This window comes from Silene latifolia, chromosome 7 (genome assembly GCF_048544455.1).
Source record: "Silene latifolia isolate original U9 population chromosome 7, ASM4854445v1, whole genome shotgun sequence".
NCBI lineage: Eukaryota > Viridiplantae > Streptophyta > Magnoliopsida > Caryophyllales > Caryophyllaceae > Silene > Silene latifolia.
The window spans coordinates 63,201,751-63,273,839 of NC_133532.1; the positions used below are offsets into that span (position 1 = coordinate 63,201,751).

The window sequence follows — 72,089 nt, forward strand, 5'->3', positions numbered from 1 at the left end:
AGGCATTCGAGGGAGGAAACACAACATCGGGATAGTCGTGTTTGAATTTTTAGCAACTCGATATGACATGGCCAATTGCTCGGCAGTATTGACACTTGCCTTTGAATGGGGCAGGGGTGTAGTTGTCGGCAGCAGGAGGTGGGGCAGTGGAGGTAGAGGCGCGGTTTTGGTGGGGTGTGTAGCTACGGGTGGTGGCTCTAAGGGCTTGAGCAGGGTGAGCTGAGGCAGGGAAAGGAGAGGGTTTGGTGAGATTTTTCCGAGTGATGTCGAAATTTATGAGCTTTTCGTGTAGCGCATCGAACGAGATAGGGTCATCTCGAGCGTTGATTGCATCAATAATTGGTTTGTAGGTTTCATAGTCTAAGCCTCGAATGATCTCAGCTATGATATCGTCATTGTCCATAGGCTTTCCTAGGATGGCTAGTTTGTCGGTGCAAGACTTTATGGAGTGCATATAGTCGGTGATGGATTTGGTGGATTCTTTTGAGATCGATTTAAGGCGGCCTTTCACTTGTAATATGTGTCCACGAGTTGATTTGGCATAGGTGTTGGTGAGGACGGTCCAGACATCGTGTGAGGTGGGAGCTCTCATGACAAGGGCATGGGTTTCCGGGGTTAAAGTGCCAAGTAAGGCGCCTTTGATAAGTTGATCCTGGCGTTTCCAAGTGTAAAACGCAGGGTTGGTAGCAGTGGCGGTTTTCTCTGTGTCAGAGGAAGAGGTGATGGTTTCGGGTGGGCAGGGGTGGGAACCACGAGGTATTTGAGAAGATCGTACCCAGTGAGGAACGATGCAACTTGGTCTTGCCATTGCATAAACGTCAATGGAGTGAGCTTATCGACCATGGATAGGTTAACGAGGTAGTAGTGCCTTTGTTTGGACGCTTAAATTGCAGAGAGAGAGAGACGCTCGTCTTGTGCTCGGGACGCTCGGGCTGAGCATTGAGATGCCCGGTCTGAATTTGGGACGCCTGGATCGTGGGTCAGCATGGTTTCCTCTTCTTTGATTGCCTTAAGATTCGTGGGGATCGTTGAGGGGTCGTGGGGGTCTTCATCATTTCCCATTACTTGATTTATTGGCTTAGACCTTTAGTGTTAGTTTTCTCTTTGGTCCTTGGTCGTTGTATGCTATTAATTTAGCTCCGCTTCACTCCATCCAATCAAGTTAGTGCTCTTCTCCTACAAAGGACACCAAACCACATAGAATATTCATAGAAGGAGGCTAGAAACAAGAAACGACCCTAATACATACTAAAAAGCATAGGAACTAGGCTAGTTAACCTTGGGGATCCCTATCCAACCAGGGAGATTGACCAGACATGACTGTAACATCCTTATTGAAAAGATTACTGCTAGGGTCAGAAGTATGGGAGTCAGGAAACTTAGCTATGCTGGCAGGCTAGTACTCATCAATTCTATCCTCAATACCCTCCATAACTACTGGTCTTCTATCTTTTTAATTCCTAAATGTGTTATCAAAAGAATAGAAGCTATTTGCAGGAATTTTATGTGGAGTGGTGATAATGAGTATCATAGGTGTCCCTTAGTAGCCTGGGACAAGGTCTGCTGTAGTAAGAAAGAAGGAGGCTTGAATATCAAAGAGGTATGGAACATTGCTACTGTTAGAAAATTGGTTAATTGGATTTACACCAAGGCTGACAGGCTTTGGGTTCTCTGGATTGATCATGTTTATATGAAAGGGGCTGATTGGCATACTTACTCTCCTCCTCCTGATTCTAATTGGAATTAGAGAAATATTTGTAGAGTTAAAGATGCTTTGAAAGATGGTTTTGTTGATGGCCAATGGGTACCTAGCTCTAAAGGGTATTCTGTTGGGACTGGATATCACTGGCTACAGGGACCACACCCCCCTGTCCATTGGTATAAAAATGTTTGGGATAATTGGAACTTGCCTAAGCATTCATTCAATGGCTGGTTGATTATGTAGAGAGGATTGCAGACCAGGGAGAAGCTGAGGCATCTGGGGATTTCTACTAGTGACAGTTGTGTCTTATGTAACCAAGCTGTTGAGACTCACACCCACCTGTTTAGGTCTTGCAGTTATAGCTCTCAGATTATTACTGGAATTGAGCAGTGGCTGCACTTGCATTTCCAACATCAAAATGGCTACTCTAAGTTGCAGAAAGTTGTGTGCAGGATGGCTTGTATAGCCTGCTGGTACTACATTTGGCAGGAAAGGAACACTTGCAGGTTTAACCTTGCTCTTACCTTACCTACTAAGAAGATAACTGATCTGAAGCATTGCATTAGGGCTCGTCTGTTGCAGAAGATTAGTCCTAGAATGCCTAATAGGGATAAAGTTTGGCTGCAGCATTTAGACATCCATTTGTAATTCATTTAGCTGTTGCCTTTTGTAATAGCACAAAAAAATGTACTCCATGTCCTATTTTATGTTGATTAATAAAAAGCTTACATTATACCAAAAAAACTAGGCTAGTTAAGGGACTAAATGTGCGTAAATAAGAGTCACATCACCTTATTTGCTCAAGGGTGATTGTCTACACGGATCACACTGCTCTCAAACACCTCATGATAAAGAAAGATTCTAAACCAATGTTGATACGTTAGATGCTATTGCTATAAGAATTTTACATCACCATCAAGGATAAAGCGGTTGCCAAAAACGTTGTTACGGACCACTTATCTAGGTTGATACAAGAAGCAAGAGGGAATATTGATGATGGGATGCCCATTAATGAATGGCTACCCGATTACACCATCTTGGCAATTATTACCTCCGACCCATGGTATACGGATATAGTAAATTTCTTCAATAGTGACTTTATTCCGGAGGAGTTTGATCACCAAGCTAGAAAGAAGTCAAGGTATGAAGCAAAGAGATATGTGTGGGAAGACCCATTTCTATATAGAAGGTGAAATGATGGGATTTATAGGAGATGTATAACACATGAAGAAGTTAAGGCAATCTTTCAATAATGCCATGCAACAACCTATGGAGGCCATCTATCCACTTCAAGGACTCAAGCTAGAGTTGTTCATTGTGGATTTTATTGGCCATCTTTGTTCCAGGATGTCGATGCCTTTGTTCATTCTTGCGACTCATGCCAAAGAAGAGGCAACATTGGGAGAACGGATGAGATGCCCTTGAACAACATTTTGGAAGTAGAACTATTTGATGTGTGGGGTGTTGACTTTATGGGACCGTTTCCTACCTCTTTTGGCAACCAATACATCTTGGTTGCGGTAGATTACGTGTCCAAGTAGATTGAAACTATTGCAGCCCCCACCAATGATTCAAGGGTGGTATCCAAGCTCCTCAAAAAATAAATATTTACGAGGTTCTGTGTACCGCGAGCTACGATTAGTGATGGCGGATCACACTTCATCAACCGCACCATCTATGCTTTGCTCAAGAAGTACGGTGTTTGCCACAAGGTTGCCCTTGCATGCCACCCACAAACCAATAGGTAAATGAAGGTGTCAAGCCGGCAAATCAAGGCTATCTTAGTGTGACACTCCCATACTCCAAGTGCCTTACCAGGATCACTTAAGGTATGAGAACGCCACCATCTCGGTTACTCGAGGCAATGATACTCAAATAGACAATAACGAAACATATTTAAATGATAATAAAGTTTAAGTGATACAAGTCAAACCCCAAAAACTGTTAAAAGGGAATACAAGGTTCTCAAGACTGTCAACTACTAAACAACTACAAAATGTTCGACACAGCGGAAGACTTCTAAAACTGCAACGTGATGACTCTTCCCAGCTATCCCATGCGAATCGTCTCATACCTGCTCAATAACTGCTCGCCACCCCCGAATGGATCACCACAGTTTTTAAAACATTTAAACGGGGTCAGTACTGATTACATAAAACAAACACCATAAAGGAACAATATCACAGACAGCTCAAACAGCTCAAACGAATCCCCAGTCTCCATCTCCAATCTCCACACAACTGACTACACACTAAAGTGTGTAGCCTTGTCAGAGTACCCATCGCAACAAGTACTCCTCGCCGCCAGTAGAGGACCGCAGCCGTTCCCACCTAAGCCCCGCTCATCTCCATCGAGCGATAAACCCAAGTTCATTAATGTGCACATCCCTCCTGTGGCGGGTTCCACAGGAGGCGAATCAAGGACGTGAAGCCACTCCCGCAAGTGACTCCACTCAGCCAGGGACGCACTCCGAATATCACATACAGATAAACAGTAATCACAACACAAAATCAACAACCGTCTGAATCAATCAATGATGAAATCACAACTGTCTGAATCAACCAACAATCACTAACTACAGCACAATCACCACACATTATGTAATTAATACCGAGTAGGGAAACCCTACCTGAAATGCAACACCACATACGGTCTTAGCAGCGAATCAGAATCTTTCCTCTACGAAACCTCCTCCTATCACATACATACATACCATCACAACCATATTCACATAAATCACCCAAAACCCCCAAATCACCCAATTAGGATTTAACCAATATTAACAAAACAATATAAAAGTTATATGTAAAGCTTACCCTCGACGCAAGGATCACAAAGGTATAAAGAATGACGAAATCCGACACTTTTAGCTCCGGAATTTGCTAATAATGCGGCGAGGATGATTCAACGTAACTCCAAATCTTCTCTTGAAGGTTTTAGATTGTAAAAGTGTTTTGAGAAAAGTGACGAAAGCCTTATATATCATTCCCGCATTATTAACAAAACCCGTCAAATATCACCCGTAAATCCACTTACTCGATCGAGTAAGGCACTTACTCGATCGAGTGCCAATCTTACTCGATCGAGTAGCCTACAGGCAGACTACTGAATCGCATAAAACTATACTTACTCGACAGAGTAAGCCCCACTCGATAGAGTACCCAAAGACTCGTAAAAACGTAGTATTACACTTGGAGCGTGTGGTATATAAGTCGAGGAAGGATTGGAGCATCAAGCTAAATGACGCACTTTTGGCATTAATAACCGGTTACAAAACCCTGCTTGGCACCACTCCCTATCGGTTGGTTTTTGGTAAGACGTGTCATCTTCCTCTTGAATGTGAACATCGTACTAGATAGCCTTTGAAAGAGCTCAATTATGACTTGGATATGGCGGGTAACAATCACTTTATTCAACTAAATGAGCTAGATGAGCTTAGAATGGATGCATATGAGAATGCAAGGGGTTACAAGGAAGAACCAAGCAATGACATGATTCGAAAATCATGAGAAAAGAGATAATTGTAGGGACAAGGTCCTCCTCTTCAATTCAAGGTTCCAATTGTTCCCGATATAGTTGAAGTCTAGGTGGTCCGGACCTTTCGAAGTGGTAACCGTTTACCCCTATGGCTCATTCGAGTTGAAGAACAAGAAAGTTGAATGTTTTAAAGTCAATGGTCAAAGAGTGAAGTACTTTTATGAAGGCCAACCTCTTGAAACTCGAGGTAAAGTAGACCTTGAAGATCCCCCTCCCTTGGGGGATGAATGATTCCAATCATCAATCGAACAAAGATTTGATGGAGTTCCTCAAGAACCACCACTTGTACATAGTGGGTACATATAGTTAGTTCATGAGTGCATTTGGAACCTTTTCATCTTGTGCAAATTTGGATTTGGTGATGGGTTGTCACATCAAGTTGCTTGGCGGAATGAGGAACACAAGCATTTACCTCACTTAGCCCAATTCCCAATGTTGTGAGTCGGTATGATAGAGAAAAACAAGAGGAAACGACCAAGTGAGGAAGTCGGGTTTTATTAATATTGGTTTGAATACAAAAGGGAAGTCTTTGGGTAATTAATTTTCTTTGTTTTTGTGCACACCAAGTATTTGTTGGAAGGCTTGAATGAGAATTTGAGTGCTTTCATTATCTATTACATGTTTAAGTGAGAGTTTAGGCTTGTATTAAGTTTGTGTGTGATAATAGCATGTCTACGGATAGTTAGAGCGAGAGTTCGACCTAACCTAGCCTAGAGGACCGTTTTACACCGAGGGTTAGAGACTTACGTTGACCTTTCCCTTAAACTACCTTTAGTTGTAACCATAAGTCAACCTTAGCCTACACTTGTGAACCCAAACACCCTAGTTTCTTAATCTCTTTAGTTAATTCTTATCAATTGCTTGCTTACTAGTTGTTTTCCTTGTCTTAGTCATAGTTCATTACTAGTTAACAACCAACCTTGCTTTTGGCTAGAATTAAACTAGGATTAACTAAACTGTCTTAGAACCATAGCTTATCGTTCCTTGGGTTCGACCCTCACATCTACAACGATTACTCGTTATACTTGCGAGGTTAGAAATTTAAAGCATATCAATAACATGTTTAGTGAATTACATAACGAATAAATGAATAACAAATGTGAATTATACATTATACAACTCAACTACAATCTATGTCATTTATCGTCTAGCTATGCAACTCGACTCCCAATGTCCAAAGCTCGTCCATCTCCCGCGAGATACCAACTAAGCCTGTACTGAAACTACTCCCCATATGATCGGAAATATCATATTGATCAACACAGGCCACCCCAATTAAAGTAGGTGACAATTTACACACAACCAACACACGTCAGTTTCAATAATACAAATACTCAGACTTGACACTTGTATATGAATATGCAACACATCAATGAAGTACACAAAACACTACTCTTCATCCACCACAATTCCACAACCACCTCACTGGTACCACGAACACGTCCAAGGTACCAACAACCCGAAGACGGCACCGCAGCATCGCCCACCAAACACCCGGACCACAGCTCGTAAAACAGGTACTCGGAACACATCCGTGGTACCGGGACCGGGCTCTAATCGGATCTCTGTTAGGCATCGTGACACCACATAAACGGGCGCGTCCCTCTTAGAGTGGAAAGCTCCAAGAGGCGACCCAAGCGTAAGACGGTCTCCCGACCCGTCTTATGTCTCCTCAACAATCGAATATCACAATCACAACTCCACCATATCCTCCAACATCTACAATGATCACATATATGCAATGTGGAATATAACCCATCAAATATGCGACTCCTCATGAGACATGATCCCAAATATGCCATGACAACAATTCAACCAAGATTCTGACTCTTTAAGTCGACACAACTCATTATTATACTATAATGCAACTCCGACATCGATATGAGACTCACAACAATCCTCAATATCATAATAAGATGCAATACTACCTTAACCATGAAAACAATGATAAATAACGCACAAATAAGTATCCATATTATCAAAACTGAGTATGTAGGAAAATCCTACCTTTTAGCATACTCCAAAAGCTACTTGAAACAAGCAAGATCTCGTCTCATAAAACCGTCTCATCATACACAAATCACATAATAACTATCACAACATATCCTATCCTCTTTTATCATATAAAACCCCTTATTATAACTCTTTAATTACTCATAATATTAACAATAATTGCTAATTAACAACTCTCATACAAACCCCCAAATTCTAGGGTTTGGGTTAACATAAAGATGAAAAGAAAAGGGTAAACAACTACGGAGTACTTAAAAATGTGGACCCTTATCAGGTTGTGTACTAGAACTGTTGATCATGTGGACCCTCATTAGGTTGGATGCCACGGGTTTGTTGGGTCCTTTCCCGGTTGGATCTAGAGACCGTTAGTATTCTAGAACTTCTGAAGTGGCGGACCCGGTTCACTTTATATTAGATGCAGAGGAAGTTTGATATGCATGTGTAGCAAATTCCTAAGAAGGACACGTGGACATGCAGGACCAGAAGCATGTGAGAGTACTCACTTGACCAGACGGTGACATGTGGTGCACACATGGATATAGGTAGCATGGCGTGTCGTTTAAGGGGAGATCATCAAGACTTGGTGATGTTTGGGTTGCCTAGAAATTGGAGTTGTAGGGTGTGGGGAATTCTCCATAGAGGTCAAGGTCCGAGTGAAGGTGATAGTCCTTAGTTTGAAGGGAGGATTGTTAGAGTGCAAACCCATGTCCCACATCGGTAGTGTAAAGGTGAATTGTCATCTTTATAAGTGTCCACAAAATATAATAGTACGAGGCCTTTTGGGAAGGAACACAAGAGTAAGTCCGTGAAGGCTTGACCCAAAGTGGACAACATCGTACTATTATGGACTGTTGACACTAATGCATCAGAGGCCCAACAAGAAGTACTGACACTTCCGCATAACAAAAAGAAAAGAAACAAACCCTAAACTATATTCAACATGAATACTTTTTCACCAGAGTTATCTCCATCACCATATGATCACTAATCACTAGAATATCCATATATTTGAATCATCACCACTCACGTTTGTTTCGATCCCCCTTCCCCCTAACAATATCATATGTTCCCTATTTCTTAATCCTTCTTACTGATGCCCCTACTGCTCTCTGTCGCACATGGCCAAATAACCTTAAACGATTTTTTCTCATCTTATCTTCAGTTGATGCAACTCCTACTTTTTTTCCGACCATCTCGTTCCTGAGCTATCATCTCTTGTGTGACCCCACACATCCATCAAAGCATATCTGCTTTAGTTTAGATGATATTGAGCCTAGATGCTAGGAACGTCATACACCAATCCAGATGCTTGTTTGACTGGATGTCGCACGTATTTTGCATGTGTGTTTTTTTGTCAATCTCGTCTCCCTTTTCTTCTTTTTGTTTTTACGCTCTTTTTTTTCCATTTTTTTCTTGACTTGACATGATTTGAAAATGCGGTTAATTGACTTTTGATAACATGCCTGGCTATATAAAAAACTCAGGATGCTTGATCGACCTGCTAACCCTGAAAAAACCAATGGCTGTCATCATGACCAACAATATTGAAATGAGAAATTGAGCTTTGACGATAACCCCTCGATCCTCTGGCATGTACTCTTATGACATTTGATAACTTTCACCGGATTGTCTAACCATGACACAACACGAATGATCTTATTTTTGGGTTTGAGAGAACTATTCATATCTGTTCTAACCCCTACCTACACCAGATGGCTCGACAATAGACGATCCCAAAGTGAGTGTGAGGCGTTTAGTGGTTTATTGTTGATAATGATGCTTAAAGGGTAGTGGGCTTATGGGGTGCGGTGTATTTTTTGGTGGCGTTGGTGGGCTTTTTGGGGTGATGGTGTTGGAGACTTGGAGCTTGACTTATGTGGTGGTTGGTCGGCAATGCGTTATGAGGTGAGATGGGTCGGCAATGCTTGATAAGATAAGGCTGATTGCAAACTCGTTCAGTGGCATTGAGATTAAATGGTGGCGAGTGATGCGACTCGTCGTGTGGCGATAAGTTGTGGTGGTCAAGGAAGGAGAGAGGGTGTCTATAGGTGATTGGTAAAGGCGTTGGGCGGTGGATTTTAGGTTTGATTTTTTCTAATCCTAAATGAACACCAGTTTCATAAATACTTCACTACTTTAAAATCCAAACGTAAACAATATTATTTATATCTGTGTACATTATTTTCAAAAAAAAATCAATAAAAAGTCACTAACTAAGTCGGAATAGTTAGAAAAAAGGGAGAATGTACATAGTGCCCTTGAGTTTGCCATTTTGCAGGATATACCCAAAATTTTGATCCGGAAAACTTTAAGAGGCCATAACTCGTGTTTAAGAAATCAGAATGTGACGGTTTTTTTTCAAATCGATCGTCTTTTCGAGAATTACGATTTGGAGAAAAAAATTGTCGTATTTGGATCCCGTGGCTAGTAGTATTTGTATGTCAAAGTTTTTTTGACCGAACAAACTTTGAGTAACCATATCTCTTGGTAACGAATTCCAAACTTGAATTTTTTTTTCAAATCGTAGCTCTCGAAAAGACGATCGATTTGAAAAAAAACCATCACAATCCGATCTCTTAAACACGAGTTATGACCTCTTAAAATTTTTGAAATTAAAATTTTGGATATATCGTGCAAGATGACAAATCTCAAGAGCATTATGTGCATTTTCTCCAAAAAAGAATCTCAAAGTAAAATATCAACCATATTTAGAGACCGACTATTAAAAGTGACGGAGCAAAACATTAGTTAAGTTTGGTTCAAGCCCGTATTGAACGAGTCCCCCAAAACTTTATACTCTCCCGCCCACAGTCAGCCAAAACACTTCCCCTCCCAAAAGCCCTAGCGTTTCTCTTTCTACTTTTCCCCCTTTCTCTTCAACACGATGAAGCTCGTCAGGTAACCCTAATTTTTTCAATTTTTCCCCTTTATTTACTCTCTTTCTCCTCTATTTCATCATCTAAGCTTCAAATATCGTGTTGTTTTTGTTGAATGTAACAGGTTTTTGATGAAGTTGAACAATGAAACTGTCTCCATTGAGCTCAAGAATGGCACTGTTGTTCATGGCACTATCACAGGTTTTTTTCTCCTTTTCTTTTTTGTGTTTTTCTTTTTATCTTTTTTTGTCGATTTTTGATTCGCTGTTCGTTGCGCTTGAATTACTGATTTTAGGGTTTTGTTAAACCTCTTTGCTTATTTTATCGTATGTTCTTATTGATCAGTGTTAGGTAATTTTAATCGAATCTAGTTAGTGCAATTGTTGATAATAAGTTGCAGTGAGGGGATGAAAATTGTTGTATTGCTTGATGTGTTTGGCAAGTTTGAGGTTTTCCGGGGATTAGGATCGATCGTTGGAATTGATTTCCTGGTTAGGTTAATGCGATCGCAAGTAATTATTCAATACATTGTTTGGAACTAGAATGCTAGGACAGTTGACAGGCAGTAGGTTGGTTATTGAAGATGCGTCATGGACTCATGGGTCTACAAATCCAGACTGCAGTTCTTGTAGCAATCTTCGGACCATGTTCTATGATAGTTAAGAATGAAAGAATAGGTAATTGGTAATATACCATTCCACAATAACTGAAAACACTTGGTCGGTCAATCTAATGTGTGCTGAAGTTGGTGATTTACCCGAACCCTTGTTATTCGTTCTCTTGTCAATGGTTTAGCTATATTGTCATTTCATTCTTTGTTAAGCCATCAAATTCCATGGTGCTTTGCTGGAATATTTTTCTTAAGAATTTTAGCTTTTGAACGCGATGAAGGAAAATCGTATTCGTTACTCCCTCCGATTTTATATATATGACGCTTTCGTTTTTTTAATGAGCCTTTTTTTCATAATATTTAATCATATATTGAGAGATTTTGAAGAAAGAAGGGAGCGTCTCGAAATGTGAGAAAGACTTGTGTTAAAAAAACAGAGGGAGTACATATTCAATTCCCAATTTGTATTCTCATTTTTGTAATTTAGAGCAACAAAGGCTAAGGTGTAGTAGTAGTTATTAGTATGCTCATTGTGATCGTATAAATGATTTTCTTAGACAGGGTACCTTCACAAAGTAAAAAAAACTCAAAATGACAAGAATGACTAGAGTCACTCGTCTATGATATCCTGATGACTTCCTTGCTTGTTCTTTTAGTTGGAAATGGATACCTTTGAGAACCTCAGATGGAGTCTGTGAATTGTTTAATATAAAAGTGATTGAGCCACATTAGATATAAATTTCTTTTGTTTTGTAACTCCTGTATGATTGTTACGGTTGTGTTTTTGGCTGATTCAGTATAAGGTCCGTAGTTTTGAGATTCATTTTTTTTTCGTTCGAGCTGTAGATCTTTGAGGTTAAACTCTTGTAGAGCATTTTGAATCATATAGGGACGAAGTATTGTGTTTGAACTTTGAATGTCTGAGAATTGAATAAGAAGTTACATCTGTAGGACTGTGTGGTAGCTCTATGCTCTTTAGTGGATTAGAAATCCTATGGTTGGATTATTTTGGGGATCTCCTTATGGAGAGTTTTCAAGTGTTCAGTTTTCACGTGATGACTCAGGCCTCAACCTGCATTTGTGTAATATGAAGCTTCCACGAGGCATGTTCGTAATTTATTTAGCACAGTTTCTATGCAGATTGCATTGACTAAGCTCCTGAAAATAACAACTCGGAGTTGTGATTTGTAGATTCTGTACAACCATAGTCCATAGTTACACAAACGTAGCTTCCGTTGTAGGAAGAAAATTTAGAGCCATGTCTTCAGCCTACAAAAATATTCCTTTCCCTCATCATATTCATCCACATCATTAAGCTTTTGTGAGGAAAGCTGTTAATGTGGCCCAGCAAAAATTTACCGCAGATTTAAGTATTTCCAGCTCATGAAGTGAATTACTCGAATACTTTATTCACGCATGTTAATAAGGTAAGGGAATAAAAATTTGCAAACGGTACATGTGCCCTCTGTATCTTCTGTGCAAAGTAGTTCCTGCGCTCCCCTCAATATAAAATATTTCCTATGATATCAGATAGTGGACACATATAAGTGAAATAGCAGTTTCATACTTTCATTACAGGTCAGAAATGGACCATTGTTAATTAAATTGCTACTTAGTAAGCACAATCAAACTGTTTTAAACCTAATTTGTTCCTCACTGCTTAGTATTTTAACATCAAAAATCACAATTAGAAATGTGTATCACAATTTATAGTTTATACTTAAATATTTTTGATAACTTCTGTCAAGACTAGAATCCTTGCCGCCCTTGATTGATCAAGACTAAAAACACTTTTTGATAACACCTTTCTAATGTCTGTGTCCTTCATTAGAAAAAAAAAAAAATCAAAGTTCACGTTCTTGTCTTCCCTTTACTCTGATCCTTACCATCTACTGCATTAATGACTCGGAAGTATTGCTGAGCTGACAAATTAATAGTGTTATATACCCCCTCCATTCAACTCCACACAACCACTTTCTTTTTTCACGTTTGCCAACGCGTCTTTTACGCGCTAAATATCGTAAGCTACGTATTTGCAAAAAATATAAAAGAGAGATATTTTTATTGTACTCGTAACGACGAATAAAACAAGATCTCACATGAATATATTTTAACTTATGTATTGGGAGAAAATTGAAATTGAATGCTTAACTATGAATAGTGTACAAAATAGATAATGGTAGTGTGGAGTTGAATGGAGGGAGTATCAAATAGAAGAGGGAAAACAAACAAGCTGATGAATGAGTTAGCAGTAGATTTTTAAAAAAAAAATTTCCCTCAAACACTATCTAGTGGTTAGCTCATTTTCAAAAATACTACCTAGTGTTTTAATTTTGCGAGAAGCTACCTAGTATTTTTGAATTTTGTCCAACACTACCAAATTGCAATTGCCGGCCCCGGCCATAGCTTTGCATTTGAGAACTTTTTTTTTTAAAAGTTTTTTCCCTTCAATTGTTTCCCCTTTTTGTAATTAACACTCCAAATATTGTAAATATGAGACTTTCTAATTACTAACCCCACACTTTCTTAAAACTCTTCCCCATTACCTTCCTTTCCCCTTTTTTATCTCTTCCTTCTAACTCCCTTACTGCCAAAACACACAGCCCACCTCTCAATGTTAAGTAGCTCTTTAAACTCCACAAGGAAGGGTATGCAACTATGACATCCCTGTTGCTCAGAAAGTGCTACAGTTCTTGTTTTCATCATTTAACATCGCCATTTTCATGCAATAGATAATGTAGGTGAAAAGATAAAATAAGTACTACAATCACCTTGATCAAGCAGTAGAAGAATGAGGAGCAAATAGATAATATAATCACTGATTTTGCTTTGTGGATGAATTTGATGGTAGTGAGTGAGGACTGAGGACGAGTGTTTGGTTAAAGAGGGATTTTTTTGAGATTAGTGAACATACTGAACACTTTAGGGTGTTGATCAAAGGTACATTAGTTATTTAGTTCCCCTTTGTTTGGTAAGGTTATCAGGTTCCCTATTTCCTGAAAGTGTCTTTTATAGGACTTGGTGGGCTTTGACATTGTACATTTCTTTGTCAGGAGCCATAATTTATTTATAATTCTCTAAAAATGTTGCAGCTGCATTTGGTGGTCAGCCTTTCTTTGTCTTTAAAATCCCTGTCTTACATTTTTTTCAGATTTGGATAAAGTTGTCCCTTGCCTCTTTGTATTAGTATCAATGAAACAGTATGTTGTTACAGAAGAGCTGATCCATATAAATCTCTACTATAAATATAGCTATGTACTGGGTATGCTGTAGGGCTGTACTACTGTACACGTTGAGAATCAGGAATATATAGGAACTGTTATTTTCCTTGCCTTCCCTCTGGATAAAGTTTGTGTTCTTTTGCTTTAATGGTTATGCTCTAAACATATCTTTTACTTTTATGATTTCATCAAATATTTTGCTGAGCAACTGACTAACTTCTGGTTTCGCTGACATGCAGGTGTTGACATCAGCATGAACACACATTTGAAGACTGTTAAACTTACACCGAAAGGGAAAAATCCTCTCACAATGGATCACTTAAGTGTTCGTGGGAATAATATCCGATACTACATACTTCCTGACAGCTTGAATCTTGAAACTTTACTGGTGGAGGAAACACCTAGAGTGAAGCCAAAAAAGGCAGTTGCTGGTACGTTCAAATCTATCCTCTATATTACCTGAAATTCCTTCCAGTCTATTGTATCTTTCTATACATCTTTTTTTGTTGTTTTTTTTCTAATCATATCTTTATTTTGGCGTAAATTGCAGGGAGACCTGTCGGGCGTGGAAGGGGCAGAGGCCGTGGCCGTGGACGCGGCCGTGGCCGTTAATTTTTTGCATGCTCGTCAGCTTCGTTTGGTCATTGTGATCAGATCTTATATGAGCAGAGAGTACATACATCACTGTATGGTATGGGATGCTGGCTACTGTTTCGACTTTACCGTTATGCTTTCAGTATTCACTAGAATTGCTTATGACTTAATTTTCAAGTTAAGGATGATCAGTTATGGTAGGTGTTCTGTGGTGTAGTGTGACGCTTTGTAAAATAGAGTTATAATGGATATAATCGTAGTGAAGTTTACCCTTGATCGCATTGCTAAGATTGTTTTCTTTCGGGTACATACGTGATTACTGTTAATATGAGCAGTTAATTTAATGGGCGGAGGACACTATAAACTCGTGACAAAGGGGAGCTCACCAAGGTGACTGGGCTCAGCTGAGAACACTGGACATTGTTGAGTTGATTTTATAGGCTCTGCCTTTTTTCTTTTTTCATCTACTTTTCTCAGTAAATTCAGTTTATCAGGTATTATTTCATCTGCTTATAGTCAAATTCCAACTGAAAACAATGAATCCGGGTGCTAGTAAAAAAAAAAGAGGGTTAGGAGATGGGACTAGTAATCTAGTAATCGCTTGTATTAATTATTAAACATTATTGAGTTGCGTAGATTACTGCAAGGCTGTTGGATTTGGATATATCAGTAAATGGTAGAAGACGACCAAGCATCCTGTGTCCACCAGAAGGGTTTTGCTAAATTAAGGCACCATACATGATCTTCGTCTTTTTGAAAGCTTGTACTCGGTATTTTGTTAGGGAATGCACTCCGTGGCTCCTTGCTCCCCATTTCGATTACCTTGCTAGGTATACCTGGTTAGCGACAAGGCAAAATCGAGTGTTGTAATGTGACTGTTTTCTCGATTGTTTGCGTGAGCTTTGGTGACATACATCGTTGTGACATTGAAGGGTACATTATATCTGCGCTAACCACTGATCATATACATTGTCTTGCGTTTTATTTTGTATGGAATTCTGGTTGGCAGGAAAAAATAAATAAAATTTCTGATGAAATACCCGAGAAACTAGCAGGAAACGCAGTTCATGAAGATGAGTAAACCATGCTTCGTATCTGTAAACCGACTTTTCTGGGCATCTTCTTCTGTCACGTGATTGTGTCCCTTGTTTAATTTCCTAAATAATTTATAATTAAAGTCAATAAGATTAGAAAGTTCAGCAGAGGAAGTGGAAACCATTTCTTACTTTAGTGCACCCATTGATCACAAAATCTCATTGTAGACGGCGATATCCGTCACAAGCTGAAGACGGATACCATTTCCTCTCACAAAATACTCATGAGAGGTAAGTGGGGAAGACGTGATCGCCCCACCTTGTCCCTCTCCTTTTTGTGAGAGTGCTTGGCTTTGTTATGGGATTACCACACACAAAGCAAGACGCTTTGTTCATTGATTTGGATAATCATATACCTTCCGTCTGGGCCATTTGTTTATCTATTCCATTTTAAGGTCTCTCCTTCATTTGTTTATGGTTTTTATATTAGGAAAGTTTTTTATAGGTAATTTGATTATACCGATCCATTATGGTCCACTTGTCATCCACTAACAACCGTCACAAATAGTTGCTCCACTCCCCTTGTCTTTGTGCCAAAATCATGTTTAGATTCAGTAATGAGTACCTTGAGAAGACCGTTTGAACACACTGCCGCGATTGCGGGATCTCTTGATTTGTGCATTAAATATCCCAAGTCAAACAATTCCATAGATTATACATTACCGATATAGTATTATTAAATCAGGCCACACGTACTAAGTTTTGGACAACCGATAAACCTTTACAGCTATATATGTAATATGCCCACTTATTTCTTCTAGTCCTCATCTTAGTTATCCCCATCCCCAAAACAGCTGCTCTTCTCACTAAAAATGTCCCCCTTTCATCACTTGATACCTCTCTTTCTTACTCTTATCACTCCGGTTTTCGGAGCACAATCCTACAAAGCGCTAGTCGCTCCCATTACCCAAACCGGTCCTTCTTCTTCGCCTTTCACCATCACACTTAACCAAAACGAAAACCTCATCATAGACATCGAGTCACCCTTCTCGTGGCACCATTGTTCCAAAGGTTTTCCTCGTGTCCCCTGTCGTGCTCCACAATGCTCTTCAGCTCAATCCAACAAATCTCCGTCTTGCCGTTTGCCTCGTCCATGGAACCGTCCTTATCGACCTTGTACTTGTTCAACCTCGCCTTTTAACCCGTTTACCAAAACATGTGCCTTATCTCAGCTAAGCTACTCGAGTGTGTCAATTACTTCCACTGATGGTCACACCCCCTTAACCAAAGTTAAATACAACAAGGTCTTTATGTCGTGTGCCCCTAAATTGCTGTTAAACTCGCTCCCTGAAAATTCCTCCGGCATTGCTAGCCTTTCAAGGGGATCACTTTCCCTTATTCCCCAATTTTCTAGTGTCAAAGTGTCCCAAAAGTTCGGTATGTGCCTTGGAGATCAAGGCGTGGCCTTCTTCGGTGAAGGGCCATATTACTTGCTACCCCCACCTGGAAGGGATGTCTCCCAATTCCTAAGTTATACTCCCTTGTTAAAGAACCCAAAAGACGCCTTAGGATACTACATCGGTTTAAAGGGTATTTCCGTCAATTTACAAGCAGTGAAACTGTCACCAAACATGCTTTCTTTTGATTCACTTGGTAATGGTGGTGTTAAGCTTAGTACAGTCACACCTTATACTACCATGAAGAGTAATATTTATGGAGCGTTTTTTAGCCTGTTTTCGAGGACTACAAGTAAATATCCCCGTGTCCCGAAGGTTGCTCCTTTCGATTTGTGCTTTAACAGCACAAAATTGGGTTCAACCCGAGTAGGGTACGCAGTTCCACAGATTGATTTACAGCTAAGCAATGGAGGTAACTGGACTATATTTGGAGCAAATTCGTTGATGCAGGTATCTGATGACGTGGCGTGCCTAGGGTTTGTCGATGGTGGTGTGAAGGCTAAGCAAGACGTGGTGATCGGATCGTTACAAATGCAGCATAACTTCTTGCTGTTTGATTTGGCTAAGTCAAGGCTTGGGTTTAGTTCTTTGCTGTTTTTCTTTCAGACTACCTGCAATAATTTCAATTTCACTTCTGGACTCTGAGATTTCCCGTTGATAGGTTTTGTTGTCCGAATTAAGTTGCTAGATTTGATGGTTGTTTATGAGAATATTTTGATCAAGTTCTTAATAATACTGCATCCCGACAAACATTATCGAGCTTATCATAACTAGTAAAGTTACTAAGAGTTTACTAGTAACATTATTAGGTTTTAATCCTGTCACTTTGTCAGCACCAAACAAGCCCTTAGTAGGAGAGTAAACCATTGGTAAGCGTTATACGAATACAAACTCGAAATGAAATTAGACTACGTATATAACAAACTAAGTGGGCAAATTGAAGCATCAAGCATGTCAAGCCACTCTAGGAAGCAGAAAAAGGATCATGGGGAGTGAGAGACGGTTTCCAACCAGAATCACGGTCTTTAGACGCAGTAGCAGTTTCGAAGGACCGATGTAGCATGGAGTACATGACATCTTTGCTCATCTCCAAGCGATGCAACTTGGGAAAGGAGCGCGTCATATCATTTGAATCGAGTTGTATATTAGGCAAGTAGTAAACCATTTCCAAAAATAATACGGAGTACTAGCCTAGTTATTCTCATTCAATAATTCTCACAACTACTCCTTAATTAAGTTCCAGAACTATAAAATATACGGATTAATTTAGTGGGGGTCTAAATCTATATAACGTTTTACGATACGGTTGTTTGTATAAAGTCATATACATGAGGCTTTTGAAAACAAAATCAGGTAGTTACTTGTTAGTTCGGATTTATTTAAGATAGTCAGTACGCTTGTTTACGCCGCTTCTGAGTAGTAAGTCTGACCAAATTAGTTTCTAATTTCTAGTTTCTAGTTTTAGTGAAATTGTTCCAGGATGGAGCTAATAAATTCTATAAAACTGGATGTCTAGTTTTCATTAGAATTCTTAATCTCGCATGATCGGCTTTCTGTCATTTGTGTTTGTCAGGCTTGTATACCGCCCTCATAGTTGTGTTGCCTATTGGGTTATGGTCATTGTGTTGTCTATGATCAAAAGTCGATCAGCGAGACGCACTTCATAAGGTAAAACCCGAATCATGAATTTTTCTCCCCAATGTATATTTGTATAAGAATATAAGATGGTGTCTAGTTTAGACCCTTTGATACCTTTACTTGAGTTTGAACTATAGTATTCTCTTTTCCTTTTAAAAAAAAAAATAAGGCAACATATGGACATCAATGAGTTTGTGAAGCATTAAAAAACCTCGCATACTGTCTAAATTTTAGACGACAGAGCGAAAATGAAGCCCTAAGAACGAAACTCCTTCAAATATTGTAATTTGATTTATTGGGTTCAGAAACAACACTCCCGGAATAATTTGAGGTTGCAATAGGAATTGAAAAAAATTAGTCTGGATTAAGAGACAATCTTTCCAAATCGGCTTTTTGGTCAATCCAGATACTTCTATTATGATAAAAATAGTAATCTCACATGATGTGAGATTACTATTTTTATCATAATCTCACAAAATCATGCAATTACTCCTTAGGTAAACAAATGACTGAAACGAAAAGAGTAGGTTTTAACGGTCCCGTCCACATAAAAAAAATGCTCCCTCCATTCATTTTTCTGAGGAATTCTTTGAGTAAACGTATGGAAATGAAATGAATAGAGTATTAAACAAGCAGGTTCTTAATTACACGATAACGAAGCCTTCCATGACGATAACAGCTTGGCCCTGGAGCTTAACTCTGTTGTTATGTTCATCCAAGTGCAGCCTTACTATCCCACTGCGAGGCGATGCCTGGCCAAACAAAACTTATTAGTGACGCAATATTGTAAACATAGTATTATCAAATGAAAGGGTGACCGAAGGGTTGAGCTTTTGGATACCGCATATGCAACAAAATCACACTTTCCCAGCTTCTTGGACCAATACACAGCTAATGCACAATGCGCACTCCCGCAAACTGGATCCTGCATAATAGCAGCAACAAAGTAATAAGATTATAGATTATAGATTAGTGCATTACTAGAAGCAAATCAACTTAAATCTTAGTGTGATGCAAAAAGTAGGAACTAACATATTTTCTACGGAGTATCTGATATAAAAGTAGAGAACGACTGATTTCCTATTTAGTACGTACAACATTATCTAGATTCCCAGTGCCTTGAACAGACCTGTATATGTCGGGATCAAATAAGAAAATGGACTTGATGTTGGTCATTTCTTGTTCAAAGCATAAAAAAGTTTGCATCCTCTGGTCTTTATCTCTACTACTGCATGTTGAGGAACATATCAAATGGCTCTTTTTTTTTATCCGCATCCTCCTCAAATAAGGAGCGCAACCTCCTATATCAGATCTTTTTATGGGTTCTTCATGGGTATGCAGTCATAATAGCTCGTAGCATAAAAAAAAAATCAGAGGTTCTTATCTAATTAGACTCAGCTCGTATAATCAGAGATTGGGAACAACTGGAATCATAATATCGCACAAGAAGATGGACCCTTACACGTAAGCACAAACATCAAAATGTGGAATAAATGAGCGTTCCCCTCCAATTGAAAAGGTTTCTCAAATTCCAATACAGACCTTTTAAGGTCTACCACGAGAATTAGCAGACTACAACACCAAGCCACCAACCTAGGATAAAGTTCATAAATTCGAGAAGTTCACGCGAGTTCATCTTACAACAGAGAACAAATGATTCTCCACCTTCTTAAACTTACTCGTGATAAGAATCTAATAAGGAAACAGAACACCAAGCACGGAGATGCAACGCTTCTTCTCAGATTTAGTGGGCTGTGTGAAAGGTTGGAGATGAAGATTTAGGCCAAGGTTTCACTGCGGACTGTGTGTCATACTCTAGTAATGGGTTAATGTATTGGCTTTTAATGTATTGGCTTGTATATCTCATTGTTGTACCTCTCTAACAAGGGAATATACTATACCAAGTTATCAAGAGAAAACTACACTCCAGCGACTACAAGCTTCAACAGTTTTAGAGCAGCTATGGGGATGACGTGAAATAATAAATTGATAATACCTCATTTATGCCAAATTTTGGACAGAAAAATCGACTCAAAAAGTCAAATCCAGATTCTGGTGAAGCAGCAGCACTTATGATCAACCCCCTACCGGGTAACTGTTTTATTTCCTCAAGGTTTGGTTGATAAGCAGTTATGGCATCAGCTGATGACAAGATCACCTGATGAAAAGTCGAGATGTTAATCAATGGGCCAAGATGAGCAGAGTTGCAACACTTCTGAAGAGAATGAAGGTAAAGGAAACACAAAATGATTAGCAATTAACATACATGATAATCTTCTGAAGTCGTCTGCTTGAATTCGATAACAGGAGTATTATTTAGAACATTTGATAGCAAAGAGGCCTCATTTATAGGGCAGTCAGTCGCCGAAATTGCAGGAAAGTCTAATTCAATCAAAAACTGCTGCTCTGCATCTCCCTTTTCAGACTTCATTGAGACCGGTTCTTTTGGTTCAAGAATTTTCTTGGCAGTTAAGATCCCAGAGAGTGTTGAAAATTCCACGGTATTTTCTGTCACTAATTTTGATGAAAAACAAAAGTGTGCAGCAGCTAAAGTTGCATGCCCACATAGTTCAACCTGCACGGTAAGCTAAATGTTTAGTACTGTGACCGATTTATATCAAGATACGATATGCAATTCTGCAAACCTTTGTTGAAAGTAAAGAGACACTAATATTTGCTCATGATTAAAGCTGGAAACGATTACAGTGAGAGATTCAGCATTTTCTATTCTTGTCCCCTTTTAGAAAGAAACTAACTGATTCAGTCAACTCCAGTAGACAAAAAGTTACAAGGAAAAGCAGTAGTCTTAACAATCATTGATATCATTCATACAAACACAGTATTTTAAAGTTCTGAGCATATAAAATTACTGCGACACACAACACATGGAGAGATCCTACTTATTACAAAAGCCCCTCTTAACTGCTAGGACAGGAGGTCAGAATTGAGCAAAAGGCAATATCGAAGTTCCTGAGTTTTAATTCCGTACCAGTACCATTACAATGAGTAAACTGTTGAAAACATAAGATACTAACAGTCAAAAGCGAATGACTTAATTAAGAAAATTTAGATACCCTTCAAATATTATTTTTCATTTTGCATAAGAGCATAAAACAGAAAATCCATCAGAAAAGACCAATACAACAGAGCTTGCCAAAGCGCTGCTAGTGCTACCAACCACCAGTGAGCATGCTCCGTAGACCCTAATATTCCGTAGAAGATTGTATAAATTGATAAAGATGAACTAGAGAATGTAGAGACCAATGTGTTATTCGCTTGTGATTATTTCATCTTGATTGTTGCTCACTTACTCCCTAAGTTTGATCATTATCATTTGTTTACACTGACTATAGAGAGACGATATCAAACACAAATACTTTCATTTGTTATTGAAATAGCAGGTACACGAAAAATGCAAGTTAATGATCAATTTACTCATCAAACTTTTGAAGAGTGGCCCCATGCTAATACCAAGTGGGAAGACTATTTCAAACAAAAGCTTAAGCTTAAGCCGATGGTTGAGGCCGATCAATGGTTCTATACCTTGATTAAAATAACAATTTAAGCTGAATTGTTACTACCTAAATCTCGATCATTTGTTTACCTTTGTTTTTGGCTCTAGGAAAAATGTATGTCAATGTTCAATTTGCTCCGATACCATGTGAAAAGACGATTTGAACCAAACATTTAAGCGGATGATTCAGGTCCGATCAATGGTTATATTACCTTGATAAAAACAAGTCGTAATAAGAAATGCTAATAATAAGGAATGCGTAGAGAAGATGAGAGACCTCGGCAACAGGAGTGAACCAGCGGAGGTGAAACCTAGGATGGACAGAGTCGGAATCGGTGATCCGAGTCAAGAAACAGGTCTCCGAAATGTTGAACTCGGAAGCAAGGGACTGTAGCCATTCTTCATCTCTCTCCTCCTCCAACAAGCATACAGCTGCCGGGTTACCCTTGAACTCGGTGTCAGTAAACGCGTCAACCTGTTATTCGACTCACTGAGTCAACTCAGTAGTTCAGCAAGCGAGTTGACGGAAAAGGGAAGACTTTGACTTACCACAACGTATTTGACTGCCTTCTTCGTTCTACCCATTTTGGTTTGTCCCTACCAAATACCAATCACGATACACGCCCTTGTCAATGCTTTATACTCTCTCACATCCAAACCAAAGTTATATTTGATTTTTTGGCACTATTTATGATTGGAGAAAATCTTTGATATTATTAGTAAATGTATAAGAGAAAATATACTTATGTGTGATATTGGTTGATTCATCTTCATAAATGTTACTCCCTCCGTCCCGGTCATTTGTTGTTCTTTGGTTTTGGCAGAAAACCAAGGAAGGACAAAATGATCAATTACTAAATGACAAGTTGAATAAATTGGGTGTGAATGATCAAATTACTCATCAAATTCATTCTTAAAATAGAAAGGACAACAAATGACTAAGACACCCAGAAATGGAAAAGTACAACAAATGACCGGGATAGAGGGAGTATAAGAATATCAAGTTTTTATAATTTTTAATAATGTGTAACTAAAAATATTCACATTGCAAAACGTACCTCAACAAGCGTAATAAAGTCAAATGTAACAATTAAACTCAGTAAATAAATGTAAGCAATAATAAAATAAACAATATTTAGGGTCAAACTCAGGGCAAAACCTTCCAAACCGGAAGTAAAACCCACTAGCCAAATAGACTCGAATTCACTATTATAATATAGTACCATTACAACGTAACCGTCCCGAATTAATACCAACTAGTTTGAAAGCCCATACTTCGTACGGGTTAATGACCTTGATTATTTTAAAAATAAGCTATAGAACATTATCGAATAGGTGTTTCGAAGTTCAAATCCGGGTATCACATAATTCTAAAAAAAATGAAATATCATAATCCCTTATGGTCACTTGATACCTACTTGATTCTAAGTATTAAGTAGCATCTAGAGCTTTGTTATCTCGAATTCTAACAAAATTTATTAAGTACTAATCATCATGAGTGTAAGGGAATCGGGGCATTTTAATAGCCCTTATGATTAATATAAAGACAGATGTGAAATTAATAAATAGTTTACATTTGTTGTATTTTCTGAGATGAAATAAAGCAAATGTAAACTATTGACTGAGATGGAGGGAATATATATTTTGTTTGAACCATATGGTGTATTTCTAAGTATATTATTTGTCTCACGTTGATAAATAATTTAGGTGTGATGAAAAGATTGTATTTCTAAGACAATACTACATTTAAATAGTTGAATTGTTCCGTATCAAAAGATTGTCATAAGGTAGGGTGATCTCATGACTATAAATAAGAGTATCATTGAACTTAGATATCACTCCAAAATCTTTCGAATCTTTTAAGTATTGTCTTAGGGTGTTCTTATAGAAGTTTGTATTAATGGTACGCATCAATTACAACAATAACATACAAATAGTAAGTCGATCTTTCATATGTAAACAAATAATTAACATAAAATGTCACATTATAACTAAGTATATACTCCCTCCCATCCAAACCAAAGGTAACATTTGCTTTTTGGCAGTATTCATGGTTGTAGGAAATCTTTGATATAATTCTTAATCTATAAGACAAAATATAATCATGTGAGATCTTTTTTTATTTATCTTCATGAATGCTACAAGAATATCAAATTTTTATAATTTTTAATAATGTGTATTAGGAAGTCCTTTTATTGAACACCTAATCCCGCCCGCCTCGATAGCGGCCTCTACTAATGATTAGAGAAGTTATTCATATTTGATATGTTGTCGATTATATGCATGCAATGCAACAAACAACGTTTTGATCCTAGCATGTGAAAATTAACTAAGTCGGTGAACACGTAATTTAGCACTCATTAATGTCGAATTACGATTTAGATTAATTACATGTGAAACAAGTAAATAAGTCATCCATGATAAAATACAATAAGTAAATTACGATAATTAGAATTACAATAAATTACAATGATTTAATTGATTTACGTCAAAAATATATTTAAGACGGGTAATTTTGAGGAAAAGAAAGGAAAATAAACAAGATTAGAAAATATGGACAGATTAAGAGGTGATATTATGATTAATAGTCGATTAATTATATAATTAAAAGATTAGGGTCAAAGCAAGAACGGAGTTCAGGGACAGAAACCACCCCGGAACAGGCGCAGCATTGCTGCGTCCCTTGGAAGATGCACAGTGGTCACTACGTCTGTTCCTGAGGTGAGTTCTGGCTGTGAAGTCAGAACTGCGAGTTGTTACATTCATTCGTGTGTCTTAATGGTTGATTATTGATATTTGACTCGGATGAAAGTGATTAGCATATTAATTACATACAATACCGTCATAAAAGTGATAAACACGAGTTAAAACGGAATAAGACGGATTAAAACTAATTAAAACGAATTATGTTAAATTAGGTTAAATTATGAAGACGGAAACGAATTGAAAGGCGTGACAAACTGATGAAAACGGTAAGAATATGTACAGAGACGAATCCCAGAGACTTGATATGAACAAATCGACTCTCTAAAATCCGAGTTTGATTTAATGGCGAAAACCCGCAAATATTGATTATAAGGGATTCGAACCGCAAATAAAGCATGATTATTATTAGGATGTATTAAAAGATTTATTATGTATAATTGAAAGAAAGAAAACAAGAAATTAAGACAAAAGGAACGAATTAACAGAGGACCGAGGAAGAAGAAGAAAAGCAGGAACTGCGACAGCCTCTGGAAGAGGCGCAGCAGATGACGCGACTCTTCGAAGAGGCGCAGCAGTTGCTGCGTTCCTTCTCAACGTCTGGTTACTGCTAATCCGTAAAAACGGTTTAATTAAAGGGTTTTAGAAATAGGTTTTAAGCATGCTTTTGACGTAAATCTTACATTAATTAATACAATAAATAAATACAATAATAAAGATGGGATTTACACCCTCAGACTTACATGTTTGACGAAACGAGATTAACTAAATTATTGTTTTAGTGATTGCTCGACTCGAATGTATGTAGAAAGTGCCCTCGTTAGAGGATTTAGATTAGATTGATTGATGTGTAGTGGTCAAATTGGCCGGTCATGGAACGTGACTGGTACTCAGAATGATCTGAGCTTACGTGGTCGATTGATCAAGCACGTAGACCTCAGAATGATCTGAGCTTACGTGGTCGATTGATCAAGCACGTAGACGTCAAAAGCTTAGAGCACGGTCTTAGAATGCAAAGGGAAAGAGAAGGGCGGACACTCGCGTGAAAAATATGTGGAACGAAGGTCCCTATTTATACTAAAAAATATGAAGAGTTATGGAATGACTCAAACTTTGGAAAGAAATCACGGAAAAATCTGAAAATACGCAGAAAAGAGTTGGGGAAGAGGCGCAGCAGCTGCTGCAATCCTTCGAAGAGGCGCAGCAGGTGCTGCGTCCTTTCCCCAGAGGTTTCCTCCTGCGAAAGAAAGAATTGCGTTTCTTTTAGGGAATTGCGGTGGATCTCAACTTCCTTATTCTTTAAAATAAGATTTTCGGGATATATTTTGTCAAAAGATATAAGATTAATTTATGAAATAAATATCCGGAATATTCTAGGACCTTTCGACTCGGCATTTTAAACGGTTTATTAGAAAAATGAAGCGGTTTTTGACCCGGACTCCAAATGAACTCTAATTACTGTCAAAACGACCGTATCAACGCGTAGATGACAACCAAGGGGTAGACACAAGTATTTGAGCTATTACTTGATGATAAACTTACAAACTGTCATAAATCGTTTCGCGTACCAAACATACGGCCCAATCATCACCGGTGGTTTGCGGGAGGTGCAGAAATGAGGTATATACTTGTAACATTTAACTAACAACATACTTTATTTTACTTTATTCCAATTCTATTTAGGTATTTCTAAGGGTTATCACTACATTACCGACAAAAAATGATTACATTGATTGACCATTCGATAGTTATACACTAGTATAGCTAGTGATTTTTCATATGTATTGTCGTGTTTGGACAATGTTTAAAATTTTGTGCAAATCCAAAAAGGCTACACATGCACGAGGTGTATGGAAAAAGCCATACACGACCAATGACATCACGACACGTGGCAAATTAGAGTTAACATCAATTAGTTAGTGTAGGGTTAAGTTAGTAATTTTAGATGTGCGGTTAACTTCTTAAATTACTCTGATTAACTATATAAGATAAAAAATGTTGTTGGTAAGGCTTGAACCCATGACCTCTTGAGGCATATACACTTGCTATTACCATTGTGACAAATTCATCTCTTTGCTAAATATGTATCTCTTTTGTTATTTGTATGTTAAAAGCCGAGTTAAAATAATATTTACTTATAATAATTATTAAATGTATACTTCTCGCTTATATTTAATGTAATGTATTTACTGAGTTAAGTATACTTGAAAAAGATTGAACAAAATATTTTATTTACTTATGATAATTATCATCTGTACCGTTAGTTTACATTTTCCGTCAGGAACTTTTAAAAAATTGAACAAAATATTTTATTTACATTTCTGTCTAACTTATAATTTTTTACCAAGAAATATATTATATAGACATTAAATTGTACGTCGAATCCAAATATGTCGTTATTTTAAAAATAAAGTTTCCTCTAAATTATTGGCTTTTGGCCAATTCTGGAAAAAGAAACTCTTGACGGAAAACCCGTCAGGAACCCATGTTTTAAAAGTTCCTGACGGAATTTCCGTCAGGAAAGTCAACAAAATATTGATTTTTCTGACGGTTTTTCCGTCAGGACTTTTTTATCAATAATGGAGTTTTCCCAGGTTCTGGGTAGGGGACATCTGACGAGAATTCCGTCAGTAATATTGTATAGCGGATGGATAACGTCAGAAACCCGTCAGGCTGTGATGACGCCATTGCTTTTTTCAACGCGCCAGTAACCTGTGATGGATTCTGACGGAATATCCGTCAGTATTTTTTACTGACGGAATATCCGTCAGTATTCCGTCAGTTTCCCGAATTATCTGACGGTATGGAAAATCCGTCAGTTTCCCGCGTTACTTTTGTAGTGTATGGTTCTCACCGGATCCTAAATTTATATATGTACCCCTTATATATCTAAGATGCACTTAATAAGTTATAAGACGGAAATTAAGGCGAAATACATTCAACGTACAATTTAATAATATATTTACACATGATATCTAGAGCGTTATAATTGATGGGGCATATTCTGCACCCGCTGACCGAGTCAACATATTGAGCAAGGTCAAAGCTTAAAGACAGCAAGTCAACGTATTAACAGCCTAATCGACAAAGCCTGTCGGCCTGTCACTTGGGTCTCGGTCTCGGCAACTAGTCGGCCGAGAGGCATATCCGCGTACTCGCATCCAGTCCCCTCGGCATGGAGTCAACCAGGCCTGCCGGCCTGTCATGGGTCCCTCGGCCGAGGGTAAGATAGTCTTTCCACCTGCTAGCCACTTGGCCACTTGGCCACTACGTGACAAAAGGTGAAAGTCTATAAATACTCCACTTATCTCATTGAGAAAAGGATCCGAAAAACAACTGAAAATCTGGTATAAACTCACTTATCTCTCTACAATATACTTTGCCAAGTTAACACACAACTTATCTCTTTAAGTTTACTGACTTGAGCGTCGGAGTGAGTACGCTCGGTACCAAGCCGAGCCCTCAGTTTGTTCATCTTTACAGGAGAGAGTGAAAGGAAGAGACAAGCAAACGACGTCATTCTACAAGCTTAAGTGGTCATAATCCTGCTCCGGAATTACACCCGGAACAATTGGCGCCGTCTGTGGGAAAAGATACTAAAAGCTAGTCACCTCCCTTACAAAAAAAACCCAAAACAAAACCATCCAAAGAGCTAAGAAGATGTCAAAGCAACAAGAAACTATGAGTGAAGGAACTGCATTCTTCCAGGATGACACGTTCCCCAATTCTGAGATCGGGCAGTCCCCCACCGGCCGATTCACTGAACCGGCGTACGGGATGCCAAAAGAGCCAGAAACACCGCTGCCTACCGGCCAAGTCACTGTCATGGGACATGTGGTCGATGCGGCCAAATTGAAGCTATTCCTGGACCTGATGGGTAGTACGCCGATCACCCCTGTCACGACGACGGTGACGGCAGCGCACCCACAGGTGACCAGGGCCCATAAAGTGACTCCGAACAACTTGTCCGGAGCGATACAAGGAGCTGGCCATGCTAGGACGCCGGCAGAGCCCGTGGTGCCAGTGGCAGACCTATGTCCTTCCCCTACTCGCGGGAGGACAGCGTCGCCGCGGTAACAACGAGGCCACCCCCGAAGGAATGAAAGAAGTCCGACTCACCAAAGTCGGACAACAAGAAGCCCTTCCCGCCAGAGGGAGAGAAGCCGGACTAAGGTTGCGAGGAGCCGATCGCCGCGTGTCATTCGACACGTGGTCAGACAGCCCCTCAGTGCCTATGTCCTCGAAGTCCCTGTGCCGACTAAACTGAAGCTGCCGCCCCTATCATACAAAGGGGATAGCGACCCAACCGACTATGCCGAGGCTTTCGAGTCGTACATGTCGGTATGGGAGCAGCCTGATGAGGTGTGGTGCCGAGTCTTCCCAACCACCCTCCATGGGATGGCTCAGAGTTGGTACAAGGGGCTACCTAATGGCTCGGTATATTGTTATGCCGACCTGAGAGACAATTTCATAGCCCAGTATGCTTGCAACAAGAGAAGGGCCGTGGAAACATCAGATCTCCTCACTATCCGACAGGGGGAGGACGAGTCCCTCCGAAGCTACGTGAAGAGATTCGACGCAAAAGTTCAGCAGATTCGTGAGTTGAACAGCGAACTGGCGGCCTTAGCACTGATGAAAGGCCTCCCGAAAGGCGAGTTCAAAAACGAGCTGATCAAGTGTGAAGACCTCAACCTAGACTCCGCCAGAAAGATGGCCGACCGAGCCGTAAAGGTGGAGGACTATCACAAAACCTGGGTAGGCCACAGTGAAGCTGGGCACCCAGAGAGGAAGAGCCGCCGGGACAATGTAGATGAAGGACGCCGTGACGGGAATAGGTCACGGCCCGAGAGATTTAACAGAAATTGACACTCGGCGGGCGCCGGGGAGTTCGGGACCGTACAACCGAAGCGGTACAACAGTCTCACCCCCCCCCGGTCGCCTCTCCCAGGCCGAGGTCTTCACCCCGAGCAAGAATGATGGGCGAGAGTGGGCAAGGCCCCCAAGGTGAGGGGGACGGTGACGCAAGCCGCTTTGCGAATACCACGGCCACACCGCCCTGGCCCGACAATTGCCGACATCTGAGGAATGCCATCGAAGAGCTGATCCGAAAGGGGAGCCTCAGCAAATATGTAGCTGGAGGCCCAGGAGCAAGCGCCGATGGGGCGAATAGAAAATCAGTATTCCAACGGATGGGAGTGATCCAGGTTGTCATTGGGGGAAACGAGAACGGTGGGTCAGCTAATGGGCAAACAAACAAAGACTGAATGAGTTATACCAGGCCATCAACTTTGTGCCCAAAACAGCGATCCCCGCTTCCACCATCCCCGATATAACCATTGGGAAGAAGGACTATGAGGGAGTCGTCGCCCCGCACAAATGACCCGCTTGTAGTCCACCTGGATATAGCCAACCACTTGGTCAAAAGGTGCCTGATTGACACAGGCGCCTACACGAATATCATGTTCAGGGAGTGCTTTCTTAATCTCGGCCTGAAGATTGGAGACCTGAGCCCCTGCGCTAACCCGCTATACAGCTTCTCTGGGGCCGGCCTGGTACCCCTGGGGTCAATCAGACTGCCAGTGATGTTCGGCCAAGCGGACGCGGCTAAAAATGTTTTATCTGAGTTCGTGGTTATCGACGGTTCGTCTGCCTACAATGTTCTCATAGGCCGAGTCACTTTGAGCGAGGCCGACGCAGTGATGTCCATCCGGGCCCTGACATTGATGTATGTCTCGGACCGAGGGGAAGCACAAAAGTTCGTCTCAAAGGACGAGAGAGATGAAATAGTCAACATCCAAGTGTCTGCCAGGGGGTGCAACATGCAATCCCTCAAAGTGGCGAAGAAGTCGGAGAAAGGGAAGAGCCCATCCTTGCAGCAGGAGGGTGATCCGATGAACACTAACGTCGGCATGGTCGAAGGAGCCGAGACCGAGGAAGTGGAAATTGACCCAGGGCGCACCGTAATCGCGTCGGTGTCGGCACGGAGCCAAAATCGAGCCGATCTCCTAGACCTACTGAGGAAGAACAAAGATGTCTTCGCATACTCAGCCGCCGAGATGCCAGGCGTGAGCCGGGAGGTGATAGTTCACAAGCTGAAAGTACTCTCCACCGCTCGCCCTGTCAAACAGAAGATGAGGAACTCCTCGGCCGAGAAGGATGAGGCCATCAAAGCTGAAGTAGACAAATTATTAGCGGCGGGCTTTATCATGCCTTGTACTTACCCTGAGTGGCTAGCAAATGTTGTAATGGTGAGGAAGTCGTCAGGGGCGTGGAGGATGTGTGTTGATTTTACCAATCTTAATAAAGCGTGCCCTAAAGATTGCTATCCCTTGCCTCGAATAGATAGTTTAATTGACGCCACGGCAGGCTACACTATGCTAAGCCTGCTAGACGCCTTCTCAGGGTATCATCAGGTATTCATGGCCGAGGAAGACATGCCTAAGTTCGCATTCATCACCGGTAACGGCACATACATGTATAAAATGATGCCGTTCGGTTTGAAGAACGCTGGCGCAACTTACACTAGGCTAGTGGACAAAGTGTTCCAAGATCAAAAAGGGCGAAACATCGAGGCTTACATCGACGATGCTATTGTAAAAAGCAAGTCTGACAGCGAGCACTTAGCCGATTTGAGCGAAATATTTTGTTCACTAAAGAAATATAAGATGAAGCTTAACCCAATGAAATGCAACTTCGGTGTCCGGGCCGGCAAGTTCCTCGGCGTGCTTGTCAGCACCAGGAGAATTGATGCCAATCCAGAGAAAGTCCAAGCAATACTAGACCTACCGGAGCCGAGAAATCGAAAAGAGGTTATGATGCTGACTGGAAGGATGGCGGCTCTCGCCCGTTTCATCTCTCGGTCGGCCAACAAGAGCACTCCGTTCTTTAAAGTGCTGAAAAGGAATAAAGACTTCAGCTGGGGGGAGGAGCAGAGCACGGCTTTCAAGCAACTGAAAGCCCACCTTCTGACACTACCGACCCTGTCCAGGCCGACGCTGGGGGAGACGCTATATCTATACTTAGCAGTTACCTCGGCCACGGTCGGTCTTATAATCGTCGGGAAGAAAATAAGCGAATACCCAATCTACTTTATCGCCATACACTGCGTCGTGAAAGAAACTACCCACTGATCGAAAAAGCAGCCTTCGCTGTCGTCGTTGCCGCAAGGAAGCTAAAACCCTACTTCGACGCACATCCCGTGACGGTCTTAACCGACCAGCCATTGGAGAAAGCATTGGAAAATTTCGAAAAATCCGGCAGACTTATCAAATGGGCGGTGGAGCTCTCCGGCTTTGGCATTCAGTACAAGCCGAGGCCTTCGATAAAGAGGAAAGCGCTTGCAGACTTCCTGGCTGAGTGCACATATCAAGAAGAATCACATCCCGGCGTATGGGAAGTGTATACCGACGGGTCCTCCACGGCGAACAGCTCAGGAGCCGACATCCTTATCACCAGCCCTAACGGAGACGAGTTTGAGTACGCCTTGAAGTTTACCTTCTCGGCCTCAAATAACGAATCCGAATATGAGGCGGTGATAACTGGAGTCGAGTTAGCTAGAGCTGCCGGGGCGGAGCATATTGTGTTGAAAACAGACTCGCTCCTAGTGACTAATCAAATCAGAGGAGAGTATGAGACTCGAGACGATGGGATGGTAAGGTACCTGGAAAGGGTAAAAGCTGACACCTCAAAATTGAAATCTTTCCAAATACAGTGCATCCCCAGGTCTGAGAATATCCGAGCCGACTGTAACACCCCCATACTCCAAGTGCCTTACCAGGACCACTCAGGTATAAGGATGCCACCATCTCGGTTACCCGAGGCATGATATTCATAAGACAATAACGAAACAACTTTAAAAGTAAATAAAGTTTAAAGTGATTACATAGCAATTCCAAACTGATAAAAAGAAATACAAGATTCTCGGACGGTCTCTTGCTAAAACTATCAAAGCTACAAAACACCGTCGACACGGCGGAAGACTTCTAACCGCCACGTGATGACTCATCCCAGCTATCCCATACGCGTCATATCATACCTGCTCAATAACCGCTCACCACCCCGAATGGATCACCACGATTTTAAAACATTTAAACGGGGTCAATACTAATCACACAACTCAATATATCAACAATAAGATAAACAAACGACTTAACCGTCACACACACACAATCACGCCAATCCCAACAATCTCAATCACTTGATCGTCCCACTTTGGACCAGCCCGCCGATGGGGACCGCAGCCGTACCCACCAAATCCCCGCTCCTCATAATGAGCGATAACCCTGTCCATTAATGTGCACATCCCTTCTGTGGCGGGTTCCACAGAAGGCGAAACTAGGGCGTGAAGCCACTCCCGCAAGTGACCTCACTCAGCCGAGGCCACGCCTCGCGAACCATAGACAACGATCACAATCACAATCACAATCACAATCACAATCACAATACAATTACTATATCAAACAACCAATCACAACACATCAACAATCATCCCATTATGGGACTAATACTGAGTAGGAAATCCTACCTGGAAAGCAACACAATCATCGACGATCTAGCAAAATTGTCTCAAAACCTCTCCTCTACAAATCCTTCTCCTATCACATAATCACATAATCACAATCTAACCTTAACAAATCATAAAAACCCCCAGTTCCCAAAATTAGGGTTTAACGAAACTTAAAAAAATACTATAAAATTGGTATGAATATCTTACCCTCGACGCAAGGATCACAAAGGTATAAAGAACAATAAAATCCGACCTCTCAAGCTCCGGGATTTGCCAATAATGCGGATGAAGCGAACTACGTAGTTTCAATCTCCTTTTTGACTGAATTAGGTTTATAAAATTGTTTACTAAAGATGATGACATATTATATATACTAATCCGCGTTATTAACAAAACCCGTCAAAACATAACCCGTCAACCGAGCTACTCGATCGAGTAGCTGAGGTACTCGATCGAGTGCCCCCTTACTCGATCGAGTATCAAGGTTACTCGATCGAGTACCCAACAGGTCAGAAACTATTTTAAAACCGCAACACACCCTTACTCGACAGAGTAAGGCCTACTCGATAGAGTACCCATAGACTCATAAAACCGTAGTATTACAGTCTTCCTTCCTTAAAAAGAATTTCGTCCCCGAAGTTCAACCCATACATAAAACAAACCTACCAACTTGACTAAGACACAACTACATAGCTAAGAACTCAAGAACTCGACCAAACATAAAACATGAACTCTTAACACCCACTCCACCAACTATGTTTACTTCCTTAACATGACTCACGATATCGTATCCACCATATATATATCTCTCATGACACCAACTCCATACATAACCAACTACCATCCTCTAACGCTGCTAGCTCCACAATACCATCCACTATCAAATCCAAAATCGAGACACTAATAGACATCAAACGGAATGTTACATTCTACCACCCTTAAAAGGAACTTCGTCCTCGAAATTTACTTACACTCATAAAATCATCATCCAACTGTCAACACTGGTGAAATATTCTCACACTCCTAAACATCGAACTACTACAAGTACGGTCATGACCTTTAATAAAATCACCCATAACACGAATCAATCTTTTATTCTACATCCAGACTCAAACTTGTAGTTATATTTTCATATGCACAACTATAAAAATCTCTTTTATCGCATCCTACTCCTCTTAAGACAAATGTTACGTCCTCGTAACTCACTAATACTATATCCTTAGTTATATCTTCTCATTATTCTCATCACCATCACATGTCATAGATAACCACCTATACTCTGAACACTCGCCATGCAGATATCCAAGGCTCTCTTACTTAAACAATTCTCATACTTCAATTCACTCTGCACTCCATCTAACTAATACTGCAAAACCCTTAGCATAACCAATACTCCAACTCTTCCACATTACCGCAACATGACATACCTCTCTATATAGACTATATAAAACTTCTATCGCCAAAAGCATAACTCACGATCCACACGTGTTACGTACACTCACACAAGATCCTCAAGTTCTTTTCTTTCATCACTGCAAAACTCATACATGACTTAACAAGACACTAAATCCAAACACCCTTACCTCACTGGCCCAACGAAAGATTAAAACCACCTGCAACTTTCAGATCATTACCACACATGTTCTACGAATCACTTGCCATGACTATGTGCACCGATGTTTCATCTACAACAAGGTCAAAAGTTTTGTACAACCTCTTACAACTGTGCCCTATCAACAGAAAATCACTATACCATCACAACAACAAAACATACACAACGTTCTCCCATATCATACTCTACCCTCACACCCAAGTTGAAACTGGTGAGAAACATCAACAAACAAAACAACAGTCTACATGTTCAACCAAAACTCACAAAGAACGACAACAAACAAAACAACAATCTATGTATAACTGGTATGCACTTTCGAAAACTCGTATCATAATCATCCCGCTTACTCCACCACAACCGGTGACGGCATCACAACACCGTCACCAACAACCGCACCGCAGTGCAAAAATACCCGCATCACAACACGAAGTACCATGCCCGGATCACCACCTGAGGCACCACAACCGCACCGATAGACATCACAACTTACTCAAACTCATAAACACTGACTCAGCATAACTTCTCAGGCAAGAAAAACTTACTCAAATCCACTTTATTAAATCACAACGCAACATATTTTATGAATTAAACAGATAATAACCTCATGAATATCATTTCTACCATTTCACGGAATACGCATGTGTTATCAATACACATAAAATTATAACTAGCCATGCCAAATCAATCAAATTATTACCTTTTTAGCCTCATTCCATCAGATTGTCGTACCCTACATATATCACAAACATTCATATAACATCTTTATAACTATCACACCATACCGCTTCTCGTGAGGTCAGAACCTCACACACAAACATTTATACACATCATAGACCCATAATCACATCCAACTAGTCAATCCTGATCACGTAAGTTACCACTCGATAAAGGTTACCTGTCGCCCGAGCTTAACTCATATGTCCCTCATAACATATTTTCCCATTCGCATAACCATCACCTCATGCCATACCATTAATATTCAACCACTAGCGTTCGCCTCATATAACCACATCTTATACTCCCTCACAACCATACATATCAATCCGGCCTTTGTAAAATCAACCTCTCTAGGACTGCTGTCTTTCTTATCTATCATCACCCTTAACCACTAGTGACAACACCACAATACCACCACTTCTCGTATATCAAACCTCTTACACCCATATCAAAACAACACGGTTTTTCTCCTATCTTTGGTTAACATCCCCAAATAAAGAACATCAAACCCATCAACAAAATGTACCTCAACATTCTTTTCAACACTATCCTTGACCGTAGCGTCATCTAACTCTCCACCAATATCTCATATCGTGCAGCTACTCTATCAACCTCTTACTCCCTTAATTCCTCAAAGCCCATGAATAATCATGTTGTCCCGAGACTCCTGTATAACCATTAACTTACTTACTCTTGATAGTATCATACATCTCGACAATTCCTCACTTTTATGTCACATAACTCCGGTCAACATCTTCCTAGTTTTACTCCCCTCATTCTTTTCTTTTACTCTCGGCAAAATTAATTAACCATACAACTCCTTATTACCTCTTCCTAACTCTTTAGTGTTCCGGTTACTTTCTCATTGCTCCAAGACTCACATCTCATTATTTTATATCGATATCTTCTCACTCCTTTTTTTTTACCATGGATTTTCTCTTATTATGGTATCACTCACACTTGCCACTAATCTATCCATAAAATCAACGTTCACTGTTCAAACAATTACATCTCCTTTGTACCTCTCTAGAAATCAAAATTCCGTTCATACTGTTAAATGCCCAAAGAAATCACATGTAGTTTCACCTCTTGATAAACCAAATCTCCCAAACTTACTCACTGTGTACAAATCTACCTCGCGACATGTCTCCATAAAATTCACTGTATACCACTCTTCTCAACCCCTTTAAAACGAACTTTCACTACATATATCCTTAACCCACACGACTCCTAACTATCTCCCTCCATAATTCTTTACACATCTCAAGCTGCCACTATCCACCTCCTTACTTTCAATCTTTTTATTCTCACGTTCCTTAGACTCACATCATCCCTTGCCCACATTCACTTACTCTAACATTATTTAACACACACTCATATCACTCATCTCATCTCAGAAAACATGCTCTATGTCTCAATTAAGCCATAACGATCTTTCTTGTCTTTTTTCACTATCTATCACAACCACATATAACTCATGTCCTCCCACCGAACTCATACTCACCACAGGTGCCACTCACTACACCACAAGATTGGGTAACTTACGCGTCAAGACCAACTTACATGTAAAACAATGCAATAAGAAGTAAAATAACAACTTTGAATTAAACATAATATGCACGAATGTCAAAAAAAATAAGCATATGACCCAAAACAGGGGTCACTAGATCGAGTATCGGCCACTCGATCGAGTAAGGGACTTACTCGATCGAGTAGGTGAAGATCAGAAGCACGTAAAACAAATCACCAGGGCTACTCGATCGAGTAACTAAGGTACTCGATCGAGTGCCCCTTTACTCGATCGAGTATCCTAGTTACTCGATCGAGTACCCCAATTCTCAGCACTGTCCAGTTTTCGTAAAACAGTCATAACTCACTCATTACTTGGTCGATTTGGGCGTGTGACCTATCGTTAGAATCGTAAAAGGAAAAGCTATCACCTCCAATTGGAATCACATCAAAATCATTTATGCATCTCAAGTTATAACAGTTTAAAGGCAACCTCTTTATAATCGAAAAACATAACTATTGATTTTTACTTCCCAAACGACGTAAACAACCACCAGGTAGACAAAACGACTCAGTACTCATAAAACCAGTATTGCTAATCATATGTTACTATGTTCAAAGCCAAGCATCAACATTCATCATGCACATAGATTATTTAACTTGTCAATCACGATTTACCCACATGCTCTTATTTCATAACTTCACGTACACAATAACATAATATACGACATGAAATCCCCTATTCACATGTTACTAACATAGCAAAAGTAGAAAATCCACTTCCATCACATAAACATGTCCTCCACATGAATTTCATATTCTCATGCAATTCCTTAACTCATCTTTTCAACCAATTCAAAACAACATTATAAACCAACCGTCTTGCAATTCATGTATTCAATCAATGACAATTATAATCATATCATCATTATCCTTCACTACACATCTCACATCCTCCACATGTATACATCCATTGATTCATACAACACCTTACTATATAGATACACAACACACAAAGTATGCACATAGCGATCCCGACTCATATCCCATGTGACCAGTTCAAAATTGTAGGGCGAGTTCCCGACTTTAGGACGTCTCCCAAGTCTTTGCATTAGCTCCTACAACTTTTACCCCGAGTTCATTTTAATTAGACTCCCTAGGTTCATTAGATTCATTGGTTACAGGTTTCAGGATCGTCGCTCTGATACCATTTGTAACACCCCCATACTCCAAGTGCCTTACCAGGACCACTCAGGTATAAGGATGCCACCATCTCGGTTACCCGAGGCATGATATTCATAAGACAATAACGAAACAACTTTAAAAGTAAATAAAGTTTAAAGTGATTACATAGCAATTCCAAACTGATAAAAAGAAATACAAGATTCTCAGACGGTCTCATCGCTAAAACTATCAAAGCTACAAAACACCGTCTGACACAGCGGAAGACTTCTAACTGCCACGTGATGACTCATCCCAGCTATCCCATACGCGTCATATAATACCTGCTCAATAACTGCTCACCACCCCCGAATGGATCACCACAGTTTTTAAAACATTTAAATGGGGTCAGTACTAATCACACAACTCAATATATCAACAATAAGATAAACAGACAGCTTAACCGTCACACACACACAATCACGCCAATCCCAACAATCTCAATCACTGACTGTCCACTGGACCAGCCCTGCCAGTGGGGGACCGCAGCCGTACCCACCAAATCCCCGCTCCTCATAATGAGCGATAACCCTGTCCATTAATGTGCACATCCCTTCTGTGGCGGGTTCCACAGAAGGCGAAACTAGGGCGTGAAGCCACTCCCGCAAGTGACCTCACTCAGCCGAGGCCACGCCTCGCGAACCATAGACAACGATCACAATCACAATCACAATCACAATCACAATACAATTACTATATCAAACAACCAATCACAACACATCAACAATCATCCCATTATGGGACTAATGCGAGTAGAAATCCTACCGAAAGCAACACAATCATCAGACGATCTAGCAGCTGTCTCAAAACCTCTCCTCTACAAATCCTTCTCCTATCACATAATCACATAATCACATAATCACAATCTAACCTTAACAAATCATAAAAACCCCCAGTTCCCAAAATTAGGGTTTAACGAAACTTAAAGAAATACTATAAAATTGGTATGAAGATCTTACCCTCGACGCAAGGATCACAAAGGTATAAAGAACAATAAAATCCGACCTCTCAAGCTCCGGGATTTGCCAATAATGCGGATGAAGCGAACTACGTAGTTTCAATCTCCTTTTTGACTGAATTAGGTTTATAAAATTGTTTACTAAAGATGATGACATATTATATATACTAATCCGCGTTATTAACAAAACCCGTCAAAACATAACCCGTCAACCGAGCTACTCGATCGAGTAGCTGAGGTACTCGATCGAGTGCCCCCTTACTCGATCGAGTATCAAGGTTACTCGATCGAGTACCCAACAGGTCAGAAACTATTTTAAAACCGCAACACACCCTTACTCGACAGAGTAAGGCCTACTCGATAGAGTACCCATAGACTCATAAAACCGTAGTATTACACCGACGCTCTCTCAAAACTTGCCAGTTCAAGCATCAAGAATGTCAGTCGAACCGTGCTGGTGGATATCAGAAATGCTAAAATCATCACTGAGACCGTCGGTATGGTGGGCGACATCGAAGCCGAGACGACGTGGATGACTCCGATAATAAAATACAAGCTGACAAAAGAGTTGCCGGAGGACCGCAGTCTGTCTCAGAAGATGAGAAGGATCGCTGCAAGGTACTTAGTGTTTGAGGGAGAATTGTACAGAAGGTCCGTAATTAGACCACTCTTGAAATGTGTCGGCCCAGCCGACGCGGAGCTTATACTGACAGAGATTCACGAAGCCATCTGCGGACATCACATGGGGGCGAGAACGCTAGCCCACAAAGCTCTCCGAGCCGGCTACTTCTGGCCTACCATCTTTGAAAGATTCCGGGGCAAAAATCAAGAAGTGCAAGAATTGTCGGATGCATGCTCCGTGTACATGTACCTTCCCGAGACCTGCAACCAGTACTTAGCCCCTACCATTTTCACAGTGGGGGATGGATTTATTAGGGCCATTTCCGACGGCCTCCGGAGGAAGGAAGTACCTGATCGTCGCCGTTGACTACTTCACAAAATGGGTCGAGGCTGTCGCGGTACCTGCCAAGACCACGGTGGCCGTAAGAAAGGTGATTTGGGAGAACGTCATAACTCGTTTTGGGTTACCCCAAGTCATTGTATTTGACCACGGCCGAGAGTTTTGGAGCAACATGATAATGAATTGGTTGGAAGAGCTCGGTATCAAATTTGCATACTCCTCCGTCTGCCACCCTCAGAGCAACGGGCAGGCGGAGGCAGCTAATAAAACAATACTGAACGGGTTGAAGAAGAAGGTTGAAGATCTAAAGGGAAGATGGGCAGATGAACTACCCGACGTCCTGTGGTCACTTCGAACCACGGAAAAAGAAGCAACAAGGTACAATCCATTCCACCTAGTCTATGGGTCTGAGGCCGTCCTGCCAATTGAAGCAGCGGTGCCGACATTCAGAACACAAACTTTTGACCCAATCGAAAATGAGGAAAGCATGAGAGCCTCCCTAGACCTGGTCGAAGAAAGTCGAGACACGGCACGGCTCAACTTGGCAGTCTATCAAAACCGAATGAGAAGAGCATACAACCATAGGGTCCACAAAAGGGACTTAAAAGTAGGAGATCTAGTCCTGAGAAAGTCGGCCGCAACAAACAAAGGAAACATCCATGGTAAAATGACGGCCAACTGGGAAGGACCCTACAGGGTGGTTGAAGAAATGAGGCCGGGGACATACCGGCTGACAGACATGGAGGGTGTGCCTCTAATGAGCCACTGGAACACAGACAACCTTAGGAAGTATTTCGTATAGCGGCGGAGGTGTCCGAGACCGTTGTGGGCACCCCAACGCGTGATTATATCTTATGAAGAGTGATCCAAGTTTTCCATCGAAATGCTTGTCCCCTCCGTAGTCGTACCAAAGTAGACGCCATGGCCAAAGCCGGGCAGTCACTAGTAGACGCGACGGCCAAAGCCAGGCAGTCACTACAAATGCAGTTGATACACGCGAAAGCGACCAACATGCTTAAGAACGTATAAGTACAGTTGAGAAACGTAAATCTGACTGCCTCGGCCAATCCGGGAGTGGCAGAGGAAGCGATCAATATGTCTATAGATACGAATGCAGTCGAGCAGTAACTTCGATTGCCTCGGCCAAAGCCGGGAGTGACGGGAAAACGACCGATATGCTAACATGTTTACAACAGCAGTTGGGAAGCGCAAATCTGACCGCCTTGGCCAAAGCCGGGAGTGGAAAAGGAAGCGACCGACATGCCAACATGTTGTTAAGCAGATTGGAGAACGTAAACCCTGCTGCCTCGGCCTGCTCAGGTGCAGCAGGGGGCACGACCAATATGCTAAAAACGTTTAAGTACAGTTGAGATACGCAATCTAACTGCCTCGGCCAAGCCGAAGGTAAAAACGAAAAAGCGCTCAATATGTTTAAAAACGTAAGAAGACAACTGAATGAAGGATGAGATCAAAGCCTCGGCCAAGCCGAAGACAAATAAACAAACTTTATTAAAAATGTTTACAAGTGAGGCAAAACAAAGTCGACGGCCGTCCCTATAGGGATAGCCTAAACACAACCTACCAAAGTTTAACAAAAAAAGAAGGAACAACAAAAGGTTACAAACATTAAGACTTGAAGCGCCAAAAGGATGACAGGGAGGAAAGGCTCAATAGTTGGCCCCCGAACAGCTGAAGCTGTCCGAAGGGCCGGGTGAATCTGGTGACGACCGCCCGTCTCCCTATGCTTGTTGCTGCTCACCACCGACAGCAGTAGCAGCATCAGCAACGGTGGGCGGCCCAGAGGATGGCTTGGCAGCTTCACTTGCCTTTGCCCTCTCAGCCTCCTCTCTGGCCTCCTTCACCTTAGCATCCTGGGCCGCCTTCTCCGCAGCCTTCTGAGCGGCCTTCGCCGCCTTCGCCTCGGCCACGGCCTTGGCCTCCGCAGCTGCAGCCTTCTCATCCAGAATCCTGTCAAAATCTTGCCACGGGAAGGTGCCTTCAGGAAGGAGCTATTTAATCGCATCCCTGGTAGCATCTTCAGCTTGGTCCCGGTACCGGGCACACATGTCAGGGATGATGACGGTTTTCAGTATCTCAATATCCTTCTCCCTCTGAGCAAGGATAGCCTTTATACCCTTGTGCTCCTTCGCCTCGGCCGAATGCAGGGACTTCCATCTTTCCCTCTGCTCAACCATAGCCTGATAGCCGCCCTCAAATTTGTTTCTCTCCTCCCGACTTAGCGGATCGGCCAACGCACCTCAACCTTGGCTCTCTCGGCCAGAACCGCCTTCTCGGCCTCCTCCTTAAGCTTTCGCTCAGCGAGGAAGTCTTTCATGGTGGCTAGGAAGTCCCTCTTCGTCCTCTCGGCCTCCTTCTTAGCAGCGACAAGCTCGAGCCTAAGCCGTTCAAGCGCAGGGACAGTTTGAGCCATGAGCTTTTCTTGCTCGACGAGATGAGTGCCGGCTAGTTCAGCCCACTTCACCAGCCTCTTGGCCAACCTTATGCCTTCCGCCCTGAGCTGAACGGGGGAAACCTTCTCGGATGAGGAGTCGGCGGTGACATTTTTATCGCCCGTCTGCACAGGCTACTTCTCCAATTGCCGTTCACTGAGAACGACAGCCGGCGATGGCTGATCTATAAAAAACCCAGACAAAGCATCCATGTCAACATTCATTGACATATCAGAAAGCCTGTCATCTGGAACGCCTAAAGAACCTGCTAAATCCGAGCCATGGGTTAGATTCGTACCAGTCTTAGCCTTCTTGGACAGAGGGCCGGCTGACCCCTTTTCTTTCTCTGCCTCGGTAACAGCAGCAACAGGCGTTGCTTCCTTCCTCTTATTTGAAGTAGGAGGACCCCCAGAACGGTGACGTCCTCGTCAACATTGACGACCACCTGATCCTTTTGGACGTCGGGGATTGGAGATTGAGTGGGAGTTGACGTCGTAGCCGCCGTAGACGTTGTTTTTGGTCTCCGGCGCGGCATGTTACCGCCAATCTCCGCTTGAGTCGCCCCCACATCCATTGCCTTCAACGCCTGCTCCATAAGCTCGTGCGGGGCCGGTCTGTGATCACGTGGCTCGGCCTTAGGGTGCAGCTCAACAACTCTTCCGTCCTGGTCGAGTCCTAACTTGTTTAGGATGGAGACGGAGAGATCCCGGCCAAATCGATCTGCAAGAAACAAAGTCAACAGTTAAGCAAAAGAAGTAAACTAAGGCTCAAATACAGAAGCATAAAAAGCAAAGGTGGGCCTCACACCGACCCCACTCACCCTGGCCGAGGGCCGGTATGAGGCCAACGTGACAAAGCGGCTCGTCTTGAAGGACGATCTGCGTCGGAGGCATCCATCCTTTCGGCGTGCCATCCCTCTCAGCCTCGAACAGGCTCATTGCCCGCACTTCGTCGTCCTTGAGATAGACCTTCTTGGCGTCCATCTTAATCTTATTGCGGGAGACATATCTTTCATGCTCCCCCTGACTCTCACACCGCAAATTGACGCGGCGCTGGAAGGACCGGGGCAGTGGATAGTCCTCCGGAACCTCAACATATAACCACCGCCCCTTCCAGTCCTTGCAAGATGTCAGCTTGGAGACGGTGACATAACCCGGCTCGGTCTGTATGTTGTACCACCCCGAGCCGCCTAGGGTAGTCTGCCGAAGATGGTGAAGCCGGCGGAAAAGGTTCACCGTTGGGGCCTCTCCTTTAAAAAGACAAAGTCATACGAAGCCAATAATCGTCCTAATGGCCAACGGATGCAGTTGTGCCACGGCGACATTCATGGCTTTGATTATGGCGGCGACGTGTTCATTAAGAGGAAATCGGAGCCCATACTCCAGATGTCTGATGTACACGCCGATACAACCTTCGGGAGGGCAACAGACTGCCTGATCACCCTCAGGGACAATGATTCTATACCCCCTGCCGAATGAGTAATGGTCTTCAAAAAGTTCAGGCCCGGAACAACTAGCGAACTTGTTCGTCCAAACACGATCAGGTTTAATCAAGCAGGCTTCGCCGTGCCACAGGAAATGCGGCCTCTCTACATCAGAATGAGTCTTTTCCTCATCATCATCAAAACCCTCCAGAAATTTCTCATCAATCTCAGGAGAAGGCGACAAGCGCCCCCCGAACCCTATCGGGGTGACAACCAGTGGCTCCTGTTCATCAGGATGCGGCGGTTCGCCCCCCGGAGTAGAGGTACTAGGAAGAGCATCAGCAGCAGACATGGTGACAACAATTAATTAACAAGTAAAAAGTTGGGGAAGAATTTGTCTGTTTACCTTGGAAGAAAGTGTTACGCCGAGTAACGCTTCGAAAACTAGAGAGAAGTTTCTTCGAAAAAAACTAGAGAGAGGAAATTTTTTGAGAAAAAGAAGTTTGTAGGTCAAAATGAGGGGCATACTACTCTATTTATAGAGCAAAGCCCATTCAGTGGACCAATCAGAGCAAAGCCCATGAAGCGTCCACCAATCAGCACCAGGCCACGTGTCAAGCATGCAGCCACGGAATGTCAATCGACATACAGTAACAAATCTTCTTCGACACGCTCCTTGGTATCTACTTGCTAACAGACAGCTGATCAACCAAGCTTGGCAGCACCGGCCGGGGGCAATCAAAAGCACACGGCACCCTCAACCTTGGTCTCGGCCAGCGCCATTTTCTTTTCCACATTGGATGTCCATTACACAACCATGTGGAGGGGGGATATGGTACGGCCTGAACAGAACCAAGCCGAGGAAGAAGAACGACATGCGCAGAATACGCTCAACACTCATCGAAGGTCCATACCACGACATAGACTACGCTGGGGGCAAATTGATGGGGCATATTCTGCACCCGCTGACCGAGTCAACATATTGAGCAAGGTCAAAGCTTAAAGACAGCAAGTCAACGTATTAACGACCCCTAATCGACAAAAAGCACAGCGGCTCTGTCACTTGGGTCTCGGTCTCGACAACTAGCCGGCCGAGAGGCATATCCGCGTACTCACATCCAGTCCCCTCGGCATGGAGTCAACCAGGCCTGCCGGCCTGTCATGGGTCCCTCGGCCGAGGGTAAGATAGTCTTTCCACCTGCTAGCCACTTGGCCACTTGGCCACTACGTGACAAAAGGTGAAAGTCTATAAATACTCCACTTCTCTCATTGAGAAAAGGATCCGAAAAACAACTGAAAATCTGGTATAAACTCACTTATCTCTCTACAATATACTTTGCCAAGTTAACACACAACTTATTTCTTTAAGTTTACTGACTTGAGCGTCGGAGTGAGTACGCTCGGTACCAAGCCGAGCCCTCAGTTTGTTCATCTTTACAGGAGAGAGTGAAAGGAAGAGACAAGCAAACGACGTCATTCTACAAGCTTAAGTGGTCATAATCCTGCTCCTGAATTACACCCGGAACAATAATAATTTTTCGTAATAATACCTGAATTTTTTATATTATAATAATAAAAAAAATTCGCCTCTATTTACTAAATATTTTTCGTTATAATAATATGACCTATAATGAATGTAAATTTTATATTAATTATATAAATTATAATTACAAATAATAAATACGATAGGTATATAAAATTTTAGTTCAATTTTTATCAAGTACATTTAACTAACCTAGTATGTACATTGATCTAATACTGAAGGTACATTGAATATAAGTTAGAAGTACAATTAATAATGATTATATGTACATATTGTTTTAACTCAGGTCTTAACAAAGATATATATCAACAATCCGTCTTGCTTGTGACGGAGATACCCGTCGCAAGCTTGCGACGGGTTGGATAGTACCGTTTAAGTGCTAAATGGGTAGACAAACCGTACTGTGCATACACAGTAATTGTTGTCCACAAATTTGAAAAAACATCTTTAATCTGCTTTCTTCTTCATATTCTCATTTACGTCCACATTTTTCATCCTCTCTCATTTTCATCTTCTTTCTTCTTCATTTTCTCTCATCTCTCTCATATCAAACCCTCATAAACTCTTCACAAATCAACTAAAAATGGTGACATTGTGATATCAGACGGATTAGATTACAATTTTCAAAGAAAATTAAAAACCTCTCCCATCATAAAAAAAAAAAAGAATACAAAAAAACTCTTACCAAGAACATATTCATCTTCTGGCATCATCAAAACACAACAAAAAATAAGTGATACGAAAAACATGTCAAAGCTAATTTCCGAGCATGCATTTAATTTGTTTATTTTCAAATGTTTAGAATCATCATGATATTGTTTGGGTCAAAAAAGAATTAAATTTAGAATTTTGATTCATTTTGTTTGGAATATGTGAGTGGAGAAATGTTTTATATTATGATTTTCTAAGATTTTGAATAAATCTTTCTTGTGAGTGGATAAATATGTCTCGTATGTTGATTTTCTGGGTTTATTATTTGAATCTCTGGGTTTGTTGCTTGTTTTCCTTGGTTTGTTGTTGGAATCTCTAATTTTATTGATGTTTTTCTGGGTTTGTTGTTTGATTTTCTGGGTATTGAACAATATTGTCAACAAGCTAATAGAAGTAATTGAATGGTCTATATGTTGACATTTTTGGTATTCATGTTACCATTCATTTTCAGACTGTATATCTCTAGTAGTCAGTAATTTGTCAATGAGTTTAAAAATGTAATTTGTTACAATTTTAATGATTGTCAAATTGATACCAATGTTCTTTTAATAGTAACATATTGGACAACTGTATATACATTTAAATGAAAGTATATATGTAACCAGTTATGGACTGTATGTTACTTGAGTGGTTCGATTGAAGTGGTCACAAGTTAAACGGAGGTTGTTACATTTTCGTAGTGATGGGAAAAAGTTATGCATCTTCATCTAATTCATGGAATTCAAGACTTAAAAATACGGTTTTATGCAAACACAATATAGGTGCAGTCTTGAAGACATTGAAGCATGGAGAACATGTAGGTAAAACGTTTTATGTGTGTTCTCTTTGACCGGTATGTTATTTGGTTTCATTTGTTGTTTGTTAATATATTTTTGTAATTGAATTTGATTATATCTTGTATAATCCTTTCCTTATTGTTCAACACTTGCAGTACAATGGTTGTGGCTTTTTTCAATTTGTTGATGTCATGACGGAAAGTGAAGACTTAGAGAAGAAAAACGACTTGCTTGAGAAAATGAAGAATCTGAAGATAAAAAATGAAAAGTTTAATATGGTTGTTGTAGAATTAAATATTGAAATCATGAAACATAGGAAAAACAAGAAATTAGTTATAGTTGCCTTGTTGATTGGTTTCTTGGGTTTTATTTGCAGGTTGTTGTTTGTTTAAGAATTAAGAAATATTCCCTCCTAGTCTGATTGTTGGTTCCCTTTCTTTTGGATACCAAAATTAAGAAACTGAATTTGGACCACACAAAACACCATACCCCACATGGAAATGAATTTGGACCACACAAAACTTACCAAAAAAGGAAAGAGGAACCAACACCCGACTAGCATGAAAAGGGAAAGAGGAACCAACAATCAGACTAGGAGGGAGTATAAAACATTTGTTGACAAATTGAGTATGTTTGTGAACATGTGTTAATGTGTAATATGTTTCTATTATGCAGATGTTTGTTTACAGTAATAGCTGAATGTAAGTGATCTGAGATGATAACATATTAATAGCCTAAAATGGTGACATATTGGATCATTGACTTCACATGTTGTAATGTGTAATATATTAACATTATACAACACTATGTTTATATACTTTTACAAAATATAACAATCATTAAATTAGTAACATATTACCCTGATGTTAAATCATTTAGTATTGCAATAAAGTGGTAACTTATCATGTAAAAATGGTGTCATATTGTCCTGCTCTCATAACATTATTATGTTTAAAAATATTTCATAGCTGCTTTTAGATTGAGATATTTTCATAGACATATATTTGAGCCCAAGTACATATTTTCAATAATCAGTATGTATGTTGACAAAGGGACATAATGAACAAAACTATAAACTTTCTTAGAGTATATGACTACAACTTCATATATAGTACTAATACACATTTCCTGAAAATGATATCACAAAGGACGCAAATACTGTTCATATTTACTCCTACACATGAGCATACAAAGTATCTCTCGACTTCGGGTGTGTCAGGCTCGTTCACTCTGCGAGAAGTTGCTTTTCTAATGCTGAAACCAATGGCCTATGAGTGTTTCTTAAACATGTCATAAATTAATTTCCATTTCTCTGCTTATATCCCCAACAGTGATTTGGAATAATCTGTACCTGCAAAGGTTTACAGGGTGACATTAGGCGAAAAAGTGTAAATATTTATGATATAAACAACAACATCTGCATTTACATATTCATCCATACTCTAGTTACAGGGTTACATTAGGACGAAAATTAGACACATTGGTTAGATATACAAAATCTGTTTTCAAGTAATCTGACCCACTGTAGTTGACTGGGTGACATTATGTAGAAAAATGCACACATTAAATAGATAAATAACAACATGCACTGTAGTTGACTGAGTGACCTTAGGGAAAAAGTACAGATACTAATGTGATATACGACATTAAATAGATAAATATCTTGAATATACATTATAGTTGACAGGGTGACATTAGGACTAACAATCTGAGACATTAACACAAAAAAACTCGTAAACATCCATTATATTTAAACATCCATTATAATCATACATATATGCTACACTTTGAAAACCTAAAAATAATAATCAAGTTAATGAATTGACAGGGTTACATTTGGACCAACAGTACAGACATTAACATGATAAATGTAAACATTCATCAGATATACGAGAACATGTGACTTTGAATTTATTACGCAAGTTAATAGGGTGACATTATGGCCAAAATTAAAGACATTATTTAGATATACGAGAACATGTGACAATGATTTAACTACGCAACTTGACAGGGCGACATTGGGACCAAATATACGGACATTCATTAGATATACGATAACATATGAAAACATACCGATATATTAGATATACGACAACTAATGTGCTCTAGTATAGTTGACATGGTGACATTAGAATCAAAAATATAAACATTCATTAGATATTCAACAACATGTGATGACAACTAGTTAACAAGGTGACATTAGCGCCAAAAACTATACTCCATAAGATTCAAACATATTTACTACACTTCAAACCTATACAACAATATTCAACTTAAGAATAATCAAACACCATACTCTATAAGATGACAATAAAAACTTCACTCATTAACAACATTAATACCATAGAAAATCTTATTCTAATAATAATGATATTATGCCCTAAGTTCTTGGCAACATACATGCAAGTTGATAAGTCCAATTTATATACATTTTATCCCCATATTTTAGCTCCAATTTATATGTCATTATGCACTAACTTTAGTGATATTGAGCTAATATTTTTTATTTCTAGTTGCATTTGCACGTTCTATCATATTTTGTAGGTACTTAAGCTTTAAGGAGCTTAATTCCACATATTTACAAGCACTAGGATACAAAGCTAAGTTGAAGAGAAGAATGGACCAACAATGAAGTAAAGCATGGACTTGAATGAGCAAATGTGGTGGATTAATTTGAGAAATGTACAACACAAGTCAAGAAATGAGCCCAAGTATAAAATCAAGTGTTAAAGCCCAAGTAGAAGAAGATGGGAGAATGCCTTGGATGCTCATCTTAAGATGCTCTTTGGATGCTAATTGTGCAATTAAGAAGGAGTTGATGGCCAACATGGGATTCTCTAGGCAATTACTTAAGTAATTAAGAGAAATATTTGGGGTTGACCCCTTGTATTTGCTCTAAGTTTCACCCCTTATTTCCTATATAAAGGGTGTAAACTTCAACATCTATACCACCATTTCACATACACAATTTCTCATAATTATCTCTAAAGTTTAGTAGTTAGATTAGTTTAGTTATTAGCTTAGTTTAGTTTAGATTTACTTTATGTTATAAACATTTCGATACAATTTCCATTCAAGTTATATTCCAATTTATATTTACAAGTTATTTATATTACAAGTATTGTTCTTCCATTTCCATTTCCATTTCCAATTGAAAGGTAATTTCTTATTCATATTTTCATTATGTTGTCATTTATCACTAGTTTAATTTATATTTCCATCATGCTAGAATAATTTACCTTTGTCTAGGGAATAAAGGAAGCCATGCATGATTAAGTAATTTATAAATGTCAAAATAAGGATAAGTTAATATTGTTTAATTGTTTCTATCAAATGTTTGCACCATAATGTTTAATCTATGTTTAAAGGCCTTATTCATCGATTAAGTTTGTTCATTCGTTCTAAAGTCGAGAGGCACAGAATTGAATTAGACTAAGCATGTGTAGTAGGACGACCTAGTCATGGACGAGAGTTTCTCTAGGACCCGGTCTATGGTTGATACTAATATCGGAAGGTGGGTATCTCTAAGCCTAAACATTTACCGCAAAATCAACTTCCTAACTTGACATAAACATTTACGTAATTAGCATGTGTAACCCGACCTCCCTAGACAATTTATTTTTATTGTTGTTTTCATTTTATTTGCATAATCAACCAATCAATCAATCAACCGCATCGAATCAAGATAAACTTCGCTCCATAACAATTAATTAATAACTTCCGTCTCCTTTGGGTTCGACCCCTACGTACTACATTAATTTGTGTTTAGGGTATAAATATTATTTTTGCATAGGTGTGTGATAGCCTATCACAAGTATATTCTTCATATGTGGTGTCTTCTTTGATACAGTTTTTCTTGTAGAGACATGGGGCAGCCCATCCACCATTTTATTTCTTATAAGTTTTTGTTTTTGTTTTGATAGTAATTTTTTTTTTTTACAAATTTTGTGAATGTTAAATGTGATTTTAAGAGATTTTGGGATGTAAAGATTGAAAAATGAGATGAAAGAATGGATGGGTGAAATGATTAACAATGGAAGGAAGAAAAATATGGAGGTGATGTGTGATGATGGGAGACAATTGCATTAAATGCAATAGTGTAAAGTTAAAAAAATTGGTATTAAATTAATAATGAAGTACACAGTAGCCTGCACATCACTTTTTTTTTGTCTGCCACTTGCACCTTCTACCCGGTTCATTTTCATCTAATATGGTATGTATTCGACTCGTCGTAAGCTTGCGACGGATAACGCCGTCACAAATGAGAATTTGTGATATATCAAAAGATATGCAAAATTGACAACAAGATGAATGTGTCATAATGGTAATAGTAAGGGTATTCAAACCAAGAGGTTATGGGATCGATCCTCATCAAGGACATTTTTAACTAAATGTAGTTAACAATTTAACTACAAATGTTAAATTACTAACCTAACTTTAAACTAACTAATGGAGATTAACTCTAGTTTGCCATGTGTCATCACGTAATTGGTTGTGTATGGAAAAACCATACACCTCGTGTATGTGTATCATCTTCCGTGCAAATCTAAGGAAAAAGGAAACCTTCCATCACAACGACTGCTTTCCCTTGAATCAACACTTGTTGTTTCTCTTCATCTACCTGTAGCTCAAGTTCTCCACCTCTTGGGGATGCCTATAATAATATATAGAGGATGCTATTAGTATTAATATTATCGGAATTTTGGTAGAGCCTCCCTTTAATAGATTATAAAGGTGTAAAAAAAGTCTTACCATATAAGCTTTTAGATGTTTCCTACCCAACTTTTTGCTCCAATATGGTGCCACACCACAATGTATACTCCCACATACTGGATCCTAAACAATTTATCATACAAGATGCAAATATTAAGCTGGTTTTTCTCACGAAAACATAATCGAAGCAATATTAAGGATTCATACATAAGTTATTAATATGAAAACATAAATAACATTACCTAATTTCATAAGGACGATCGTAAATAGTGGGGTATTGGGGTCGACATGTCCCAACAATTTTTTGGTGTTAGCAATATAAAGAAACTGTTATAGAATGATCCAAAAAGAATTACATGTTTCATGTCCACTAAATACTAGGTCAATTGGTAAGGGTGATCTCATTTGATCATATCTATGAGGTAAGATACCTTGAAAATCATGAATACTACAAAAGTAATTAATTTAGATAAGTTTGTTTTTTTTATGTCATGTCGTCGTTTATGACCCAAATCAACGTTAATTATTCTAAGCCTAATGGTGAATTGAAAAGTGGTTATAAGAGAGAGAGGTATTTGGATAATTGGTTTCATGTTCGAATCTCTTAAATTGAAGGAGTATAGTAGATAGTTCACCACTTTTTATATCCTCCAAATAAAAGGGCACAATAAAAATGAGAAGGAGTGAGTACAAAATTAACAAGAACATTATGTTAACTTTACCCTAATTACAAATCCCTCTTACTATTAAGAGAATAAAATTCTCTTAGTTTTCCCTACAAAATACATTTATCTAACTAAGGAAATAAGTAAAATTTTCTTTTATTAAACTATTATCTTTTCATTAAAATATAATCTAATAATTAACTATAATCTTTTGCTTAAATTCAAAAATATTTTTTTTCATTAAAATAAACTAAAATTGGTGTTAAACTATAAAATATAAGTTGGTAAATTTTCATTAATGTAATAATTATAACTTTAGAGAATAACTTGACTCATTCTTATTTTAAGTTTCGTGAGGAAAAAAAATCTTTAAATAGTTGGAGAAAATTTATAAAATGATTCTTAGTTTTATGGTAAACAAAAAATATTTCATAATTTTACTCAATTCTTTTTTATTAGTTTTCAATTTCAATTTTTTTTTTGTTTCATATCAAACTACAATAGGGTGAAATATTAAATATTAATGAGGTACCGATTTAAAATGTATAAATAATAATACCTCTGAAAATAAAAACTTTATTTATACTGCGCATGCATTGCGCGGGATCTATATACTAGTTTAATACAAACAATTAACAGCAAGAGAAATTTATTTTACCATTACTCTATCTACATATTTATAGAAACTACTAAGAAGAAAAGTGATCCATTCTAACTATTTTAATTAGATTAGTCTCTATTTTTAAGTTGCATTAATACATTAGATTGAACTGAATAAGAAATTTGACAAGATATACCTCAATCATTCCCAAGTTGGGGCAAAAGAAACGACTGAAAAAATCAAAACCAGAGTCTTTCGGGGCAGCTCCAGTGATGACAACTCCCCTTCCTTGCCATTTTTGAATTTCATTAATTGAAGGACATAAATCAGCTACTACCTTTCCGGATGGATATTCCACCTGTTTCAACATTAAGCATTTAATTGAAGTAACCAATAATTAGATAAATATGGTCACCCTTCATACATAAAATACAAGACTTGATTTGAACTCATATACTAATATTCAATTACCTTTAACTTAACCACTAGATTTTGTACTAAAACCCCACTTGATTAAAACCTCTTTAAAGTTAAATAAAAAATAATCATACATTAAGCAAGCCACATAATACGAGTAAAAGAAATTTTAATTAAGTATTTTGTAATTCTTATTAAAACTGTGTAAAAAAAGAGGTGAAAAACATTACTATAAGTTCTTCTTCATATGACATCTTAACAACATTGATTGGGAGATCAGTGCAAGTAGTGAATGTAGATGCAAGCTCCATCTCTGTTGAATCACACCCAATAATTGGGATCAAAGGAAATACCAAACGAACTGATACGTGCTGAGTCCTCTCAACTTCATTCCTAGTTATTATGTTATCAACAATACGTTCAGCAAGCAATAATTTCCCAGATTTTATGTGGAATTCCACTTTATTGTGCTTCACCATTCCCATTTGAAATAAGACGTAAGCAGCCGCTATTGTCCCGTGCCCACAAATATTTAACTGCACAATTTTAAAAGAACTCTAATTAAAAAAGTTGTGACCAAATCTACAAAAGCAATACACAAAATAGTATCATTTATAGGAAAAAGTTGTGATAGGAAGCTATGGAGTCAAGTGAAACGAAGAGAATTCAAACTGTGCGAGAGTGAGATTTAAATCAAGTACCACCTAACCAATTTAAGTGTTTCAGTATGCAGAGAGAATTCAAGCTGAGCTAAACTGAAATGAAGTTCGTTTTCTCGAAAATTTCATTAATGATGCATGTGTTATTTCTAATCACTTTCAACATAAATAACTGATACCGTTTATTTCTGTTTTTGGTGAACTAACTTGTGCCACTTATTATGGAGATAAACGAGTACTGGCTTAGACAAGCTATTTTTTCGACACCCACTGTGGCAATATATAATAACCATTCTAAACTCGTTCCATGTTATATAGTGTATGTGTGGCCTAACTTTAAAGAAATTGCTATTTATTTTTGAAAATGAGTTCTTTAGTAAGCTATTTTTTTTTTTAAAAAAAAAAGGTGTAAGTGTTTGGCTATCGTTTTACAAAACTGTTTTATAAAATGGAGCTTTTTAACTTAACAAATGAAAAATGAAAAAAAATATCGTTAAAAGTATATCAAGATATGTCTCTATTTGTAAAGAATGTACAAATATGAATGAATAAGTATTTATTTTATTTTATTGAAATGTTTAGACATACACATTTATCATTTATGTATTAAAAATATCTTAAATGATTTGGGCTTTTTTAAAAATAGTATTGAATTTAAGAAAATTATGTGTTTGGCCAAGCTTAAGCTTTTGGTATATAAAAGCACTTAAAAAAATTAAGCCAAGCACATCCCCTATAGACTAAAAGAATAACACATTTTTGTACACATTTTTGTTATTCCCGCTCAAATTTCCCGCTCATCTTTCCCCCACACGGAATATATTCCCTTCTAGAATATTCCCTTCTAATATATTGTATTCAAAATATTTTAGTCAACCCATATATGAAATATTTCTACCACAATATTCTACACAATTACAAATAATAATATTGCCGTCAATCACTATGCCCTCATATATGGAATATTTCTTATGGTTACGTTTTATATATAAAAGTACATTTACATTAAATTAAATTCATATTCAATTTATTAAAATAATGTTAATACACTATCTCTAGAATTAACCTTTATAAAATTACTATGCTGTAACACGGGTTGCTATACTAGTACATAAATAATTGAAATACTTATCAAAAATTGATAAACAAACTTATAATATGAATGGGAAGGAGTATGCAACAAGAACGATGAAAACGTAATGACATTGAAAATAATTAAAGATAGATTGATGAACACACACCTCCACCGCTGGGGCAAACCACCTTAATCGATATTTAGGCACTAAAGCATTTGAATCATCAACCTTTGTTAAGAAACATGTTGCAGAAAGATTGAACTCTCGAGCAACATATTGTAACCATTTTTCTTCTTTTTCTTCTTGTAATACGCAAACTGCGGCCGGATTTCCACGAAATGGAGATTCTGAAAATGCATTAACCTAAACATACATTGCACCACAAAAATTTACCATGTTATGATGTAGAAAGAAAATAAGGGCCTTGATTCGAAATTTTAGAGAGCAAATTAACCTTTTGTAAAACCAGGACGAATGATAATAAAACACGGTAATTTTAAGAAAACGGAAAATGCACGCGGTTGTCCCTGAGGTTTGACATTTTGCCCGAAATACCCAATTTTTTTATCCGGAAAACTTTAAAAGGCCATAACTCGCGTTTACAATGTCAGAAAGTGACGATTTTTTTTTCAATTTGATCATCTTTCCGAGAATTACGACTTCAAAAAAAATTATCAGTTTCTGAACTCTTAAACACGAGTTATGACCTCTTAAAATTTTTCGGATAAAAAAATTGGGATATTTCGGGTAAAATGTCAAACCTTAAGAGCACCACATGTATTTTCCGTTTAGAAAATAAATAGTGAGAATACTTGGCTATAATAATATTCATATTTTTTTCCCTGAAAAAAAATAATATTCATATTTTTAGTTATCGGTTATGGGGGTGATATTTCCTATTAGTCCATCACATTGTTTAATGTTTGCCCCTTCCCTTTGCCGCTGGTGTTATCTAGGAATCTAGGATTGATATGGTATGCATTTTAACCGTTTATTTTAATGTATGTTGGCATGCATAGACAAAATACCACATAATATTTGATTGGTGACTTGGACGGCATTAGATTGCCAAATTTTGGGCAGAAAAATCGACTCAGAGAGTGAAATCCAGATTCTGATGGATCACCAGCACTTATGATCAACCCTCTACCAGGAAACTGCTTTGTCTCCTCAAGGTTTAGTTGATAAGCAGCAATGGCATCAGCTGACGGCAAGACATCCTAATAAAAAGATAAGACGTTAGTTAATCCATCGAGTATGGACCAAGATGAGCCAAAATGAAGAGAAGATAAAGTAAACACGGAATAATTAGCATTTAACATACAGAATAAATTTCTGAAGCCGTCTTCTTGGAGCCGATGAAAGTACTCCTATTACTTAGAACATTTGATGTCAAAGAGGTCTCGTTTACAGGGCAATTAGTTGTCGAGATTGCTGGAAAATCTAATTCGATTAAAAACTGCTGCTCCACATCACCATATTCCGACTTCACTAAGCCATATTCTTTTGGATCAAGAATTTTCTTAGCAGTCAGGATTCCAATAAGTGTTGAGAATTCTATAATATTTCCCGTCACCAATTTAGACGAAAAACAGAACTGTGCAGCAGCTAAAGTTGCATTCTCACACAATTCAACCTGCACAATAAGTTGAAATTTTAGTACTGTGACTAGACTTGACAAAAGGGTTAACCGGGTCGGATCATTTCGGTTTTGCGAAAATTCGGATCAAATCGGGTCATTTCGGGTTCACGCCATTTTCGAGTCAACTATCATCAAGTTATTTAGGAATAGCGATCATTTTCAAACAATTAACATTCGGGTCGGGTCATATAGGGTCGGGTGACTCGGGTCAATTCTAGTTCGTGTCAAGTTTGGGTTTTCAGTTCGGATGTAGGGTCGACTTATTTGAGTCGGGTCAATTTTGACAGGTCTAACGGTGACCAATTAAAATCGATATGCCCTCTTTCATCTTTCTAAACCCGAAATAATAGTCATCAGGTCTTGGTATCATAAAAAAAAAAAACTATTTCAACAAATTTTTAAGATGATGGCTCATTGGTGTTTTTATATCTTATCAATAAGATTCTAATAACCAAAAACAAAAATGAACTTTATTATAATGTCTACTTACATGGCAGTGTCCCACGCACGTTAACAAATTAAGGAGGAAGTTCACCCCTTATAATTTTATAAACCAAATGATTTACCATATATATCACCAATTAGTTCTAGGATAGTTCCTCCTTAATCGTCCTAAGTTTTCTATTGTGAAAAATTATTCACGATAACTAGGGAGTTTAATCATCTTGCTCTCTTTTATATAGGGTAACTAGTTTTAAACCCGTGCAGAAAATGCACGGATCGTAATTAATAACATGCGTTATCAATTTATCATTGTATATAAGAGCACTTAAATGAGTATGATTATCCTTGACTTTGTTTATTGCCATCGCAAAACAAACAACGATGAGAATAAATCAAGCAAAAGTATGGAGGGCCGACGGAAGTGAAAACAAACAGCGATGAGAATAAATTCATGATCAACTAAAGTGGTTAAAAGTATCTACTGAATATAACATGATTTTAATACATTTAAACTGATATAAAGAACGAAGAATAATCTTATATGGAGGGCCGACGGAAGTGAAAATAACTATATATTATCTCGACATGTTAAAATAAAGGTACATCTACAAATTATACTCTATAATATTTAGATCAACAATCCTAATGTGCCTAAATTGTAATTGGGCCGACATTTTCAGTTCTTTAAATGCAAATATGACTAAAATATGACTTCAAAACTATTATTCTCTCTAGCCGAATCATTTGTTATTTGCTTTTATTTTAAGTATATTATTCATTCGTTATCTATTTCCATATCAGGTAAATAACTTTTTACAAAATGACAAATATGCCCCTTACACAAATTAGAGAATAGTATGACATCATACTGTAAAACGGTCTATTTTTATTAGAAAACTTTTTATTTAATGCTAATAAATAATTTGTATTTTTAGACAATAAAATCGTCTTATCAGCAAAACCGCTTCACAACAACTACCATATCCCATATTATTCACTACTATCGTACGCTCTATTATTCACTACTACGTACTCCGTAAGTCCGTATTACCTACCTATAAATTCTGATTTTGACATATAAACGGATAAACCTACCAAAACTTAAAAGCTAAACAAATTATACATAACCAAAAATATGTTTTAAGTAATTAACCATACCCAGCCACCTCCTCACTCATTTTACCCCTCGTCCCATTTCATGTGACTCTCTACCCCTATCTTAAAGTTCCGCCGCACTCCTCATCAGTCACCTCTTATATTTTTAAGCTCATTTAAACCAATCTTTGTTCATCATCATTTTTCTCCTTTTGTGATCCTACCCGTTCTCAAGTATCACCTTCACACTTTTCACCTCTTATTCGATCTCTATCGGGACTCCAGCCTAACAGAAAAAATAAAGATAAATTTTCCTCTAATTTTCTGCCTATCGACAATTTACATCAATATACATATTCTTTAATCTTTAATGCCTTTTAGATTCGAATTTAATAAATTTAAGGTCAATATTGGAGTTAATTGAAGAGTATAAGTAGAAGAAATTCATGTATCTATGATCCAAAAATTATACTCTGGGTTCTTTTATTCGCTTGGTCCATTTCAAAGTACATATTTTTTTTCGACTTTTAAAATTTTGTCAATATGTTTTTTCTAAGATTTTTTCAGATCTAATATGCTTCTTATTTGTTTATTTCTTATTTATTATATTTTAGTATATTCATTAAAGTATTTTTTATGTTTCTTTTAGAGAATTATTCGTAAATATTTTTTTTTTGCCTTTTTTCTCCGAAAATCTCCACTTCTACATTAATTGTTACTCGTATTTTTTTCATTTTAAAAGATTTATCAATATTTTTTTTCCGAAAACCTTCAAATCTACAGTTTTTAAAAGATTCAGTAGTATACTTATAATTATTATGGTGATTTAATTTTTTTTTAAATAGGTCGATATATTCCGAAGGATTAGATTTATTTCCGCAAAACAATTATACACATAATATTTTTAGATACCTGGTATTTTTTATTAAGATATTATTTTTTAAGGAATTTATATTTATTTACTATACTCCATACTTCTTTTTTAAACATCATTTTTTTTTAACATGAAACTATTTTTTTTTTTATTTTTTTTTATGTAACAGTTGACTTGTTGAAATTAAAAGTCAACAAAATTATTTAAAATGGGTTGGAGAGTGATAACTCGTTTACAATTTTTATCACTAATTATTGAATTGAGTAATTAAGAATTGACAATTGAATAATCAGAATAGAGTAGAAATTTATTATAGAGGAGAGAGGGTAATTAAATGAGAGGTAGAACATGGGGAGACCCATACAAAGTCAATTTTATGAATTTTATCGGCCAATCAGAAGCCTTTAAAAAACCTAGCTTTTATACTAGGTAAATGATAAAATCCACTATCATTTTTACTAATGTCATTCTTGTTGTGAGAAAATAAATTGTAGATAGTCGTATAATAATGGCGTTCTCATCACCCTTTATATATATATGGACACCACCACCTTTTACGTGTGTTTTTTTTCGCTCTTTTGTACATAATCGTTACCCAAGTTATTTATTTGATAAAATATTGGATTATTTCATGAGAATAATCCATCCTATGGGTGCACTGCAAATAACACCCCATCCTATAATTTATTCCAATTAAATCATCCTATCCACCATTCTTCCCATAACAATCTCAAGAGACGGGCGACCTGAACAACAGGTCACCTTGTTATTTTTAGATTAAAAACACTGAGTATCCACCATTTCATTTTCTGGTGCTTACCTTTATCCACATTCCTGCTTCATCCCCTATTTTCTCTTAATCTCAAACCTCTCGCCAGCCATTTCTCTACTCGATTTCATTTTTTATGAAATTAGCCCTTTGTTTATCAGGGGCTTCTTTAATAATGGAGTTTCCGGTTCGGGATTGATGACGGTGAGGGAGAGAGTTAAAATATAGATCTGAGAAAGGGGACTGCGATAGTGGTGGCGTTGCGTACACTTGTGTTGTGTGTTTATTGCAGGATTTTGATGAATGTAACCTCCGATGGTGGTATTTGTTTGGTTGGCGATTTATGACGATGATGAGGGTAAGTGATGATGTTTGGTCTGCTAAGTGACGATGATGATGAGCGTAAGGGATGGTGATGGTGGTGGTGAGATGATTGAAACGAGGGGAAAAAAAGGAGGACGAAAATGGCGGCGGTTGAAGAAGGAAATTGGCCAGAAATGGTGTTGGAGAGCATTGGTTGGTGGTGAGAAACCTGGAAATCAACTGGGAAATTGACCAAAAAAAAGGGGAACATATGACACCCGAATCAGTTAAATGGAATCAAATCATCAATAGACTAAGGTGATAATTAGAGTAATTATTGTTCTATAAAAGAAATATTGACTTACTTAGAAGGTAATATGAAGGAAATGTTGAAGAAATGTAGAGGAGATGTACAAATATGAAGGAAGTCAGTCGAAGAGAATGTAACCTGGTGTAACCGGTCATAATTTTAAGTGAGTTTGTTATGGGAAGAATGGTGGATATGATGGATTTAATTGGAATTACTAATAGGATGGAGTGTTATTTGCAGGGCACCCATAGGATGGATTATTCGCATGAAATAATCTTAAAATATTCTCAAAATAAAAGAGGTAGGCGAAATAACAATAATAACAATACCTCACCAAGAGGAGTGAACCAACGGAGGCGAAACCTGGGGTGGATGGAGTTGGAATCGGAGAATCGAGTCAAGAAACAAGTCTGGGAAACGTTGAACTCGGGTGCAAGGGAATGCAGCCATGGTTCATCTTTCTTCTCCTCCACCAAGCTTAGAGCAGCCGCTTTACTGTTGAACTCGGTGTCAGCAAACGCGTCAACCTGTGATCGGACTCAGTGAGTCAACGCAGTAAAATAAGCAAGCTGGTTAAGGGAAAGGTTAAGAGTTTGAGTTTACTTACCAGAATGTATTTCACGGCCTTTTTGCTACTACCCATTTTTTATTTGTATGCACCGTCCAAAGTTCAATGTTCGTGCTTTATAGTGATTGGCAATTTGCAATAACGGGGCGTCATAAGCCTAATATAAAACAAACCTATTAACAATTAAATGAATAACCATATAACTGACTTCAAATAATTATTCAAATAGTGAATTTCTTGTAAAACAGATTTATGATAACATTCTAAAACAATTAACGGAATACTATAGTTACTTCTTACATATGTAAAAGTTGCTAGTTATTCTTTTCTACTAGTACTTCTTTTTTCTATTTTAAATTATTAAAAACCTAAATAATTTGTTAATTTGTTAATTTGTTAATTTGTTAATAGTTCGACAATTATGGATCCGAATTTGCGCATATCACAAGTACTCTCTTCGTTTTATCAACAATTTTATCAACACATGTATTTTAATCGATTGAATAAATATATTTTTAAAGGGTTTTTATTTTTATTTTACAAATAGGGTTTTGATATATTATGTTGTTCAAAGGAGTGGTTGGTGGTGGTTGTCGAATTGGCTGGAGTAGGGTGGCCGGAGAAGTGGCCGGTCTACAACATTTTAAGAGGTTGTAAATTGTTCATGAATCTACAATATTTAGATCAATGTATCCCTTGAAATATGTACACTTTTGCTTCTACAACTTGTTCATATTGTTAGGCAGTTTGCCTTTTGAAAACCTATTTTATCCAAACTCGACCAAACTACCTCTCACCATTAACCATCGTCAGCTAAATAAAAAAATGGGGTCCTTAAAAATAGCCAGCTAGTCTTGTTTGTGATGGGCTAATCCCGTTACAAGCTTATGACTTCTCACAAAAAGGGAAAAGGGAGAGGGGGCAAGGTCCGACACCCTCCATGTGCTTCTCACTCGGCTTTCAATGGGTATTTTGTGAGAGAAAACGGTATCCGTTATAAACTTGTGACGGATATCGCCCGTCTTCAATGAGATTTTGTGAAAAATACCCGGGAAACGTGAAAAACGCAAATTTAGTATGAGTAATGAGAACATTGGGTAACCACTCTCTCCGTTTTGGACATTTATTTTGGCACTAAGACCGACAAAAATGAGAGAATAATGATAAACTAAAGACTAAGGAAATGACACAAATGAGAGAATAATGATAAACTAAAGACTTCTCTTATATGTTCACTGGTAGAAAAAGAGTTATTGACATCGCCTAAAAACGATGTAAATGACCATAAATAATCGATGTCAATGACACTTTTTCTACTAGTATCATTTGCCATCACTTGCCCACTTGTGTAAACTTACCCAAAAAGGAAACGTATAACAATAAATCGGGATAGAGGGAGTACAATTTACAGAGACTAGGGGTGGTCTTGGCCTCTTGGGTTTATTGGGTTTTTTTTTTCACAGCTGGTTTTTGGGTTTTTAATTCGCCATTTCTTAGGCTTTTGATTGTTGTCATCTCTTTGTATGTGAGAAGTGAGAAGGGTAAAGTTGAAAAGCGGCCAAAAAATATGTAGAATTTAGTATTTTGTGTATTAAATTTAGGGCCTCCTAAAAAATACGGTCCGAATTCTCTCCATTACCTAAAAAGAAATGGACCTCCATTACTTTTAAACGGTCCGGATTAAATCTTGGGACGATCTAATGGTTGTAATTATTTAATAAAAGTAATGTTTAAATGAGTGGAAAGAGAAAATATATTACAATAAGAGTGTATTAGAGAGGTAATGGAGAGAAAGTAATGGAGAGGATCCAAATTAAAAAATATTGCTCCGTACTTCCCTCAAAAAAAATATTGCTCCGTACTACTTTATTTCACATACGTTATTAAGGGATAATAGTGGTGGAGTCAGAATTCTTCGTTAAGGGCGTGAAAAATTTCAACAAAGCAAATTAATAATGTCATTAAATAAATCTCTAAAAATTTCAAAATTTTTAACTAAGAAATTTAAAATTTTCCGTGTTGTTGTCCCGGCTAACCCCCTAAATCTTTCACTGAATGGTATACATAGACCATACTCCCTCCATTCAACTCCACTTTGCAACTTTCTATTTTGCGCACTATTCACAAACGGACATTCAACTTCAATTTTCTCTTGATACATAAGTGAAAATATATTCACGTGGGATCTTATTTGATTCGTCTTTAAGAGTACATTAAAAATATCTAACTTTTATAATTTTTGCAAATACGCAGCTAATGATATTTATCGTGTAAAAACTGTGTTGGCAAATGTGATAAAAGAAACTTGTAGAGTGAAGTTGAATGGAGGGAGTAGTACATAAGTTTCACTGTCATCCCAATTGATTCACCCAATTTTGTCTACACCCTCCCTTTTCCCCTTTTAATACTAATAAAAAGATACTGAAAATCTTAAGATAGGTGGTCAAGGCTAGGGCAGAGCAAAAAATCCGATGATCCAAACTGATCCGATATCCGATCCGCATCCGATCCGAATGTTTGGATATCCGATCCGAAACCTAAGTTTGGTTTGGATATCTGATCCGAAATCTTTGGTTTTGGTTTGGATATGGATATTAGAATTAAAATATTTGGATATCCGATCTGATCCGAAACTATAGTTTTCTAGTATAATTTCGAGAAAATAAAATTTTATTTGATATACAACTTAATTAATGTTAAAATATTAGAGAAATATCTAGGTGGTACTTCAGTTTTATACCGAGAACATTGGAATAAGAATATGAAAGAAAATCATCATATAAAACTATGAATATAATCGTGTTTCAAACTTAATTTTAAAGTAAATTCAAAAGTATGGATATCCGATGGATATCCGCATCCGATCCGATTATTTTGGATACCCGAACATTGGATATCCGAGACATTTGGTTTGGATATTGGATATCTAACTTCAGGATTTCTAATATGGATATCCGATCCGAACTAGCACTTTGGATCAAATACCCGATCCGTACTCTGCCCTAGTCAAGGCCACCAAGATTGAACTCTCTTTTTGCAAAAGTTACGTGACTCATCAGTCGTGGACATTAGTCCTTAGTTTATCCTCGTTTGTCAGGCTCCAGGAATAAAATATGATTTGTTATGCAATCGAGATTGATATAATCTGTATGACTATAACAAGTCTTTACTCATCTAGTCATCCTCACATGGTATTAGGTTCACCCCCGCACAGTTGAGTATTTTGATTCAATTGGTCTCCCTTGTGACGGGTTATCATTTGTGACGGATATTTTGTGAGATAAAATGATATTAAAATGGGTTAGTGGAGAAAGGGGACCACATGAATAGTGATGCAGAGAGAGAAAAAGTGGGTATTTTGTGAGATAAAATGGTATCCATCTCTTGTTTGTGACGGATAGGTGCCATCACAAACAAGAATTTGTGATTTTGATTATCAATTAGTCACACTTTAAATGGTTAAGACGGGTATATCCGTCTAAAGTATAGACGTCAAATATATCACAACTTACATAATATCACAAAGTGGTGACATTCCATTTATTGTTTGTCTTATTATAAAAGTGATGTGATATTTGACTCGTCAACAACTTTAGACGAATAGTGGCCGTTTAAAGTGAGAATTTGTGTTTGATTATTTTTACGTTACTCTTGTGGGAGTATTGAATACACTCATACTCCCTCCGTCTCATTCATTTATTATCCTTTTTTTTAGTGTCTCAGTCAGTGGTTGTCCTTTCTATTTTAGAAATGTATTTGATAAGCAATTTGATCATTCACACTCAATTTGGTCATAGAATTGGCCTAGGTAGCACGGACACTCCTCCTAATCGGCGTTCCCGTGTCGGACACGACACTCGTCGGACACATGTCAAAACGTGTCGGACACTTATAAAGCCGTGTCTAACTTTCATCTTTTATTTGGGCACGTGTCCATAGTATTTTGAGCCGTGTCCATGGTATTTGGACACACCTCCAAACGGATTCAAGGTAAATGGCGAGAGTTGTTATATGGTTGAATTTGGTGAGGAAATAAGTTGAATTGGAGACAAATTATGTTCTTTAGACTAGTGATGAGATGTCGAAATAGATTGATTATGTAATACTCCGTATTTATGAGTCTCTGGGTACTCTATCGAGTAGGCCTTGCTCTGTCGAGTAAGGGTGAGTTGCGTTTTAAAATAGTTTCTGACCTGTTGGGTACTCGATCGAGTAACTAAGATACTCGATCGAGTAAGGGGGCACTCGATCGAGTACCTTAACTACTCGATCGAGTAGCCTTAGGTTCTGAGGAGTTATTTCTCGGTTTTTGTTAATTATGCGATTAAGGTATATAATCTTTTCCGTCATTGTTCTAAACACTTTTCAAAACCTAAATTACTGTCAAGAGAGATAGCAAAGTACGTTCTTCACTTTAATCGCATTGTTAGCAAATCCCGGAGTTTGGAAGGTCGGATTTCATCGTTCGTTATACCGTTGAGATCCTTGCGTCGAGGGTAAGACCTATGTACCGTTTTTATAGTATTTCCTTTAAGTTGTTTAAACCCTAATATGGGGATTTGTGGGTTTTGTGTAGATTGTGATTTTGTAGTGTTTATGTGTTTGTATGATAGGAGGAGGTTTTGTAGAAGAGGCTTTTGATACAATTTGTTGAAACCGTCGATAGTTGTGCTTTCCAAGTAGGATTTCTACTCGATTAGTCCCATAATGTGATGTTGATGTGTTGTGGTTGATTGAATAATATAGTAATTGTATTGTGACGGTTGTTGATTGTGATTGTTTGTCTCGGTTCTCGAGACGCGTTCTCCTACCGAGTGGAGTCATTTGCGGGAGTGGCTTCACGCCCTAGTTTCGCCCTTCGTGGAACCCGCCACGAAGGGGATGTGCACATTAATGAACAGAAAATCGCTCAATATGATGAGCGGGATTTGGTGGGTACGGCTGCGTCCCCCCCCGCGGGGTCCAGGTGGACGATCGGTGATTGAGATTGATGGGACCGATGTGATTGTGTGTGTGACGGTGTGAGATATCCTTTATCGTATTGTTGATATATATAGATTGTGTGATTAGTCGACACCGTGTTGTTGTTTGTAAAACTGCGGTGATCCATTCGGGATGGTGAGCAAATGGTGAGCGAGTTTGAGTTGAGTCACATGGGATTGCTTTGGGATGTGCCACCTGTCCGACGATAGAAGTCTTCCGCTGTAGCTTAGTAGTTTAATAAACTTTGCATTTAGTTGATTAGACAATTGGTTTGAGAACTTGTACCCGTATTTTGGGATTTGGCTTGATTTGTACTTTTCACTAAAGTTATATTATTAAATGTTGTTTCGTTATTGTCTTATGATTATCATGCCTCGGGTAACCGAGATGGTAGTATCCTTATACCTGAGTGGTCCTGGTAAGGCACTTGGAGTATGGGGGTGTTACAAATGGTATCAGAGCGACGATCCTGAAACCTGTAACCAATAAATCTAATGAATATAGGGAGTCAATTAAAATGAACCCGGGGTAAAGGTTGTAGGAGCTAATGCAAAGGCTTGGGAGACGTCCCGAGTCGCTAACTTGCCCTACAATTTTGAACCGGTCACATGCGGGGGTGGTGTAGGTCGAGGTCGTATGCGTTGTTTGTTAGCTTGTGTGTGGATGTGATGAAGTATGTGTAATTGTTGGATGTTTGGAGTAGAAAGTTGAGAATGTGAAAGAAAGATTGATGAGATATATAGAACCGTTGTTGGAATGAGAAGCATGATGGATGTTTACTATGTGGCGTTTAATAACATGATAGAGTTATTTCGTTGATCTTATGAAGAGTTGTGTAGCATTATATGCTTAGTTATGATATAATGTTGGGATTTATAAAGTTGTTTATAATGTTGGGATATGATATAACATGCGGGTAGCGTTTTTGAGTTAGCATAACTCGATCGAGTGGGACTGACTTGATCAGGTGGGTATTTGACGATTTTGAATCCAGAATCGTGTTTTTGGGCACTCGATCGAGTACCTCGGGCACTCGATCGAGTAGGGGGTCACTCGATCGAGTAGCCGAGCTACTCGGTCGAGTATGTTAGAGGTCGAAGGTCTGCTTTTGGAGTCCGAGTCGGGGCACTCGATCGAGTAGCCCGCTACTCGATCGAGTAGGTTAGGGAACTCGATCGAGTATGTCCCGGCGACTTGCCTTCGTGTTTTGAGGTTTTGGTACGTATGTTTATATCCACCCCTTTTCTGATATAGTTTCAAGATGCCGCCCAAGAAGAATGCTTTGTATGCGAGAGCTAAGCTTATGAACATAGATGATATCGTTAAGATGTTGGAGCATCAGGATGCTCTTACGGAGGCTTTAAAGACGGTGGGAAAGGATAAGGATAAGGATAAGGAGAAGGAGAAGGAGGTTGATCACTCTAAAATCAGCCTCTATATAGCGAGGTTTAACCCGAAAGAGTACAAGGGGGTTGGGGAGCCTAACCTTCTTGATAACTGGCATAGAGAGATGGAGAACATACTAGATTTGGTTCACTGTCCTGATGAGATGAGAGTAGAACAAGCTGCGTTCTACCTAAGGGAAGCAGCTGGCAAGTGGTGGGATACGGTGAAAGTGAGTGCTAAGGAGTTGTATGCGAACCAAGGTTTACCTGCTATACCTTGGGAAGAGTTTCGTAAGGCTATGAGAAAAGAGTTTGTACCGGAGCATGTGAGGAGTAAGTTGAGAGAGGAGTTCTGTAACACCCCTGATTTTCGGCTAAATTAAAACTTACTTTTACATACAAAACTGGCCGAAAAACAAGGATATTATAATTAATATACAAAGTCTCTATTACAAAGTCTCTTTTATACAAATGAAAATAAAATGGAACAAATCTTTTACAAAGTCTTTAATTAAAAACTTGACTTGAAAATCCATTTGAACCGCAGCGGAAAGACCTGAAAATAAAATCAGAAGACAAAAAGGAACTACCCCCATGACGAGTAGCCCAAAAAGGGAGAAAACACGTCAGCCGGAAAGCTGAGTAACAGATAATACCTCAATATAAGCAGAATAGTTTTTGGTCATGGCGTGGAAACACGGACATATAGGAATAAAAATTAACAGAGAGAATAATAAAAACACTCCCCGTTAACTCATCTCAATCTCAACTAATTACTCCATATCACTCATTACTCCATCTCATAATATAACCAAGTATCGTATTTTCATCGTCGAACCTAAGACCAAAGACAAGGGGTGAGTGAACTGGCGGATAAAAACCGCAAAACAATATTTCCATCTCAATATCGATTTCAAACTCATAATAATATAATTCAATACCATGGTCACTCCGGACCGTAAAGATAACCCGGCTCAAAGGCCCCATAAATCATAACTCAATACCAGTAACCAATTTCCATCTCAATTTCAATATTGATATTGTCAAATATTCCATTAAAGGAACTGCTCAACACTTAAAGTACAAGACTTTAAGCTACTCACCCGCGAGTCAAGATCAAAGGAAAGACGAATTAAAATACGGTACAAAAATCCAACCAATTATGCATCAAGAATTACGCAAACTTTATAGTGAATTACCCAATCTTTAATTCATAATCTTCCAATATTTTCCACGCATCATAGCTCACTCTCACTAATATTAAATTATTAACCACTAAGTAATTAAGTATTCCATTAACCTTGAAATCAAATCATATAATAACAAGCTCCTTGAAACCCCATCTCACCAACAATAGAAATTATTATAGGTACTACTATTATATAATAGCAATATAATGGATCATCACTTTATATAAATTAAACACATATAAAACATATAAATTACACATAATCATATAACCTCGGACAATAATAATAATATTAGGATCGGTAGAATCGTGTTACCTTAAATTGGGCGAAGGATGCAATTGACGAAAATAAACTGCCATCCAGATTGAAGATTTAGTAATGCGTACAAGTGATAAGAATTATATGATTAATTATGAAAACCCGCTTCGAACAATTCGAATACTCGAATTAAACAACCCGTCCTCTTTTATACTCACTCATCCTCACCACGCGCCACTCCCACCACCACGACAACCACCAACCCTGTCCCCCACTTCAACCCAGCCACCAACAACCGCCCCCACTGGGGTCGACTCCCGCCGGCAAGGAGAACCATGGCCGTCTTTTGGCCTGGTTCAAAGCCGAACCTCACCAAACACCCACTGTTTCATCACGCACCACCACCACAATCAACAACCAGCCACTGCCCAACAACCACCATTCAACTCGCCGACAACCCACATCCCCAGACATGGTGGCACCACTGTTTCGACCTCCCCCGAGTCCACGGTGGTGCCACCCCAATCCTAACCCCTTAAACTCCTCTGAAAACCGTAACTAACCCGTTAAACACCCCCCCATGTCGCTGCCACCTTCCTCTACCACCACCACCACCTACAGCCCACCTGACCGCCACCAAAAGAGGCGACTCAGACCACCCAACACCATTACCCCGACACCAACCACCCTTATTACTTCCCTGAGACACGCAACCCCAACCAAAACCCGACTCTAAAACGAGAAAAACAGAGCATGGATTGAACTACTACCTTTACCGCCACTAAAAACACCACCACAGCCGCCTATGACCGTCGACAAATGGCCGTAGCCCTTCCCTGCTGCACTGTCAAGGCCTGCCCTCACTCTTTCTCCCTCGAATTGCGTGAAAGGTTGTTTGTATTGTGCTTAAATTATCGTTCAAATGGGTAGGTATTTGTAGGTGTTTAAAGGTAGTGTTATGTTTGTTTTGTCATCAACGAGTAGTGGTAGGTATTATAGGTTTAGTGTAAAATCAATAATCATGGTTAGGTCCAAATATTTAATTAAGGTTAGTGCCAGCAATTCAATTAATTTGGACCAAATATTTTATTGTAACAATTCCGTATAGACCCGTCTCAATAAATTGGATCGATACGACGCAAGTTAAATAAAATAACCTAACATAATTTTTAACTCGACAATTAAATAGTAATATAAAATGTATAATAATTAATATATAACAATATCCGTTTAATAATATCCGTTTAATAATATATAAAAATATGGGGTATTACAGTCTTCCCCCCTTAAAATGAACTTCGTCCCCGAAGTTCGATATTAGAAAATAAAACAAATTGAAAATTTAGTGGTATTACATTCCACCCTCCTTAAAAATAAAGTTCGTCCTCGAACGTAAAATTTTCAAAAAAAATGAATGAAATGACAACTCAAAATTTAAGAAAAGTTTAAAAGGTTAAAAGAGCGGTGCTAAGATATGACGATCTCAACACCTGACCAAGAAAGAACCCTCTCTGATACCAATTGTAACACCCCTGATTTTCGGCTAAATTAAAACTTACTTTTACATACAAAACTGGCCGAAAAACAAGGATATTATAATTAATATACAAAGTCTCTATTACAAAGTCTCTTTTATACAAATGAAAATAAAATGGAACAAATCTTTTACAAAGTCTTTAATTAAAAACTTGACTTGAAAATCCATTTGAACCGCAGCGGAAAGACCTGAAAATAAAATCAGAAGACAAAAAGGAACTACCCCCATGACGAGTAGCCCAAAAAGGGAGAAAACACGTCAGCCGGAAAGCTGAGTAACAGATAATACCTCAATATAAGCAGAATAGTTTTTGGTCATGGCGTGGAAACACGGACATATAGGAATAAAAATTAACAGAGAGAATAATAAAAACACTCCCCGTTAACTCATCTCAATCTCAACTAATTACTCCATATCACTCATTACTCCATCTCATAATATAACCAAGTATCGTATTTTCATCGTCGAACCTAAGACCAAAGACAAGGGGTGAGTGAATTGGCGGATAAAAACCGCAAAACAATATTTCCATCTCAATATCGATTTCAAACTCATAATAATATAATTCAATACCATGGTCACTCCGGACCGTAAAGATAACCCGGCTCAAAGGCCCCATAAATCATAACTCAATACCAGTAACCAATTTCCATCTCAATTTCAATATTGATATTGTCAAATATTCCATTAAAGGAACTGCTCAACACTTAAAGTACAAGACTTTAAGCTACTCACCCGCGAGTCAAGATCAAAGGAAAGACGAATTAAAATACGGTACAAAAATCCAACCAATTATGCATCAAGAATTACGCAAACTTTATAGTGAATTACCCAATCTTTAATTCATAATCTTCCAATATTTTCCACGCATCATAGCTCACTCTCACTAATATTAAATTATTAACCACTAAGTAATTAAGTATTCCATTAACCTTGAAATCAAATCATATAATAACAAGCTCCTTGAAACCCCATCTCACCAACAATAGAAATTATTATAGGTACTACTATTATATAATAGCAATATAATGGATCATCACTTTATATAAATTAAACACATATAAAACATATAAATTACACATAATCATATAACCTCGGACAATAATAATAATATTAGGATCGGTAGAATCGTGTTACCTTAAATTGGGCGAAGGATGCAATTGACGAAAATAAACTGCCATCCAGATTGAAGATTTAGTAATGCGTACAAGTGATAAGAATTATATGATTAATTATGAAAACCCGCTTTCAACAATTCAATACTCGAATTAAACAACCCGTCCTCTTTTATACTCACTCATCCTCACCACGCGC

At 38.7% G+C, this 72,089-nt stretch overlaps 4 protein-coding genes and 1 long non-coding RNA gene across 6 annotated transcripts; 2 read left to right on the forward strand and 3 right to left on the reverse strand.

Annotated features, from left to right (window-relative positions):
* Nucleotides 1-10,002: 10,002 nt before the first annotated feature.
* Nucleotides 10,003-14,841, forward strand: LOC141592248 (small nuclear ribonucleoprotein SmD1a-like). The gene is made up of 4 exons (XM_074412852.1): nucleotides 10,003-10,150; nucleotides 10,253-10,329; nucleotides 14,199-14,390; nucleotides 14,510-14,841. Exons 1-4 carry the CDS (start codon nucleotides 10,137-10,139, stop codon nucleotides 14,569-14,571), a joined length of 345 nt encoding a protein of 114 aa, XP_074268953.1. The 5' UTR covers nucleotides 10,003-10,136; the 3' UTR covers nucleotides 14,572-14,841.
* Nucleotides 14,842-16,397: 1,556 nt separating this feature from the next.
* Nucleotides 16,398-17,794, forward strand: LOC141592249 (chitinase CLP-like). The gene has a single exon (XM_074412853.1). It carries the CDS (start codon nucleotides 16,460-16,462, stop codon nucleotides 17,687-17,689), a length of 1,230 nt encoding a protein of 409 aa, XP_074268954.1. The 5' UTR covers nucleotides 16,398-16,459; the 3' UTR covers nucleotides 17,690-17,794.
* A 1,383-nt stretch (nucleotides 17,795-19,177) lies between these two features.
* LOC141592251 (uncharacterized) lies at nucleotides 19,178-22,868 on the reverse strand. The gene is made up of 6 exons (XM_074412856.1): nucleotides 22,746-22,868; nucleotides 22,474-22,671; nucleotides 20,949-21,257; nucleotides 20,679-20,840; nucleotides 19,524-19,607; nucleotides 19,178-19,434 (listed from the first exon to the last, which is right to left on the reverse strand). The coding sequence occupies exons 1-6, from the start codon at nucleotides 22,779-22,781 to the stop codon at nucleotides 19,327-19,329; spliced, it is 897 nt and encodes a 298-aa protein (XP_074268957.1). The 5' UTR covers nucleotides 22,782-22,868; the 3' UTR covers nucleotides 19,178-19,326.
* Nucleotides 22,869-51,521: 28,653 nt separating this feature from the next.
* Nucleotides 51,522-61,568, reverse strand: LOC141592250 (uncharacterized). Of its 2 annotated transcripts, XM_074412854.1 has the most exons (9): nucleotides 61,462-61,568; nucleotides 61,184-61,381; nucleotides 56,742-57,053; nucleotides 56,446-56,637; nucleotides 55,583-55,780; nucleotides 53,913-54,218; nucleotides 53,462-53,623; nucleotides 52,039-52,122; nucleotides 51,522-51,940 (listed from the first exon to the last, which is right to left on the reverse strand). In XM_074412854.1, the coding sequence occupies exons 1-9, from the start codon at nucleotides 61,495-61,497 to the stop codon at nucleotides 51,833-51,835; spliced, it is 1,596 nt and encodes a 531-aa protein (XP_074268955.1). In that variant the 5' UTR covers nucleotides 61,498-61,568; the 3' UTR covers nucleotides 51,522-51,832. The 2 variants fall into 2 exon arrangements, with proteins under 2 accessions (XP_074268955.1, XP_074268956.1); XM_074412855.1 differs by lacking the exon at nucleotides 53,913-54,218.
* Nucleotides 61,569-70,432: 8,864 nt separating this feature from the next.
* Nucleotides 70,433-72,002, reverse strand: LOC141591114 (uncharacterized). Its single transcript, XR_012520664.1, has 2 exons — nucleotides 71,913-72,002; nucleotides 70,433-70,993 (listed from the first exon to the last, which is right to left on the reverse strand). It is a non-coding gene; the product is annotated as an uncharacterized LOC141591114 (long non-coding RNA).
* Between the last annotated feature and the right edge of the window lie 87 nt (nucleotides 72,003-72,089).

Coding starts and splice junctions, on each gene's coding strand:
- LOC141592251 (XM_074412856.1), bottom strand. CDS start 22,781: ATGGGTAGAACGAAGAAGGCAGTCAAATACGTTGTG. Junction 22,672..22,745: donor AGGCAGTCAAATACGTTGTG/GTAAGTCAAAGT, acceptor GTCGAATAACAG/GTTGACGCGTTTACTGACAC. Junction 21,258..22,473: donor GGTTCACTCCTGTTGCCGAG/GTCTCTCATCTT, acceptor CTTACCGTGCAG/GTTGAACTATGTGGGCATGC.
- LOC141592250 (XM_074412854.1), bottom strand. CDS start 61,497: ATGGGTAGTAGCAAAAAGGCCGTGAAATACATTCTG. Junction 56,638..56,741: donor CGGCTTCAGAAATTTATTCT/GTATGTTAAATG, acceptor TCTTTTTATTAG/GATGTCTTGCCGTCAGCTGA. Junction 54,219..55,582: donor GGTTTGCCCCAGCGGTGGAG/GTGTGTGTTCAT, acceptor AAAATTGTGCAG/TTAAATATTTGTGGGCACGG.
- LOC141592248 (XM_074412852.1), top strand. Junction 10,330..14,198: donor TGTTCATGGCACTATCACAG/GTTTTTTTCTCC, acceptor GCTGACATGCAG/GTGTTGACATCAGCATGAAC. Junction 14,391..14,509: donor GCCAAAAAAGGCAGTTGCTG/GTACGTTCAAAT, acceptor CGTAAATTGCAG/GGAGACCTGTCGGGCGTGGA.
- LOC141592249 (XM_074412853.1), top strand. CDS start 16,460: ATGTCCCCCTTTCATCACTTGATACCTCTCTTTCTTACTCTTATCACT.